Source organism: Muntiacus reevesi, chromosome 16, assembly GCF_963930625.1.
Source record: "Muntiacus reevesi chromosome 16, mMunRee1.1, whole genome shotgun sequence".
NCBI lineage: Eukaryota > Metazoa > Chordata > Mammalia > Artiodactyla > Cervidae > Muntiacus > Muntiacus reevesi.
Window position 1 is genome coordinate 4,590,017 of NC_089264.1, and position 72,089 is coordinate 4,662,105.

Genomic DNA, 72,089 nt, shown 5'->3' on the forward strand with positions numbered 1-72,089 from the left:
AATAAAAACCTGTGTTGATAATCTCCTTCCTTTTATTAAATTACTCTACAGTTTTACTGGAACTCGCCTTAAATTTATGGTTTAAAAATCGCTGTTTTCCTTCTTGGGGAAATGGAGAATTTACCCACGTCTAGTCCACACTATTTTTATGTTTTTTTTTTATTTTCTAAAGATACTAAGTGTCAGTTCATCAGCCCCATGGATTAAGTTAGCCTTCCTCATCAGTTCAGTTCAGTTCAGTTGCTCAGTCATGTGCAACTCTTTGCAACCCCACGAATCGCAGCACGTCAGGACTCCCTGTCCATCACCAGCTCCCAGAGTTTACTCAAACTCATGTCCATCGAGTTGGTGATGCCATCCAACCATCTCATCCTCTGTCATCCCCTTCTCCTCCTGCCCCCAATCCCTCCAAGCATCAGGGTCTTTTCCAATGAGTCAACTCTTCACATGAGATGGCTAAAATATTGGCATTTCAGTTTCGACACCAATCCTTCCAATGAACACTGAGGACTCATCTCCTTCAGGATGGACTGGTTAGATCTCCTTGCAGTCCGAGGGACTCTCAAGAGTCTTCTCCAACATCACAGTTTAAAAGTATTGATTCTTCAGTGCTCAGCTCTCTTCACAGTCCAACTCTCACATCCATACATGACCACTGGAAAAACCATAGCCTTGACTAGATGAACCTTTGTTGGCAAAGTAATGTCTCTGTTTTTAATATGCTGTCTAGGTTGGTCATAGCTTTTCTTTCAAGGAGCAAGTGTCTTTTAATTTCATGGCTGCAGTATTCACAGATTTATTCATAGTAGAGGTCTCAATTCCTATAAAAATCTTAGAAAGGCATTTTGTAAAGACACACAAATATATTATAAAATTTACACAAATAGGCACAGGCCATAGAATATCTAATATTATTTTGTAAAAGAAGAATAAAGTGGTAGAAATCACCCTACTTGATTTCAAGACTTACATAGCTGCAGTATTCAAGACTGTGAGGGATTGGAGGACAAGGAGACACTTAAGTCAGTGGAACAGAATAGAGAGCTCAAAATGTCAAATGTAAAACCACATAATTCTTAGAAAAGGACATAGGAGAAATGTCTAGGGACAGGGAATCTGGTGAAGAGTTCTTAGAATGGACATCAAAAGTATAACTAGTAAAATTTAAAAATGATAAATGGAACCTCATCAAAATTAAAACCGTTGAGAAGGAAGGTATATATGTACACACAGAGCCAATTCACTTCATTGTACAACAGAAACTAATACACCACTGTAAAGCAACTGTGTGTGTGTGTGTGAAGTCACTCAGTTGTGTCCAACTCTTTGCAGCCCCATGGACTGTAGCCCACCAGACTCCTCTGTCCATGGGATTCTCCAGGCAAGAAAAGTGGAGTGGGTTGCCATTTCCTTCTCCAGGGGATCTTCCCAACCCAGGGATTGAACCCGGGTCTCCCGAATTGCAGGCAGACGCTTTATCTTCTGAGCCACCAGGGAAGCCCAAAGCAACTGTACTCCAATAAAAACTTTAAAAATGAAAACTTTGATCCATAAGAGACTCTGTAAAGGGGATAAATACCTGTTTGTATCCCACCCTGTAAAGGGTACAAACAGAAGGAAAGATTTATAAGCCACTTATTTGACAAAGAATTAGCATCTAGCATACAAAGTGTACCTTCTAAACTCAACAGGAAATAGGCCAACAGTTCAATTAGAAAATGGGTAAATATATTTAAAAAAAAAAATTTCACTGAAGAAGATACTGGGATGGCAAATAAACACATGAGAAGATATTCAATATCATTTGCTCTTAGAGGAATGCAAATTAAGACTCCATAAGATATCACTGAACACTTATTAAAACAGCTAAAATAAAAGTAATGACAATACCAAAGATGCGGAGAAACTGAAATTCTAATATGTAGATGATGGGAAGTTTAAATATACAACCATTCTATAAAGTAGTTTGACAATTTCTTGTTGTTGCTCAGTCACTTAGTTGTGTCTGACTTGGCAACCAGCTTGTGAAGGCTTGGACTTTGCAGCACACCAGGCTTCCCTGTCCATCACCAACTTCCAGAGCTTGCTCAAACTCATGTCCATCAAGTCAGTGATGCAATCTAACCATCTCACCCTCTGTCATCCCCTTCTCCTCCTGCCTTCAATCTTTCCAAGCATCAAAGATTTTTCCAGTGAGTCAGTTCTTCACATCAGGTGGCCCAAGTATTGGAGCTTCAGCTTTAGCATCAGTCCTTCCAATGAATATTCAGGACTGATTCCCTTTAGGATTGACTGGTTTGATCTCCTTACTGTCCAAGGGAGTCTCAAGGGTCTTCTCTAGCACCACAGTTTGAAAGCATCAATTCCTTGGGACTCAGCCTTTTTTATTGTCCAACTTTCACATCCATACATGACTACTGGAAAAATCATGGCTTTGACTAGATGACTTTGTCAGCAAAGTAATGTCTCTGACTTTTAATATGCTGTCTAGGTTAGTCATAACTTTTCTTCCAAGGAACAAGCATCTTAATTTCATAGCTGCAGGCACCATCCACAGTGATTATGGAGCCCAAGAAAATAAAGTCAGCCACTATTTCCACCATTTCCCTGTCTATTTGCCATGAAGTGATGGGACCAGATGCCACGATCTTAGTTTTATGAATGTTAAGCTTTAAGCTAACTTTTTCACTCTCCTCTTTCACTTTCATCAAGAGGCTCTTTAGTTCTTCTTCATTTTCTGCCATATGGGTGGTATCATTTGCATATCTGAGGTTATTGATATTTCTCCCAGCAATCTTGATTCCAGCTTGTGATTCATCCAACCTAGAATTTCATATGATGTACTCTGCATATAAGTTAAATAAAAAGGGTGACAATATACAGCCTTGATGCACTCCTTGGCAATTTCTTAAAAACCTAAATATACAAATAGACTGGATAAGCAAAGTGAAGAGAAATATTAGTCGCTCAGTTGTGTGTGACTCTTTGCAACCCCATGGAGTGTAGCCTGCCAGGCTCCTCTGTCCACTGAATTCTCCAGGTCAGAATACTGGAGTGAGTTGCCATTCTCTTCTCCAGGCGATCTTCCTGACCCAGGAATCGAACCTGGGTCTCCTGCATTGCATGCAAATTCTTTACCATTTGAACCATCAGGAAAACCCAGACTAGACAAGCAAACTTTTTGTCATTTTTCAGAGAAATGAAAACATTCACACAAAAATCTGCACCTGGCTCATCATAGCAGCTTTATTTGTAATAGCCCCAAGCTGGAAACAACCAAAATATCTTATTATGGGTGACTGGTTAAACTGTGATATATCCTCAGCAGTAAAAATGCAACTACCCATACACCTAACAACTTGGATGAATCTTGAGAGCATTATGCTGAATGGGGAAAAAAATCAGTATCAAAAGATTATATACTGCATGATCCTGTTTATACAACCTGCCAAAGCACAGAGCCAGAGAATAATTAGTGATCAGCAGGGGTTAGAGGTAGGGGGAGTACTGGGTGTGGCAGTAACGGAATAGCTTTATGGGAATCTTTGTGGTGAGAGAAGAGTTTTCTATCTTGGTTTTGGTGGTGGTTACAGGCATCTACACTTGGTATAAAATGACACAGGCCTACACACACAATATATCACACACATATCAAATTCCTGGTTTTGCATTGTACTATAGTTAAACAGGATGTAATCAATTGGAGAAACCAGGTGCAGGATACAGGAGACCTCTCTGGACTATCTGTGTGATTTCTTAGGAGCTATAATTTTTTTTAACACAGGAGAATAGTTAAAAATAAATCTCATTTTGCCTTGGCTGGCTGTAACCCTATTATCTCCTAAGAGGAGAAACCGTGAGAGTGTGGAAAACCACGGTACTCAATTTTACACAGACGCAGGACCTGGGGCACCAAACAGGGTCTGTGCGCCAGCGACTGGGAAGCCCGTAGGAGTTTCCCACACCCGTCAGGACGGTGCGGAGGCGGGGTCCCGGAGCTGAAGCCGCGAGTGAGCGGCGCGCAGCCGAGCTCCCGCCCCGCCCTCCGCCGCTCCCGGGAGCCGGTGCCGCGTCCTCACCGCCGGGACTGTCGCCCCGGCATTCCGGACGGCCACAGCGCCTGGCCTCAGAGAAGAGCAAACGAACTTTGAACTAGGAACGTTTTTGGTCAATGGGCTAATCTCCCTTGCTTTGGTTATTGATTGTGAGTTAAAGCCCTGCACTGTTTTCCCTCCCCCGAACCTCCCGAGGTGCTGGCGGGAACCCCCCGCGCGCCTGAGCGCGGAGCGGAGGCTGCCGAGGCCTCCAGGGGCGGGAGGCGGCCGCCGGGCCGGTCCCAGGAGCCCGCGCCCCGCCGCGCGGGAGTCCGTGCCCCCGGAGGTGGAGGGCGCTCGGGGCGCAGGCAGCATGCAATCGCTCAACATCACTCCGGAGCAGTTCTCCCGGCTGCTGCGGGACCACAACCTGACGCGGCAGCAGTTCATCTCGCTCTACGGGCTGCGGCCGCTCGTCTACACCCCAGAGCTGCCCGCGCGCGCCAAGCTGGCCTTCGTGCTCACCGGCGTGCTCATCTTCGCCCTGGCACTCTTTGGCAACGCGCTGGTGGTCTACGTGGTGACCCGCAGCAAGGCCATGCGCACCGTCACCAACATCTTCATCTGCTCCTTGGCGCTCAGCGACCTGCTCATCGCCTTCTTCTGCATCCCGGTCACTATGCTCCAGAACATCTCCGACAACTGGCTGGGGGGTGAGTTCGCGCCCTTTCCTTCGCCCCTAATCTTCAGCCTTCCCCCCCACCGCAACATACACTCTACGCTTTTGACTTTCTTACTTTTTTTTTTTTTCCCTTTACCAAATGAATCCAGCGCCCTTTCTCAGAACTTCCTTACCAGCTCTCACTTGGAAATAAGTTTTTGCTGCTTTTGTTTCCGTTCCACCGTTTTCCTTCCTGTCGCTTAGAAACTCAAGTTAGGAAGCACTTAGGAGAGACTCAGGGCAGTAGGGTGGGAAGTCGTATCAGTTATTTCAGCTTCCTTTTCCATAGTTCCCTGGGTGGGGAAGAGCCCCTGGAGAAGGGAATGACAACCCACTTCAATATTCTTGCCTGGAGAATTCCATGGAAGAGGTGCCACGGGGTCTTAAAGAGTCGGACACGACTGAGCGCCAAACACACACTTTCCATAATTATCAGAACTTTTTCCTATTTTTTGAATAAAAGTAAGATAAAATTTCAAATAATAAAAGCCCCAACAACTCATTCCTCTTATCTCCAGCCTCACTCCCCAGGTTGCCTATACAGGTATTTCTAGTGCACATATATTTATGGAATTAAAACTTTTAAACAAACCTAATGTGTTAGCAGGAAAAAAAAAAAATCTAGTCCTTCTTAAAAACAAACAAACAAAAAACCTAAACCGACTCATACTTGGAGAAGGAATACAGAAAACATAGTGCCCCTGAAAGAGAAGAGATTAATTTCTCTTCCTTAGAAGGAGAGCAGAAATGGAAGAGAACCATTTGGAACCATTGTTGAGTGGGGAAGATAGACACCGAACTCCCCCCAAATGATCCAGTCTTTCCAAAGACACACGGCTAGAGCATGTGTTTTGTAATCCTAAATAGTAGTGGGTTGTATTCTTACCAATGCTTATGGAGTGCCCTGAGGAGGAAGCATTGGTTGTACCTGTATTTTCATGGGTGGCTGTACTCTTGTGACCACATAAAAATTCTTAGAAAGTAGTTGGAAATATAGGGAGAACAGGGAGAAGCTCTGCTATTTCCACCCATTCCTGAGCTAATCCCTTTTATTCTTATGGTGGGTGTTTATTTCATCCTACTAGTACCAACTTGAGATCCTCAATTTAAGTCTCTGGTATTGGTTTTTGTTTTGTTTTGTTTTGTTTTCATTAATTTGTACTGAATTTATTGTAGTGGATCAGGATGCTAAAATCTTTTATTCCCATCTCATCTATGATGTATGTATTTCCCCAAATGCATTGAACATTAGAGTACACAGCATTGGCTTAAAAGTGACACATAATGCAGTGTCATAAATTGATTTATGGATTACTGACTTTTTTATGCACTCTGATTTAAATCATTATACTTGTGTATTTTAAAGTTGCCCATTGTAACTAACTCCACAGAATTAATGGAAAAACTTTTGACCATCACATATAGCTTTTTTTTTTTTTTTTTTTTTGAGAAAAAGGCACAGGAGTTTTCATTTCTAAATGTTTGTGAAGACAGATTTGTGAAGCATGTTTGTATTGCTGGATGATGATAGCATTTATAAAGTTAAATGCAATTAAGCAAACTGTGTTCTTACACTGGGAATCAAAAGACTTGGATTACTATTTTGGCAATAACACAGGTTAATTCAACATGTCTGGACTTCAGTTTTTCAATTAAGTATTAGGGATTCTAGAAGCTTGGAAGTGGAATGGGGCAAATCTTTTGCCCCTATCATTGGAGAGTGATGCCTAGGGAAGACTACCTGGTGGACCTTCCTTCCTGAGGATTTAGGTGGGCATTGCAAAGATTTTTTTTGAACTTTCTGTTTTCCTAGTTCATGGTGAACATTTCACTTTAACTTCAAATGCTGAAAGAGCATACTACATTGCTTACATATATTTCAGAGTTAGTATGAGGGTAAAGTGTATTATAAAAAGTGCTTTGAAAAAATTTATCACTCCATGAATATGTAAGAAATTAATTCTATGAAGAAGTGTTTAGAGATGGTCTATGTTCATCTGGAACCAGATTTATAGAATAAATGTTCTTATAAATTGAATAAGCAACACCGAAATTGAAGTTCAAGGGAAAATAAAGCTTGTAGGCCAACTGGAGAAAGTGGTACAGGGAGAATTAACTTGTACTTCACAGGATAGGATAATAATGGCAAAACTCCCCTGATGAATTACAAAAAGAGAGTTAAAGGGAATATAACCTAAGAGTTGAAATCAGTTCCCAGTTTTTTAATTTATAAAGCTATTGAGGATCCCCTTTGTTGGCAAAGCATTTTACTATGAGAATACAAAAATGAATAAAGCCCACATGTGGCCCTATGGGCCTCAGAGAATAGGAAATAACCTAAGTTGGGCAAAAGGTAGGTATGGTAAGTGAGAATTTATTTAGCCCTGCAGCATGGAAGTCAGGAAGGTTTCATCAAGGCAGGGATCTTGAAGGGTAATTCAGACTGTTTCCAGAAGAAAAAGAAGGATGGAGTGCATTTTAGGAATAGGGCTTCAAAGTGTGGAGAAAAGAAAGAAAGTGATGTAGTCCAAGAATACTATTTAAGGAAGGCATTTCAGAGAATCCAGAAATACAGATTTTTATGCTGTTGGCATTAATTCAGATTTGAAAAATAAAATGCAGTTGGGTGAAAGCAAACCTCCCTGTGGGTTTGGCCACATATCACCTGATGTGAAGAGCTGACTCAGTGGAAAAGATCCTGATGCTGGGCAAGGTTGAGGGCAGGAGAAGGGGGTGACAGAGGATGAGATGGTTGGATGGCGTCATTGACTCAATGGGCACGAGTTTGAACAAACTCCAGACGATAGTGAAGAAAAGTGAAGCCTGGCATAATGAAGTCCACGGGATTGCAAAAAGTCTGACACGACTGAATGACTGAGCGACAACAACGTGGACCTCCAGTTTGTGACTTCTCTACAAAGCCTCTCAGACATTTCTGAGAACAGTAGCGTGGGAATGACTTGTGTTTCTTCTTTTAGTGTACTCTCTCCCTTGCTCAGGGCCAAGAGCACCTCCTGAGTTAAAGCCTATGCTTTGATAAGATCCTCAAGTGATTCATGCACGTGTGAAAGTTTGAGAGGTACCGCTTTAGGTAGTGGTTCTCAGACCTGGCCGCACAAAGAATCTCCTTAGGGAGTTTCAAAACTGAGCTGTGCCAGCCCCAGTGCCAACTGGTTGCATCTGATGCTCTGGAGTACTGACTCAGAGCCACTGTATGCATGTCTACCCAGCTCCCTGCAGGACATGATGTTGTTGCCTTGAAACTAGTCATGGCAGGAGTATTTGAACCATGGAAATTGTTAGCTATATATTTGTCCTTTAAAAAAACTCAGACACTTGTTTTCCAGCATACCCCTAAGCAGAGGTATTAAGTTTCCTTTTGTCCAGTAATGGCACATCCATGACAGTAAGACAAAGTGTATCCATAAACATTTAGTTTATTTATGAGATACAACTGATCCTCAGCATCTAGGTGTTGCCCAGCATTGTGGCAAGCTGATGTACAATCCTCTTTATATACTGTGTCTTACCATCCTGATATCAACTGTCTTTGACCTGTCAATTGACTTGTTCCCACACTACTCCCCAGAACTTCGTCCCATATGGAGTGAGGATTCTCTTCCCCCCAAAATAATAAAAATATTTGCTCCTATCTTTTCTTTGATCACTGATACAAGGATGGGGTTGTGTTATTACCATAGCAATTAACAGTAGGGCCTTGAAAGTTGTCTCCGATCTACTCTGGTTTATTTGGTCAGACTCCAGCAGTGAGCTTGCCCACTATGTTCTTGGAACCAGGGAATTTACCTCTCCTTATCTGTAGCCTACTCTTCTTCATTTTGTCTCGTTCCTCCTCCTCCTCTTTTTATCTTTCTTTACAATATCTACATGTTCTTCCACATTCATTGACTGAGCATATTCAAATTTTTTTTCCAGCTAAATTCAGTGTATTAAATTGAGTTTCTGAGTACTGTTCTCAGACACTTTGCTCTCTTCTCTAGCTTTCCTGCAAACTTCTCGTTTCCGTCTATCTTTGTTTCCTTTATGTCTCTGTCTCTTTCTTTATGCTTTCCCTTTGAATGATTCTCACATACCCTTATTTTTTTACGTGTGTATCCACAGAAGCCTAGCATGCGGTCTTTTTTTCTTTCCTCATTCATTTCTGCATTGAGGCTACAGCCAGGACTGTTCCTTACTTCCCTGATGACTCTGAAATCAGTATCTAATAATTATCTTAAGCCATAGTTCCTCACTCAATTTGAAGGCATTTACACATGAATATCTTATCAGCCTCTAACATTCTCTCACCCTCCTTTGTCCCTCTGCCCAGGGTCTAAGTTATTATTAATAGTACTATGAGTCATTCTTGTATTCTGCATTTCCTAGGTATCTGCTCTGTTTATTAGGATATTGTAGGTGGTGAGAAAGCTGTGCCCTGGTGGACTAGCCAGGTTTCAGTTAGAGCGAGAAGGGGAAGGAAGCATTCAAAGAAAAGATGGAGAATGCAGAGGATTTTGTTGATGTCAGGGTTCCAGAGTGCATAGTGGAGGAAGCACAGTGGAAGTGTTGGGCAGCAGAGGCTTGAGTCAAGTTGGGATGAGCCTGGATTGGGACCAGGAGCAAGGAATGGTCAAAGAGAACAGGCTTCACGGTGACTGAGGTACATGTGAACTTGAGGCCCGAGGGGTTATTTTATTTATTTATTTGGCTGCACCATGCCTTAGTCGAGGCAGGCAGGATCTTTGGTCTTTACTGGAGGCAGAAAATCAGTTCTAATTCTAGGCTTCTTTATGGCTCTCAGCATTAATAAGGTGAGGTGGGGAGTGTTTGGGGAGAGAGTGGAGTGGTCCCTTGCTGGCAGGGCTCTGTGCCCACTTTAATCCTGCTGTGGGTGTAGTCACAGCCAGGGGCAAGGATGGTCTCCCCGGGTGTACAGAGAGCTCTGTGACTCTCCCTGCAATGAAAAGAATTTTCTAATGGTTGTTGGCAAATTGAGTAAAAGCTCTTCTAAAAAAAGGAATTCCAAAAATATCCTAGGTGATGGCTGCATCAGTGAGGGAAGCATATATCCTTGTCTACACTTGAGGACTTCCAGCTTGGGTGATAAAATGTAAAACATCAGAATTTCTCTTAGACCAGTGTGTCTCAGTCTTGGAAAAACACAGGAATCACCTGGGAAGTTTTGAAAATGATGCCAGATTCTTTTCCCCTAGAGATTCTGATTTAATTGATACGAGTATCAGTGTGATCCCTGGGTATATGATTTTCAAATTTCCTGATAGAAAATATTGTAATTTATAACCAAGGTTGAGAACCAATGATATAGGATAAATACACGAACACTTGGGCTGTTATAAAGGTGAAAAGAAAGAATGTATGTAAAGTGCTTAAATAGCATGATACCAGTCACATGTACCAGTGTAATGTACTGTAGCTATTATATTTTTTTAAATAGCAGTTGGAGTCAGAATGCTCAGAAAATACAGAAGTAGGTTGCATAAAATTTAGTCCAACATGGAACTCGGAGGCAATTCTTTTATTGTACACAGCCAATTTCATCTATACTGATGCCCTTAACTTTTTTTGGAGTCTTTCCCAATGGATTTGAAAAGAAGTAAAAAATGATTAAAAAAAAAAAAAGTTGGGATCTAAGCCATGCCAAGAAAGGTTAGAAGTTTTCTTTCATCTGGAGAATAGAACTCTAATGCTAAACTAGCACACCAGGTTTTCAGTCTGTTTTACCCCGAGCCATAGTGGCAGGTGCGGGTGGTTGACTTGTGACAAATGAGGTAAAGCTCTCAAGCTTCATCAACAACTCCCTTCTTTCTTTTTAATAGATAGGGTTTTGCATAAGATTTCATATGAAAAAGAACAGTTATACTGAAAGGAGGACAGGAGGGAGGAAGGGAGGAAAAGAAAGAGCCCTCACTGAACACAGCATGACAAATTTAGGTGAATTTTTAGAGATTTTGAGCTGATGAATTGTGAAGTGGGTTATTAAAAGAAGTTGTGAAAATTTTATTTGATGATAAGATCTTAATTCTTTGGGCCAGTTCAGAACAGAGAGATTAGACTGAACTTCTTCAGATCTATATGATTGTTTTATTATTAACTGATTAGTGGTCAGAAAATATCACTTGTCCTTATTATAATAATTTGTTCTAGAACAGCTCAGGAACTTCAGAGTCCCAGGGGAAATTTAAATATGGTGAAATTGACGTAAAATCAATGGTATTATGGGCCTTTAAAAAATCTTTTCACTCAGAGTGTATATATTTGCAACTTAAGACTTGGTACTAGAAAAAAAAAAAATCTTTTCAGAGGGATGATCAAAGCTATTGATGAAGAATGGTCTCATTAAAGTATAAAAGAAATAAGTCAAAGGGAGGCCCAGCAGCAACAGCACTTTGGAAATAAAATAAAAAATTGAGCCATGGGGCTGGCCTCTGGGTGATGTTCCCTGGAATCAATTAGGTGCATGCTTTAAGAAGGAAAGATGCCAGGGGTCAGAAAATCACTAAATTTTCTCAGACGGTGAGATCGGCAGTAAGAGCAATAGGATTTGTATAAAATATTCTCTCTACTTAAGACAAAAACTTTACAGTTAAAATAAGGAAAAGATTTAAAAATGAGAAAGTTTGAAAAACTTTATTGTTCACATAGAATAAAAAGAATCTTAATTTGTATTTCTGGAACACAGCTCAGCATGTTCTTTGACAAGTGGTTGGTTTATTAGGATTCCTGTTTGCAAGTTCAGTTCAGTTCAGTCACTCAGTCGTGTCCGACTCTTTGCAACCCCATGAATAGCAGCACGCCAGGCCTCCCTGTCCATAACAAACTCCCGGAGTTTACTCAAACTCATGCCCATCGAGTCAGTGATGCCATCCAGCCGTCTCATCCTCTGTCGTGCCCTTCTCCTCCTGCCCCCGATCCCTCCCAGCATCAGGCTCTTTTCGAATGAGTCAACTCTTCGCATGAGGTGGCCAAAGTATTGGAGTTTCAGCTTCAGCATCAGTCCTTCCAATGAACACCCAGGATTTATCTCCTTCAAGATGGACTGGTTGGATCTCCTTGCAGTCCAAGGGACTCTCAAGAGTCTTCTCCAACACCACAGTTCAAAAGCATCAATTTCTCGGTGCTCAGCTTTCTTCACAGTCCAACTCTCACATCCATATATGACCACTGGAAAAACCATAGCCTTGACCAGACAGACCTTTGTTGGCAAAGTAATGTCTCTGCTTTTTAATATGCTATCTAGGTTGGTCATAACTTTCCTTCCAAGGAGTAAGCATCTTTTAATTTCATGGCTGCAGTCACCATCTGCAGTGATTTTGGAGTCCCAAAAAATAAAGTCTGACACTGTTTCCATTGTCTCCCCATCTCTTTCCCATGAAGTGATGGGACCAGATGCCATGATCTTAGTTTTCTGAATGTTAAGCTTTAAGCCAACTTTTTCACTCTCCTCTTTCACTTTCATCAAGAGGCTTTTTAGTTCCTCTTCACTTTCTGCCATAAAGGTGGTGTCATCTGCATATCTGTGGTTATTGATATTTCTCCCAGCAGTCTTGATTCCAGCTTGTGCTTCTTCCAGCCCAGCATTTCTCATGATGTACTCTGCATATAAGTTAAATAAGCAGGGTGACAATATACAGCCTTGACGTACTCCTTTTCCTATTTGGAACCAGTCTGCTCTTTCATGCCCAGTTCTAACTGTTGCTTCCTGACCTGCATACAGGTTTCTCAAGAGGCAGGTCAGGTGGTCTGTTATTCCCATCTCCTTCAGAATTTTCCACAGTTTATTGTGATCCACACAGTCGAAGGCTTTGGCATAGTCAATAAAGCAGAAATAGATGTTTTTCTGCAACTCTCTTGCCTTTTCGATGATCCAGTAGATATTGGCAATTTGATCTCTGGTTCCTCTGTTTTTTCTAAAACCAGCTTGAACATCTGGAAGTTCACGGTTCACATATTGCTGAAGCCTGGCTTGGAGAATTTTTGAGCATTACTTTACTAGCATGTGAGGTGAGTGCAATTGTGCGGTAGAGTTTGAGCATTCTTTGGGATTGCCTTTCTTAGGGATTGGAATGAAAACTGACCTTTTCCAGTCCTGTGGCCACTGCTGAGTTTTCCAAATTTGCTGGCATATTGAGTGCAGCACTTTTCACAGCATCATCTTTCAAGGTTTGAAATAGTAGAGAAACCCAATTTAAACTAAGAAAAGTGGGGAATATCTCCACAGAACTGAAAAACTCAGGATTAGGATTAGCTTCAGGCACAGTTGGACCTAGGTCCTCTGACAATGGTTCCAGGGCATTGGCAGTCTCCCTGTGTGCCCAGCTTCACTTTCTTCTATATTGTGGTCTCATTCTTGGGATGTTTTTTGTCAATTATGTGTAAGATGGTTCCTGGAGCTATAGGCTTTCATTTTTTTTTTTAATGCTCCCTATCTCAAAATAAATGAACAAAGTATAGTACATATATATAATGAGCCAAATTCTGATAATAAGCATTATGCTAAGTGAAATAGGCCATATACAAAAGATAAATCATATGGTTTCATTTATATTTGCCTGGGCTTTCCAGGTGGTATTAGTGGTAAAGAACCCAGCTGCCAATGCAGGAGACCTGGGTTGGAGCCCTGGGTCTGGAAGATCCCCTGGAGAAAGAAATGGCAACCCACTCCAGTATTCTTGCCTGGAAAATTCCATGGACAGAGGAGGCTGGTGGACTACAGACCAAAGGTTTGCAAAATGTCAGACACTATTGAGCAACTGAAGCACTATATTTGCCTATCTAGAATATGCAAGTTCATAGAGATAGAAAATAGATTAGACATTATTAGGAGCTGAAAGGAAAGGGAAAGAGAGTTATTGCTTAATAGGTACAGGTTTCTGTTTGACAGGATGAAAACGTTTTGGCAACAGTAGTGATGGTCACACAACATTGAGAAGTAATGTCACTGAACTGCATACTTTAAAATTGTTAAAACTGCAAATTTTATGTTACAGATATTTTACCACAATAAAAAATTTTCAAAAAAAGAAACTGAGAAAAAAAATCCTATCTATATCAGAAGATGAGAGAGAATCCTTCCTGGTAGCTGCAAAATACTCTGAGGACTTGAGGCAGCTTAGCATCATTCTCTTACCCATAGAATGAATTATCGTGGCCCATGCTTCAAAATCCTCTGCTCAAAGATCAGTCATATATATGTGCCAGTGGGGAGACGGAAGGGCAGGATCTGCCCTACCTGACTTGGATTGAGTAGAACCACTGTGGGGAGATGCAGGGACAGCTACACCCTGGCATCCTGGCAATCTTGCACATAGGTCTTCACAGAGGACACAAAGGCAAGGCTTAACCTCCATCTGAGGCTTCCCCGGTGGCTCAGTGGTAAACAATCTGCCTGCAGTGCAGGAGACGCAGAAGACATGGGTTCAATCCCTAGATCGGGAAGATCCTGTGGAGGAGGAAATAGCCACCCTTTCCAGTATTTTTGGCTTCCCTGGTAGCTCAGTTGGTAAAGAATCCACCACAATTCAGGAGACCCTGTTTCGATTTCTGGATTGGGAAAATCTCCGGGAGAAGGGATAGACTACCCACTCCAGTATTCTTGGGCTTCCTTTGTGGCTCAGCTGGTAAAGAATCCACCTGCAATGCGAGAGACCAGGGTTCAATCCCTGGGTTGGGAAGATCCCTTGGAGAAGGCAAAGGCCGCCCACTCCAGTATTCTGGCCTGGAGAATTCCATGGACTGTATAAGCCTATGGACAGAGGAGCCTGGTGGCTACAGTCTGTGGGGTCACAAAGAGTTGGACGTGACTGAGCATCTGAGCACAGCATAGCAACCAGTCTGACTGAGCCTTGGCAGAACGCTGGGTGACGGCTCTTGGAGCAGAGGGAGAAAAGCCTAGTGAGTAGCCACTGTGAGGTGGTTTCATTCCGTGTCATGGGAGACTTTCTCATCTATCCCTCTAGTTTGGTTTTAGTTAAACGCAGGACTTCCTTCATGTTCCCACTTAAGGTCCAGCTACGGGCTTTTGTGTAAGTCTGTAAAAACTGTTTGGGCTTACTTTAAGTTGTGTCAGGGGGAATCCTTCCCCGAAGAACGTCCGCTGTCTGTGCCGTTGGTCGCCGGCCCTTCAGGTCTGAGGTCTTCCTGTGGGACTAGAGACATAGGGGGCTGACGCCATGCTGATGTCACACTGTCGCTAGTTTCTGTGAATTGTCTGACAGACTCTTACTGACGGAATCTGTGAAAGTGTGACAAGCCAACCTAACAACTGTGGTGGGAATACAGGCGGATTCTTAGCCACCCCACTGCTGCTTGGGAACACCAGGACTCTTGACAGGATGTTGTCCTGAAGGAAGACGTGCGAGGCAGATAAACGCACCTGACAGGGTTGCCTACCTGTGTCTACTGGACTGAGTCCAGCTAATGGGAACTATGAGCTCCCAAACATAAGGCCTCTGTCTTCTGTTTCTTTGATGCCCTCCCACAGGCATAAGCTCTGGACTAGGTACTGTGGGAGCAAGCTCAGAGTTTTGAAGAGCCTCGCCTGCTCACCTCGCGCGTCTCTCTCCGCTTCCGCCCGCTCACCTCGCGCGTCTCTCTCCGCTCCCACCTGCTTCTGCCCGCTCACCTCGCGCGTCTCTCTCCGCTCCCACCTGCTTCTGCCCGCTCACCTCGCGCGTCTCTCTCCGCTCCCACCTGCTTCTGCCCGCTCACCTCGCGCGTCTCTCTCCGCTCCCACCTGCTTCTGCCCGCTCACCTCGCGCGTCTCTCTCCGCTCTCACCTGCTTCCGCCTGCTCACCTCGCGCGTCTCTCTCCCTGCTGCTATCACATTCACATGCTCCCTGATGGACCAGCCTCCATTCAGCTGCTCGCCCCACCCCCAGCCTGGCGCTGGAGAGATGCCTTCTCCTGCTAAGGAGTTTCTTACAAGACTGATTTGTTTAATTTCGGCTGCAATGGGTCTTCTTGGCGGCACGTGGGCTTGCTTTTGTTCTGGAACACGGGCTCTAGAACACACAGGCTCAGTAGTCGTGGCGCACAGGCTTAGTTGCTCCACAGCACGTGGGATCTTAGTTCCTTGACCAGGGAGCAAACCCACATCCCCTGCAGTGGAAGGCAGATTCCCAATCACTGGACCAGGGAAGTCCTGCTAAGGAATTATTGAAAGGTCAGTGAACAGGTCTTTGTCTTGGCCATTCCCCCTCAGACAGTGTCTCAAAAGGATTCAGCAGAAGCTAAACTTATTTCTTTTCCTGTCTTAAAGCTAAAAACTTGTAATGACTGATTCTGAAGTACTCGAGTAAGTGTTTATTATATTTATCTATCTATGCAAAACTAAATTTGTTCTTATGGCTGGGTTTCTGAGAAATATATTACTTTTCATTCCAGAAAGGTTGAACTTTATTAAGGACTAATAGAAGTCTCCTTAAAAGATAACATGTTCTCACATCCTGGGAGAAATAGATGAGGTAGTTTGGTGCAATGAAAATGAGCGTGTAATTTAGAATCACACTACCTTGTTTCTTATTCTGTTCCACTGATTATCCTGTATTAACTAGGTTATAAGTTGCATTTCTTTGCATTCTATCTGGTCCTATTAGTAGACCAAGCGAATAAGTTAAAAATGGATGATGCTACGCCACAGTGGTCAATGTGGCCTCCGAAACTACAACAAAGGTGAAGTTTTTACATCATGCTATATTTTAACAAAAATATTAATGTATATCCAGTTCTTGTGATTTCCCATTGGATTTCAGTATGAAGCAGCTAGTATTTACATGTTCCCACCTATAAAACTTCAAAGTGCCTTCGAATACATTTATGAAGTGTTTATTTTTAAAAAGAAACCCTTTTCTTTATGAAATTGAGCTATTTGCAAACATTATAGGTTGGCAAACACAGTGTTTAATGTTAGGAGATTTCTTTAATTTCTCTTTGCTGTAGTTTCCTCCTCTATAGGCTTGGGAAAACCTAGGCCCACCTTACAGGGCTGCTGCGAGAATGAATGACCTCACGTTAAAGAACCTGACACTTCCTGGCTACCTGATGAAAGGAAGCAGACTATTATTCACAGCTGCAAACAAAAAACAAACACATAGATATATAGGAGAGACTAGTGGTTACCAGAGCAGAAGGGAGGAGGGTGAAGTGGGTCAACTATATGGTGATGGGTAGCAACTAAGCTTTTGGTGGTGAGCACACTGTGGTGTGGGCTTCCCAGGTGGCTCAGTGGGAAGGAGTCCATCTGCCAGTACAGAAGATGCAAGAGACATGGTTTCCATCCCTGAGTCAGGAAGACCACCTGGAGAAGGAAATGGCAACCCACTCCAATATTCTTGCTTGGAAAATTCCATGAACAGAGGAGCCTGGCAGGCTACAGTCCATGGGGCGCAAAGGGTCAGACATAACTGAGCGACTGAGCGCAACACCAACAGACACTGTAGTGTACACAGAGGTCAAAATATAGTGTACACATGAAATTTGTATAATGATATAAGCCAGTGTCCTCAATAAATTCTTTAAAATGCTAGGTGCATTCTACATTGTGTGTAGGATGGTTTTATAACCAATAAGGATGATAGAATTAAAAGGCTGTATGTACCATGTTGCTAATATCTCAGATACATATGATAATGTTTTTATACAAAACAGGATACAAATAATCTGGCCCATTGATGTTTTTGTTATTAAAATCTTGAAGATATTCACTTCTACATGCAGACTATTATAAAAATTCAAACTAATCATTTGTATTCAGAAAATAAAAGAGTGCTTGATTTCTTTTGTCTCAGAAGCAATAATATTTAGTATATCCCTAGAGGAGAATTAAGTGGTAAAAAATTTGTTGGGGCTGATACAGATTTTTGTAATTCCATGCAAGACTCATGCGTCTTTCCAGGCCACTCCAGGCTGCAGGCACAGTGTTGTCGTGCCCATGTCAGTGCCAAGCTGTCCCACTGAATCGTGCCCCCTCTTATAATACAGAGTCTTAAGGTCCCTCAACTCCTCTGTGCCACCCTCCCCATCCCACCCCAACTGAACCTCCCTTGATTATGAATCTGTGCTACTGGTTACCTTGTGAACATCCCTGCCGCCCAGCTGATGACATGACAAGGCACATCAGGCACCTCAACTTGATAGGAACATGACCAGCGTCATGGCCATGGTGAAGCAATGCCATCAGTTTCATGACTGCTGTCCTTTACTCTCTCTTGCTGGCATGTGAGATTTGCTGGGATCTGGACAATTCTGGGGCTTCCCAGGTAACACTAGTGGTAAAGAACCCACCTGCCAATGCAGGAGGTGTAAGAGACGCAGGTTTAATCCCTGGGTCAGGAAAATCCCCTGGAGGAGGGCATGGCAGCCCACTCCAATATTCTTGCCTAGAGCATCCCATGGTCAGAGAAGCCTGGCGGCTACAGTCCCCAGGGTCGCAAAGTGTAAGACACGAGTGAAGCAACTTAGCACAGGGAATTCTGGATGCTAGAATCTCATCGGTTCTGTAGAGAAGAGATAATATTCCTGAAATGAATACCAAACTCTTAATATAGAGCTTTCTATGTGGCAGATCTATTATTATCCCCATTTAAATGGAAGAAAATGAAGGGACAAAACGATGGTGCTATGTATCAGTTATCTGTTCTGCATAACTACTCACACTGGTGGATTAACAAATACTCTGATTGTTTGCTCATGATTCAGTGGGTTGGTAGTTTTAGCCTGGCTCAGCTGGGCAATTTTTTGCTATTCTCACCTGGGCTTTCCAGGTATCACTAGTGGTAAATAATCCTCCTGCCAATGCAGGAAATATAGGAGACTTGGGTTTGATCCCTGGTTGGGGAAGATCCCCTGGAGTAGGAAATGGCAACCCACTCCAGTACTGTGGCCTGGGAAATCCCATGGACAGAGGAGCCTGGTGGGCTACAGTCCACGGGGTCATAGTGTCAGATGTGACTGAGTGACTGAGCACACAGCTCACACCTGGGGTCACTCATGAGACCCCAGTCCTCTAGGAGCCTAATGGAGGCTCACTGTTGAGATGGCCTCAGTGGAGACAGGTCATCTCTAGTCATGCAGTTTCCTTTTCCAGTAAGATAACCCAGAATTCCTTGTGTGGAAGCATCACGTTCTGGGAGAGTGAGAGCAGAAGCTTGAAGACTCCTTGAAACCAGGACTGGAAGTTGTGAAGATGTCACTTCTATGATAAAGCATGTCACACCACCAGCCCAAATTCAAAGAATGGAGAAATAGAGATCTCGTGACTTGATGAGAGAAGTGGCATAGTCACGTTGCTACGGGTGGGTGCAGGGAGTTGCAGAGAGTCATGGAAGAAATATGTAGCCTTTTCTTTTTTTTTTTACAATTTGTCATCATCACATTAAATAAATTGCCCAAACTCATACAGATAGGAACTGATGGTTCCAGGATCTGAAGGAGTCTGTTTCAGTGTTAGGGTTTTAGCATAGTGGCTCTGCTGGAAAGAGGCACCGTTTCTACAATGCATTATGCTTCATCATCTACTTCTGCTACATTTACCTATGGTACTGGCCACACAGTTTGACCCCTAGATGTCAGATACTGTTTTGGGACCTAGAGGACACATTTCCTGAAATGAAAACATTGCCATGATCTTTTCCTCAGAAACCTTGAAGAGAAGTTGTTGTTGTTCAGTTGCTCAGTCATGTCTGACTCTTTGCGACCCCATGGACTGCAGCATGCCAGGCTTCCCTGTCCCTCACCATCTCCTGGAGCTTGCTCAAACTCTGGTTCATGAAAACTCATGTTCAGACTCCTGCAAAGTGACTCTCAGTAGCTCTTCCCAGCAGCCCACTACCAGTTGGACTACTAATACACACACAGAGCCCATACTGATTGAGATATGGAAGGACCTGTCAGGTTAATCTACAGCTGAAACCCCATGCTTGACTTTTTAAAACTTTCGCTCTCCTGTAATATCCACAGTTAATAAAGGACTTCTTTTTAAGAGGAGGAATTTTATTGGATCAAACTGTAGTCTTGGTATCAATATGAAACTGGTCCAAGCAAAGATTGTCTTCAGTGGACTCTGTGAAAGGTAAATTCATTTTAAGAGAACAGTTTTACTTTGCAAGAACAGTGGTGGAGGCTTAGAAATTAGCCCTGATCTAGTGCTTAAAGCAAAGTAAGTGACACTTAATGAAATAAAATAACACTTTGAGTAAGATGTAGATTCTGTTGAAAACTTCACGTTACCTATAAATAGAATCGTTAGGTTTAAAATGTATATCTTCACACTGTATCTGCAGGATGCTAAAACAGCTCGTAGATTCAGCCAGCACATTATTCAAATTAGATTTTCAGTGTTGGAGAAGTAACATATCTAAACTTTATGACTTTGAAGACACAATTTATTTGCATATATTTATATACACATATATATGGGCTTCCCAGGTGGTACTAGTGGTAAAGAACCCACCTGCCAATGCAAGAGACATAAGAGACACAGGTTCGATACCTGCATCAGGAAGATCCCCTGGAGGAGGGCATGGCAACCCACTCGAGTATTTTTGCCTGGAGAATCCCATGGACAGAGGAGCCTGGTGGGCTACAGTCCATAGGGTCGTAAAGAGCCAGACATGACTGAAGCGACCTAGCAAGCAAGTATACGTGTGTGTTTGTGTGTGTGTATGTGTGTATCTGGTGTCTTTCACTAAAATGAGCTCCCCTGGTGGCTCAGTGAGGAATCCGCCTGTGATACAGGAGACCTGGGTTCGATCCCTGGATCCAGAATATCCCCTGGAGAAGGGCATGACAACCCACTCCAGTATTCTTTCCTAGAGAATTCTGTGCACAGTGGAACCTGGCAGGCTACAGTCCATGGGGTCTCAAAGAGTCAGACACTACTGAGCAACTAATGCTTTCACTAGAATGTAAGTTCCATAAGATCAAAGATTTCATCTGTCTTGTTTATCCAGCACTTAATTTGTTGCCCAGCAATAGAAAGTTCTTAATATCATGTAAGAGGTTATCAGTAAATATTTTTAATGAATTAGTGTATATCATCTATCTATCATTGCACTGATGTTTGAGGCTTTTAAGGAATAAGTTGTATTTATTTTTGTGATGTGCAGAAGAATGAGATTTCATTGACTTTTGCTTTTTTGGTTGCAATGAGCAAAGATTCAGTTTACCTCAAATAATTGGAGTTATGGTGAGGCTGTTTTGCAGCAATAAAGAAAAAGGGCTTCATGTTGAATTTAAGGATGGTGACAGATCTCATGGAAACTGAAGTGGGTCCCAAGGAAGCAGCTGTGTGGAACACACCATGAGAAGTCATGAATCTCCAGAGCTTAGTCACAAATGTGACTTTGCTTCCCTTTAGCAATTGAAAGACCTGCTGTTTAAATCTGATTGCTTTTTACTATCACAGTGTTTAATCTTTTGGTTTATTAAGTCTTTCTACTGTCTCGTATCTTCTGCCTTCTGCTTTACTCTTGGTATCCTGAATAAATCTCAGTGTTCTAGGTAGCCCAGGCTAGGTACAGCATCAAATTCTAAGAAACTTAGTCCAGTAACCCAACACTCCTGTAAAATAACTTAAAATTTTACTTGCATACTTCAAAAAAATTTTAAGGTTTTAACTAACTTTTCGTAAGGTTATTTCTTAAAACCCCTTTCTTCTCTTTCACTCAGGTGTTTTCTGTCACAATTTGTCATGTCCCACAAGACTCTTCTCAACTTGCAAGTCTCAGGTATCTTTTTCAGGCCATCTGTACTGCAGACACAACGTTGCCGTCTTGTATTAATGCAAAGTCCTCCCACTGACTCTTGGCCTCCCCCTTGGTAATCCTGGATGTCTAGACTCCTCAACTCCTTTGTGCTACACTTCCCATTGTTCCCCAAGAGACGCTCCCTTGATTATGTTCCAGTTATCTTGAGTGTGTTCCACTTATATCGTGGACATTCTTGCTCTTTAGGTCCTTTCCTTTCTCCAGACTGCCCAGTCTTTTCCCTTTTTGTCTTCCTTCACTGTTCTCCTGTTCCTGTTTGTTTTTTCTTTTCTTCTCTCTCTCCACCTGTTCCCTTTCCTCTGTCCCTTTCCTTCTCCCATTTCCTCTCTCTCTCCTTTAAATCTCAGCCTTATTCATGCAAATACCCCATCTTAATATCTACCCCCGCCCCACTTATCCCACACAATCTGGTTAATAAAATGGCCCCTAGAGGGAAATATCTAGCAAATATTTTCCTTAGTTAAGGAGTGAAGTGTTGAAGAGAGAACAAAGCTAGGAAAACTCATCCTATTCTATTTATTCATCTTTAGGTTTTCTATTTTCTCAAAATCCTGTGGTCTCCACTGTTGCTTATGTCTTTTCTGTGTATCCTCTGGCTTCATTTGATACTGTATCTTCATTTAATTTACTAGGTCTTAGCCCAAAAAGAAGCTTTGATTTTGGGCACAGTATGCTTTGACTTTGGCCTTGACTTTGACTTTGGGCCCAATATCCAGTCAGCAAAGGGCTGTGGGGAAAGGGGCAGGGTCGTGAGACCCACGCAGAGCCTCTCCTTCTGCAGACTTGGAGAGAAGGGCAGGGCTGTGCTGTGGCAAGATTGACACATGAAGCGGGATGTAGTGTGGGCTCCTTCCTTGGAAAATTCCTGGAGGCTGCAAAATACACCAGGCTTGTGTGGACTTCAGAGAGGTTAATTGACTAATTTGTTTCCTTTAAATTTATCTATGAAATTCACAAGTCTTTGGAAGAACTCTTCTCTGTGATAATTTACAGAGTTATTTCAATAATTATGATGGGAATTTCATGTCAGATAAGTATAAACCTTGGTGAGTTATCTAAATTGGATTTGCTTTTTATCCTTGACAGACTTCACTTTAAATAGTCTTTATTGTAGCAAACGTTCCAGAGAAAGACTTTCTCTTTAGTTAAAACATCTGTATATATATTCCCCATTTTTTTCTCTCCTTGGAAAAAGGTATATAGCAAAAACAAAACAAAAAAGCCTTAATCAAGGAAAGGAACTGGGGGAAAACTACACCCATTTTTTTCTATTATTGTCAAAAACTCTTAATTTATAGTGTTACTGACACATGAGAAGCTGACTCTATGAGACTGGGATTTGGTTATCTTCCATGAAAAACTTGAAGGAAACCTAACAGAAATAAATAAATAAATAAAAGTTAAGTTAGAGGAATATGAGCCAAAATAGTATAGTGAGCTGTTTGGGTTCCATGTGACTTTTATAATCTTTTTAAGATGTTTCAGTTCTAGGTGGTAGCAATATAGAGAATTGATGACAACTGAAGTTCCTGATGTAAATGAAAAATGACTACATCACTGGTAACTGGAAGATATCTTATTCTGGGAAGAATAGTACTGGTTTCTTTTAATTTGAAATTCTGTGGAGGGAGGAAGGGCTGATGTTTGGCTGAAACAGTTCCTCCAGCACAAGTCATTAAGTCAAGTGGTCATAGGACCCGCTTGTGGCCCAGTTACCTTGGTAACACAAATATTTGAAATGGGAAGTAATGCTGCCTAGGATCAAAAGAGAACGTCTTCAATAAACTGTGTACTTTTCATGAGTGCTTCATACATGATGATCCTGTAGTCTTACAAAAACTATTATATTAGAAATGCTAGTATTTCAGGTCAGTAATGCCAATGTGAGGCTTTTGTAGTTGTAATTTTGTTTCTCAAACTTTCCACTTTTAAAATGTAGACATTAAATGTAGATGTCTGCAAAAAATAATAAAATAAAAATTGTGTGCTTTTCTTGCTATTTGGGCTTAAATAATGCTTTTCTTGCTTGTTGGGCTTAAAGCTCAACCTTCAGAAAACTAAGATCATGGCATCTGGTCCCATAACTTCATAGATAGGGAAACAGTGGAAACAGTGACAGACTTTATTTTGGGGGGCTCCAAAATCACTGCAGATGGTGACTGCAGCCATGAAATTAAAAGGCTGTTACTCCTTGGAGGAAAAGTTATGACCAACCTTGACAGCATACTAAAAAGCAGAGACATTACTTTGCCAACAAAGATCCGTCTAGTCAAGGCTATGGTTTTTCCAGTGGTCATGTATGGATGTGAGAGTTGGACTGTGATGAAAGCTGAGCGCCGAAAAATTGATGCGTTTGAACTGTGGTGTTGGAGAAGACTCTTGGGAGTCTCTTGGACTTCAAGGAGATCCAGCCAGTCCATCCTAAAGGAAATCAGTCCTGAATATTCATTGGAAGGACTGATGGTGAAGCTGAAGCTCCAATACTTTGGCCACCTGATGTGAAGACCTGACTCATTTGAAAAGACCCTGGTGCTGGGAAAGATTGAGGGCAGGAGAAGGGGATGACAGAGGATGAGATGGTTGGATGGCATCACCGACTCAGTGGACATGAGTTTGGGGGTAAACTCCAGGAGTTGGTGATGGACAGGGAGGCCTGGTGTGCTGCAGTCCATGGGGTCACAAAGAGTCGGACATGACTGAGTGACTGAACTGATCTGAACTTGCTATTTAGAGTCTGGGCAATAGACCTGTAGCATCGTATCACCTGGAACCTTGTTAGAAATGCAGTCTCAGATTCTGTTCCAGACCTAGTGAATCAGAATGTGCATTTTAACAAAATTGTCCATGTGATCCAAATTCACAAGGAAGTTTGAGACCCATAGGTCTCAAATACATTATTGATCTCTAATACACCATTGATCTCTAATGCACCGTTCCTGTGTTCCACTTTGGGACAGATTATTTTCACTGATGGTAATAGGCATTTTAACTAAGCATTTTTTGTTAGCAAATAGACAGGCTAAATATTTCTCTTTGATTGTCTATTATACCACAGAAGCAGTTACTACAGTAACCAGGACATATGCTATTACAGCTCGTTTTTCCAAGTCATCATTATGCCAAGGAGGTGTGGAATTTAATACACAATCAACTTTATTTATCTGTCTGATTTGTTGATGGCCAAAATCCAGCTGAACCAAATTAAATGGGAGAACATTTCCTCAAAGTAAATAAGCTTTTATGAAACTGTTCACTCTAGTTTCCAGAAATTATAACTTTCCTTAGTAAATCTCTAGGTTATTGAGTGCTTTTTCACCTTTCTGTAGCCTAAACCTACATTTGCAGAGTGAAATCTGCGGAATGTTATTGTCAAAGTACATTCTTTGAATAGATTTTTATATAATTTTTCCTTGGTTCATTTATTCATTTACTTACTGATTCACCTAATATTTTTTGAATCCCTAGTTTATGCTAATCATTATACTGAACTCAAATACAAGGGTGAACAGTACACAATTTATGTTGTGTAAGATTTTAAGGAAAGAGCAGTTTTCCTGGAAAATGTGAGTAGCTCTGTATTCCTAAAGGTTAGCATCCAAAGAGAAAGTGGTGAGAGATGAAGCTAGAGAGGAAAAGAGAATCATGAAGAGCCTTTTAGTGCTATACGAAGGAGTTTGAACTTTATTCTGAAGCAGAGACATTACTATTCTGGAGCAGTGAATTTCAAACTAGAAGTTGCAACCTGTTAATTAGTCATTTGTGCATCAGGATTAGCAATTTTTGAAAAGAGTTGAAATAGAATAGAGAATTTCAAAGAGTATTTACATAGTTAAATTTTGGTTGTGTGTGTATGTATACGTATAATCATATGTATACACACACGTAGTAAGAAATTAAATTTCATGTGTGTGTGAGTAATGTAAAGATATTTCCTATTGTAGGTCATGATCAAAACCGCTACTGTAAAGGAGATCAAGTTAGAGCAACTACAGTTGCCCACAAGCAAACCAAACCCATCAGAACTCAGCAGCGTCATGGTTATGTTCCATTACTACACGTGGCAATACTCTGTGTCAGCCACCTCTCAGGACTGGATCATTAAACTGGAGGAATTGATGATTCAATTTCTATGAAACACAGTTAATTTTTAAAAAATTTATTTGGGTTGCTAATAAAGTAGAAGTTTGTATTCATCTTGGAACGTGCGAGTGTGGAATTGTTGTTGTTCAGTTGCTTGGTCGTACCCAACTCTCGGCGACCCCATGGACTGCAGCACACCAGGCTTCCCTGTCCTTCACTGTCTCCTGGAGCTTGCTCAAACTCATGTCCATCAAGTCGGTGATGTCACCCAACCATCTCATCCTCTGTTGTCCCCTTCTCCTCCCGCCTTCAATCTTTCCCAGCATCAGGGTCTTTTCCAATGAGTCAGTTCTTCGAATCACGTGGCCAAAGTATTGGAGCTTCAACTTCATCACCAGACATTCCAATGAATATTCAGGACTGATTTCCTTTAGGATTGACTGGTTTTATCTCCTTGCAGTCCAAGGAGATAAAGACTCTCAAGAATCTTCTCCAACAGTACAGTTCAGAAGTGTCAACTCTTCGGTGCTCAGTCTTCTTTATGGTCCAGCTCACGTCCATACGTGACTACTGGGAAAAACAGCTTAGACTATACGGACCTTTGTTGGCAAAGTGATGTCTCTGCCTTTTAGTACACTGTCTAGGTTTGTCATAGCTTTTCTTCTAAAGAGTAATCATCTTTTAATTTTGAGTGTGGAATAGACCGTGACAAAGGCAAAGAGATGAGATGAGATTGAGATGAGATTTGTTGAGGTGAGATTATGCCAAAAGACTCAAGTGGTGGCTGCATGGAAAAATGGCTATCTTACATGGTTTTTTGCCTCAGGCCACATAGCTCTCTGACTATTGTTATTACTGCAGTAAAATCAGAGCTGTTCCTAGAAAAAGAAAAATATGGTGTGTGCATATGTGTGTGTGTGTTTGTGGGTGCTCAGTTGCTTAGTTGTGTCCATCTCTTTGTGACCCCATGAACTGTAGCCTGCCAGGCTCCTCTGTCCATGAAAGTTACCAGGCAAGATTACTGGAGTGGGTTGCCATGCCCTTCTCCACGGGATCATCCTGACCCAGGGATCAAACATGTATCTCCTGCACTGGCAGGCATGTTCTTTACCACTCGCCTCACCTGGGAATCCCACAAGGCACAAACAGGGGTGAAGGAAAGAAGAGTAGAGGCGGGCAGAGATAGACTTCCATGATGTTGCAGAAGCGCAGCAGTCAGAGAGGGCCGTGCAGGGAAAGAGTTGAAAGACAAGCATGTTAGTCAGGGTTCTGCTGGGAAACAGAACCCACAGTATGTGTGTATGTGTGTATGATCTATCGTGAAGAATCGACATGCACATGATTATGGAGGCTGAGAAGTCCCACAGTCTGTTGTCTGTAAGTCAGAGACCAAGAAAGCATGTGGTGCTGGTGGTTCAATAGCCGGAGAGCCCCAGAACCAACGTTGCAGATTTCAGTCTGAATCTGGAGGCCTGAGAACCAGTGGTCTAGAGGACAGAAGAGCAGTTTCTCAGCTCAAACAGTCAGGCAGAGAAAAACTTCAACCTTCCTCCAGCCTTTTGTCTATTTAGGCCCTCAAGAGACAGATGATGCCCAACCACACTGGAAAGGGCCATCTGCTTTACTCAGTTCATCAATTCAAATACTAATCACCTCTGGAAACACCCTCAAGTAATGTTTAACACACCCAGACACACCCAGAAGTAACGTTTAACCAGACATCTCGGCACCCCATGGTCCATTCAAGCTGACACATAAAACAAAGTATCACAGAGTATTGAATAGAGTTCCCTGTGCTATACAGTAGGTCCTTGTGAGGTGATAGATGTTAACTATATTGATTGTGGAATTATTCTGTAATATATACTTGTTTCAAGTCATGTTTTACACCTTAAACTAATGCAAGGTTATATGTCAATTTTATCTCAATGAAACTGGGGGAAAAAAAGAAAAACTATAAATCCACTTCCCATTTTCTTTTCTTTCTATTTTGAAACATTGTTTAGTGTCTAAGCCCACACCAGTGCTATAGTGTTTATTGAAAAGACTTTTTAGGATATCTAAATATTGTATTTGGAAAGCCCCTCATTTCTTTGACCTTCTCTTTCAGAGTTGATTTAGCTGTGTAGGAACCTTTACTTCTCCATAAGCATTTAAAAATAAGTGTATGCTAAGTTGCTTCAGTTGTGTCCAACTCTTTGCAACCCTGTGGATCATAGCTCAGCAGGCTCCTCTGTCAGTAGGATTCTCCAGGCAAGAATACTGGAGTAGGTTGCTGTGCCCTCCTCCAAAGGATCTTCCTGACCCAGGGATTGAACCTGCATCTCTTATGTCTTCTGCGCAGATTCTTTACCACTAGTGCCACCTGGGAAGCCCCCCGAAAATGTTCATTCCCCTAGAATTTTGATTGGTATTGTATTTATGTGTCGTTTTGGAGATAATTGGCATTTTTATGATAAGTCACTGTGCAATATTAAGTTGTGTTAATTCTATGTGATAAAACAGAATAGTGGTCCTTCAAAGATGTCTATATCCTAACCCTTATGAACTGTGATTATGTTACTTTACTTGGCAAAAGGGATTTTGCTGATGTGACCAAGTTTAGGATCCGGAGCTGGGGAGATGATCCTGTATTATCTGACTGGACTTTCTTAATCACAAGTATATGTATAGACAGGAGTGTCAGAAGCAAGATAAGGAGATGTGGCAACTGTGTCACAGGTCAGAATGATGCAGGACTTTGAACTGAGGAATGTAGGCAATCTCTAGAAACTGGAAAAGGCGAGAAAACAAATTCTTTTCTAGAGCCTTCAGAAGGAATGCAGCCCTGCAGACCCATTTAAACTCCTGACTTCCAGAACTGTAAGGTATAAATGTGTGTTCTTTTAAACCACTAAGATTGTGGTAATTTGTTGTACCAGCAGTAGAGAAATAATAATATCACCCTTTGCATATAGAATAATTCTGTTTATTTAGGTATTACTGGGTGTTATTCCTTCCAAGCAGAAACCTGGTATATTAGGTATTGGATGGACATGTTCTTCAGGGATGTTTAGGATCCTTCTCAGCTCTAGGATTGGATTTCATTAATTTAGGTCAATATTTTAAATTTCATTCCCCTTGTCCATGATGAGTTATAAAATGGGCATACAACCGATTTTGGCCACGGGGGGGTGGGGGGTGGTCTAAGATTTTCCTCACTTTCATAAAGGGTTTGAGAAAAGTATATATTTTCCTTTCCTGTCTTGGCTTTTGAATATTGTCTGAGTTGCAGTGCTTAGAGATAGTGTAGTCTGCTTATTTGCACAAAGGTACCACGCTAAGAACAAAAGCAGAGCCATGCTGAGGAGGATGAAGTAATGCAAAGGAGAGAACGCCAGTCCATGGTGAAATCATTCAGCTGTAGAATTTACTGCCCATTATTGCTCTACCTCTGGACTCGCTTTCATGTGAAGTAGTACATCTCCCTTATTGTTCAGCCAGTTGAGATGAATTTTCTTTTATTTGCAGTCCAAAACATCCTGATTAACATACAGAACAAACAAATAGACATGCAGAAATATAAAGAAAATAAAATTTATGTATTTAAAATCCAGAGGTAATTATAATGAGAATTTTAGTGTGTTACACTTTAGTTTTCTCCTGAATATATTTTTAGCAAAATAAAAACTCCAGTGTTTGAGTGTATGTGTGTGTGTGTGTCTAAATGTATATATCACTTGTTTATTGCTTGATTTCAGTTAGTTTTCATTTAAATCATTCATTGAAAGATGGTTTAATAATTTACATTATATTGACACATAAATTATTTACTCATACAGCTATTTTTTGCATTACTTTAGACTAATTTGGCATTGTTTTATGTTTGGTGAGCAACTGAGTATATAAATTACATGAATGTTTAATATTTTTATTAAGCTTTTCTGGGAAGAACACTTTATAATGCACCTTTTTTGCATGATAGCCTTTACATACAAGAATTTTTTCCCTAATGCCTAACCTGGGTTTCTCTATTTCTTTCCTTGTATACAAAAAAAGATAAAAAGGAAAGGAAAGAAAGAAAAATCCCTGCTTCATTGTTTGATAGTAAGTTATTTTAACATTTTAGCATAATGAAGCCACATTGTTTCTGCTTTCTGTTTTATTACCCTGATGTTTAACCTGGGCTTATTTTATTCTATTGTTTGAAAATCTGACTATTGCCATTATTGGAAAGTAAAAAGTCAATTCAGTTACTTTTTAAAAATAGATTTGTACCTATTAGAGTAATGCAAATAAAAATACCAGAAGAAATATAATTTTACTTCAGTCTACTTGTTTTTTCTAGCACAGATATACATGCAGAAGGTTCTTCTTTTAGAATAATTGAAGGAAGCACTGTGAGCAGGACTACAGAACTAGTACCAACTTGGCTCCACAAGGGAAAAGCCTCAGAGTCTTGCAATTTGTATGACCCCTAGAGGAAGCCCATTCATCCTAAATCAAAGTCTTTCTGAGGACAACTCCAGCTCATGCACACAGAGAAGCCTGAAGTCTTTCATGTTGCTCTATTCTTAAATGTGTAAAGGCAACCAAGGATCGTTAGGCAGTTGAAGAATGTTTGCAGAATAAAAGGGAATAAGACAAACGGATAAATGTAACTAGAATAAATGGGTGATTTATAGATTAGAAAAATTCTAAGTAGTATGTTTATACCTACATATTCTGAAGAATGTCTCCTCATTTGATATTTTCCTAGTGGAATTCCTATTGGTTTTTAAGTCTCAAACTTCTACAATAAATACAACACCTTTTTTTTTTTAGCTGATTTTACACAAGAAAAAAATTTATGTCCCAAAACTTAATAAAAGATTTTAAACAAAATGATTTATCTATAAAATAAAAATTCTCAAGCTCTATTCCAAATGCACTTTGGTAGAACATCAAAATCATGGATATTTTGAACAGCATGCCTAGTGTCCACAAAGGGATGTGTGTACAGAATGTTACTGACACTAATAAAAGAAACCACTCCATTTCACACATTCTCATGACTTCCTAGGTAGCTCAGCTGGTAGAGAATCTGCCTGCAATACAAAAGACCCCAGTTCGACTCCTGGATCGGTAAGTTCCCCTGGAGAAGAGATAGGCTACCCATCCCATTACTCTTGGGCTTCGCTGGTGGCTCAGATGGTAAAGGATCTGCCTGCAATGCAGAAGACCTGGGTTCAATCCCTGAGTTGGGAAGATTCCCTGAAGGAGGGCATGGCAACCCACTCTATTATTCTTGTCTAGAGAATCCCCATGGACAGAGAAGCCTGGCAAGCTACAGTCCATGGGGTCGCAAAGAGTCAGACACGACTGAGCAACTAAGGACATCACACATTCTTTGCGACAGAGCCATTCTTTGTAATCATTAGTCTTGAAAAGGAGACTTGCTTTGCAAAGACATCACTGGAAAAGATATTGAATTCTTTAATTGCATGAAGAGAAATTAACAAGCACTGAAGTTGTTCAGAATATTAGTCTGAAAAATTTAATCACAGTTGTAACCAGAAGGTATTCAATTAAACCACTAGATACTGCTTGCTAAAAATTATTTGTGGATTCTGCAAATACAATGATAATCACTATCTTTGAACTTGGTGGAGATATTACTGCCAGATATTTCTTATAGCACCATGAAATAAGACTAGAGGAGAGTAAGTAAAGCTTTATTCTGAAATTTTTCATCCTAAAATATCAACTATCTCCCCTGAGGATTCATTCAGCAGTCTACCTGAGCACAGAGGTGATATTAAAAAAAAAAAAAAAACAGCTGACAGCTTCTGAATTTTATAGTTTGCTTGAAATTGCACCTTTGTACCCCAACTTACCCATTATATCACTCTCCACAACCAATGACAATGATTACACTGCAGCCCTCCTCGCTTCTCAAGTTTCTTCAAATTTCCACTCTGTTCCTTTCTTCATGGGTAACAGGTCATCCAAGGTGATTGTCCTGTTTTTGTTGCAAATGATACCTGAATTTTTCTCACATATTCATTAATTTCTGTGTGCTGGTTGCTATGACTTGTTGGAAAAAAATATTCATGATGTACCATGAAAATGCTGCATACAGAAATGTACATACATACATACATGTACAGAAACCATTTGATAAAGACATTCTAATTGCTTTTGTGGTTGGAAACAATATTTTAAGCACTTTGCATGCTAAATGATGACTTATGTTTTAGTTTTATGCTTCAAACAGTCTCTATGTTTTAGTTACACTTAAGGAATTCTGTTGGAAGTTTAATTTGGAATTCCAAATAATAGGGAGTAGGCTCTGAGAGCACATTTTCACATGGAATGTCTCATCTTCATGAGTGAGTTACTGATGATAAGTGGGAGGTGTCTTGATTTAAGAAGATATTGACTTCATAATTCAAGAGCAAGCATTTCTGAAAAGAAACAATTTGAGAATAAGAAAAGCTCTTAAAAGTGAAAATATGATTACTGAATTTACTTGGAAGATAAAGACAAGAAAATTTTTATAATGTGGAACCAAAAGGACAAAGAGAATTTATAAGGTAAAAAATATGTATAAACAAAAGACATTCAACAAGGGAGATACACCCAGGAATTCCAAAATCTGATTAATGAGTTTCATCCCCCCCAAAAAAATGAACAAAACAGAGATAAAACACAGAGATAATGGAGTCAGAAATCTCCAAGTTCAGAAAGCACACAGAGAGCAGAAGAATAAATGGGCCAAAAGCCTCAACATATGTCCCCATAGTGCTTCAGAGTCCAAACACAAAGAGATCAATAAAAGCTTCCAGATACTAACCAGGGCGCTCATAAGGGAGGAAACATCAGTCTGACGGTATCAATATGTTAACACCAAATGTAGATGCTAGAGATCAATAAAGCAAGATGTTCAAGATTCCAAAGGAAGATGATATTGAATTTAAGTCAAATTATAGCCACTTTCTGATAAGCAAGAACTTACTTTAAACTCATTATTTTGAAGAAGTTATGTGAAAAAGATTCATGCAAAATGAAGATGATATGCAAGAATTAAGTAGCCATGAAATAAAAGGAACAGTGGAGAGGGTATATATTCTAATGAATTTCAAAATTGTGGCTATGGAGCAATCTTAAATAAATAGCTGCAGTCATCAAAATTGGAAATCAGTATTGTTCTAGGGGAAAGTTTTAAAAGAAAAAATGTTAGAAAAATAGGTAACGAATAAGGACCTACTATATAGCTCAATATTCTAATATCCTATATGGAAAAGAATCTTAAAAAGAGTGAATATATGTATTTTATAACTGATACACTTTGCTATACACCTGAAACTAATATAACATTGTATATCAATTGTGTGCCAATAACATTTTTATAAAAAGAAAAAGAAAAAAAAATACTAGAATTTATTCCAGGTAGTGAATATATTATGTGAAAAGTTGAGGTGTAATAGTAAAAATGATGATGATGACAATCAATGTAGCTAACACTCATGAATGCTTTTCCACTGGCGCTAGAGATTATTTTAAACACACTGTGTATATGATTTCATTTAATCCTCTAAGAGTCCTCTGAAACGAGTAGTGTTTCATCATTTGCATTTTATAGATAAGAAAATCTAAGATACAATGAAGAAAGGTCATGTCTTTGGGGCTTCCCTGGTGGCTCAAATGGTAAAGAATCTGCCTGCAGTGCAGGAGCCTGGGTTCAATCCCTGGGTTGGAAAGATCCCATGAAGAAGGGAATGGCAACCCTCTACAGTATTCTTGCCTGGAGAATTCCATGAGCAGAGGAGCCTGATGGGCTACAGTCCATGGGGTCTCAAAGAGTTGGACACACAATTAAAGTGAAAGTGAATGAAAGTGAAGTCCTTCAGTCATGTCCGACTCTTTGCGACCCTATGGACTATAGCCCACCAGGCTCCTCTGTCCATGGGATTTTCCAGGCAAGAATACTGGAGTGGGTTGCCATTTCCTTCTTTAGGGGAATCTTCTCAACTCAGGGATTGAACCTGGGTCTTCCACATTGTAGGCAGATTCTTTACTGTCTGAGCCACCAGGGAAGTGACAGACACACAGTTAACTACTGATTAACTCAATATTCAAACTCAGGCAGTCTAATTCCAGAAGGTGAAGTGAAAGTGAAAGAGTGAAAAGTGAAAGAGTCATGTCCGACTCTTTGCGACCCCATGAACTATATAGTCCATGGAATTTTCCAGGCCAGAATACAGGAGGGGGTAGCCTTTCTCTTCTCCAGGGGATCTTCCCAACCCAGGGATTGAACCCAGAAGGAAATGGCAACCCACTGCAGTACTCTTGCCTGGAAAGTTCCATGGATGGAGGCGCCTGGTGGGCTACAGTCCATGGTGTTGCAGAGTTGAACATGACTGAGTGACTTTACTTCTTCTCCCACATTGCAGGCAGAGTCTTCACCAGCTGAGCCACAAGGGAAGCCCCTAATTCCAGAGCTCATACTCTAAACTGCTATACCGTGCTGAATAAGGTGCATGTTTCTTCTTCAAACTAGGGAAAAAAAGAAATGCAATCTAAAACTCTAGGAAAAATGAAATAAATGAAAATACAAAAGAGCATAGCCCTGATCAAAAACACATTAAATTATGGCATACTTTAGAGCAGTAAGTAAATTCACAAGGATCATGACTATAAAATCAGAGAAAGAGAAATGTATTTAGAGCATACATACTGGCTTTGTACTTAAAATATCTAAATAGTCATAGTCATACTAATTAAAATGCTGTTTATAGTTTTAATCTTTCATAATTAAAATGTAGGCCAAGTGCAGAAGACTTAACATGGCTATGAAACAGAATGAAAAGCTATTAGTCTTGATAAAGTACATGTAAAGGCATAGGGAAGAAGAGAGGAAGAAAAGGAGGAAGAAGGTGGTGCGAGGAGGTGAAGTATTATCATCTTACAAAGTGAGGGACAAGATAAACTGTTGGGAGCTGAGAGACCAAGGAATAGCATGTTAAGTATATTACTTTATGAGTCAAAGATAGGGGGAAACACATACTTGAATTTAGGAAGCACACTTCTCAAAATCTTTTGAAAGAAATTATTGAAGAAAGTGTTATAACTATAAGAAAACTAAAAGGAGAAGCAGATGTAGGAGGTGATTAAAGTGAACTAAAAGCCCATCTTTCCTAGAAGAAAGACAATACAGACCATGTAAAATCAGTAAATCAAGAACCAAAAGCAGTTTGATTAGAGATGTAAAGGTGCCTGACAGAAAAATGCAACACAATTGTTGGAAGTAAGACAGCAAGTGAGTGGGGGTGGGAGAGACCCATTCTTTTTACTGTAGCCCTTTTGATTTTGAAACATTTGCTCATAATTCTTTGACTAAAAAGATATTCTTAAAAGGAAGAGACACACTTAGTTTGCACCCACAAAGCTGCCCCTACCCCCGAAAAAATCTCCCAACCCAGATGGTTTCACTGGAGAATTCTGCCAAATATACAAAGAAGAATTACTACTTTTACACAACCTCTTCCTGAAAATAGAAAAGAGCACTTCCTAAACCATTTTCTGAGGCATTTTTTCCCCTGGTAAATAAACTAGACAAAGACAGTACAATGAAAAGAAAACTGCAAACCAACGTCTCTCACGAACTTAGACATAAAAATGCTCAGTATATCAGCAGACAGAATCCAACAGTGTATAATAGGGATTATACACATGATGAGTGGAATTTATCCCAGGTCTGAAAGTGTGACTCAGCATTGAAAAATCAGTGTAACCCACCAGATCAACAAGCTAAAGAAAAGTCATAGAAGCATAGCAAATGACACACCAAAAACATTTGACAAAATCTAACATCCATTTAGATAAAAGTTCTCAGCAAGTTAGTAATAGAGAGACTATCTGCTTTATAATTATAGCTATGAAAACTTACGGCTAACATCACATGTAATGATGAGAGACTTATTTTTTTCCTTAGACTTGGAACAGAGAAAGGATGTCCATACTCACCACTCTTATGTAATATAGTGCTTGAAGTTCAAGTCACTGCAGGGAGGCAAAAAAAAAGAAAAAATGAAAGACATTTTTTAAGATTGGAAAGGAAATATATATTTACAGATGACATTATTTTCGGCATAGAACATCTCAGGGAATCTACCAAAATCTCTGAGAATTAAGTGAATTCATCATTGTCAAAGTATACAAGATCAACACACAAAACTTGATAGTATTTCTATATTAACAAGTAACATGCAGGAAATGAAATGAAAAATACCATACTACTTCCAACTACTCCAAGAAAATGAAATACTTAGGTATACAGTAAACACAATACAGTTTTCCATTCCATGTGCTTCAAAATGACAAAATGCAGATGAAGAAAATCAAAGAGTACATAAATGGTGAGACATACTGTGTTAATGGTTTAGAATACTCAACATATTAATGATGTCAGTTTTCCCAAAAGTGATCAATAGTTTTAAAGTAATTCCTATCAAAATCTTAGCAAGGGTTTTTTAAAACATCAATGAGTTTGTTCAAAAATTTATAATAGGCACAGAGACTAGAAGAGCTAAAATAATCTTGACAAAGAAGAATGAAGTGGGAGGACTTCCTCTGCCTGTTGTCAAAATTTCTTATGTAGATAAAGTAATCAAAACAGTGTGGTATTGACAGAGGGATAAGCACACATGAGTGGAACAGAATGGAGAACTTAGAAATAGACCTTCACAAATATGCTCAGTGATTTTTAACAATGGTGTGACTCAATGGAGGAAGGATGCCTATTTCACAAACAGTGCTGGAGCAGTTGACATTTGTAGTCAAAAATAAACAAGTGAAACAAAAACACTCATCTTAAATCTGACCCTATACAAAAATTTACTCAGAATATATTATAGACCTAAAAGTAAATGTAAGGCTATGAAACTTTGGGGAGAACCATAGAAAATGAACACAGCTAAGCACAGAATTCTTAGGATTCTTAACTGACACCAAAAGCTCAGTGCATAAAAGGAAAAACTGATAATTTGAACCTCATCAAAACTAAATACTTGATCTTTTAAAGTCCATGTGGGAAGATGAAAGCACAAGCTACAGATGGAGAAAAAATATGTACAAAATGTATATCTTACAAAATACTTGTATCTAGAATATATAAAGAACTCTCAAAATTCAGCAGTGAAAAGACAGTGTAATCAGAAAATGGGCAAAACACAGGAAGAAAAACTTCATCAGAGAGGATATATAGATGGCAAATGAATACATGAAAAGATGTTCAGCATTATAGAAATCAGGGAATTGAAAATTGAAACCACAATATCAATACACATAAATCAGAATGGCTAAAATAAAAAATAGTGGCAACATTGAATGACAATGATATGGAGAAACTGAATCACTTATACATTGCCAGCAGGAATGTCAAATGACACAGCCATTCTGGAAAATAATTTTGCAATTTATTATAAAATTAAATATGCAATTACCATGTAGTCAGAGAATTAAACTCTTGAGTATTTATCCGAGAAAAATGAAAAATTTTGTTCATACCAAAACTTTTGCATGAATATTCATAACTGTTTTTTTGTAATAGTCAAAAACTGGAGAAAAAAAAAAAACTGGAATGCCCCAGATGGTCTTCAATGGATGAATTAAGCAAACTGTGGAACATACATTCTGTGGAGTATTAGCATACAAAGGAACAACTTATTGATAGATGCAACAACTTGGATGTGTGTTCAGGGGTTTGTGCTAAAAGAAAAAAGCCAATCCCAAAATGTTATTTACTATATTACTATATTTACATAATATTTTTGAAATGAAAAATTCTAGAAATGGAAAGCAGACTAATGGTTGCCAGTGGTTAGGGACAAGGAGGGGCAGAGGCAGGAGGGACGTGGGTGTGATTATAAAAGGGCAGCGGGAGTATCTTAACTGTGGTGGCGGATACATGAACCTATTAAAAAACCCATAGAACACAAATGAGTACAAGCAAAATCTGAATGAGATCAGTGGGTTATATTAATGTCGATGTCTTGGTTGTGATATTTGTGTAGTTTTACAAAATGTTACCAGCGGGGAAAACTGGGCACAGTATACAAGTGGTCCATCTGTATTACTTCTTAGAACTGCATGTGACTCTACATGACATTTTCAATTAATAGAAAGAAAAAATAATAGGTCAGGAGAGCAGAGCCCTCATGAATGGGATTTGTGCTCTTGTAAGAGAGATCCCATGAAGCTCTCTGGCCCTTTCTGCCAGGTGAGGACACTGTGAGAGGTCTGCAACCCTGAAGGGCCTCCCTGAGCCATGAGGTTCACTTTGACCTCAGGCTTCCAACCTCAACAGCTGTGAGAAGTAAATTTCTGCCTTTATAAGTCACCCCATCCATGAGCTGTTGTTATAGCATCCCAGAAGGACATGCTTCCTCTCAGAGCCAGCGGGGGACCTTCTGTCTCCTTCCCTAAGTATATCAAAAATTCTGAAAAAAAAAAAAGTGGCTTATCTCCCTTGCTGTCAGTCTCCTCCCACCATCTCTTAATAGAGACTCTCTCTTTTTGGCACCTGGGAACTGTAAGATTTTTCTCCTTGCCCTTCTGCTCTGCAGGATCAAGGTGCCTTCTGCCTCCTCTGAGCCTTCCCCTTTGCTGGGACCCAGGCTTTCCTTTCCCTGGGCTCAGTTCCTCCCTCTTTTCTGCTGCACAGATGCAGCATTATCGGAAAGTTCGTAAATCAGAGGATAATTACTAGATCGCTTTGTAAAGGTCTTACACTAATTAGGGATACAGTTGACCCTTGAACAACACAGATTTGAACTTCAAGGGTCCACTTAAATGCAAAAGTTTCAAATAATGAACACAGCAGTACTGCATAATCCAAGGTTGATTGAATCCTTGGATGTGGAAGGCTGGCTGTGAAGTTACCCTCTGATAATCAGCTGTGCCCTGAGCAGTGCCCTAACCCCCGTGTTGTTCAAGCGTCAGCTGTAATTATCAGGAGGGCTGAAATTCTAGGAGAGATTTGTCACATATCTGTTTTAAAATGTAGTCTGTTATGGTTTAAATTGGCAGAATCTCCCAGTCCACTTTGGAGTTCTCTAACTTCTTTTTTGAAACCGCCGGTGACTTACGTGCTGGAACCACGTTAAGTTTAACTGGACACAGTTGGAGCCGATCCAGCTGCAGCAGGAATGGAGCTCAGAAGCCCCTGCCTTCCTTGGCAGGCCCTAGAGCCTGCGTGTAGGAGCACAGAGCTCTGTGGAACACTGATGGAAACCCTCAGCCTGGATCCTTGCTGGGAGGGCCTTCCTGCCAAGGAATTCCACAGTTCTGCTCCATTGTGGTTCTCAGCCACAGGTTGTATAGCAATTCTGACTCTGACTGTATTTAGATTGTTCCCAACCATTGGATGTGGTTGAGGGAAATGCAGTTAGGATTCAGGATTTGGTAAATTTGTTTATTAGCAGCTAGCTGCTTAAGAAATGCTGTAGAAAAAAACTAGAAACTTAACAGCCATAATGAGACAGGATGCCTCAATCGTTTGAATATAGCTTAATTTTTGTGTACAGGAAATTAAATGCCAGATTGTTTTGTAGTTTGTTAGACTATTGTTTCAAATAGTGGTTGTATAAAGTAATCTTTTCTTTAAAGCTGCAAATGTCTATTCATTTTGTTTATTACCAACCTTGGAACAAATTATTCATAGACATCATCATAGTTATCATCATTTCATGCAGTCATAGCTCATTCTACCATTTTCTAAATTGATAAAGGAATGTTTTTAATCTTTTCTAAGTATGAAACCTCTGGTTGTTTTTCACTCTGTCCTTTCCACTTGGATCCTTTTTAAAGTCACTATTACCCAAGCATGAAAACAAATACTGGCCAAGTTGTTTTCAATTTCCAAGTATCATTTTTAGAAATAATGAGATCTTGTTTCAATTTGAATCATTGAGACCTACATTGCATATGGTAGGAGGTGAGGACAGGTGTGGATAAGTAGAAGAGTGGATATCATTCATATCTAGAGCAAAGAGTTCATTTTCTGGAAAATTAAGTTGTATAAGAAGGTGGTAAAAAGAAGGCTTTCTCTGCTTAGTTGCTCAGTCGTGTCCAACTCTTGCGGCCCTGTGGACTGTAGCCCAGCAGGCTCCTCTGTCCATGGGGATTCTCCAGACAAGAATACTGGAATAAGTTGCCCTGCCCTCCTCCAGAGGGTCTTCCCAACTCAGAGATTGAACCCAGGTCTCCCGCATTGCAGGTGGGATCCACCAGGAAAGAAAGCAATCAATAAAGAAGGAAATAAATATTTAATCAAAAATTTGTTCCTAATCCAATAGGCAAAGGAGAATTATTGTAAATTCTTGGGCAAGAATTTGATGTAGTAGAAATGGAACAACAATGGAAGCAAACTGTAATAGTAGGATTTGGACTGCTATCTAAGCCTTAACAATACACCCAGAAGGAATGCTGACCAGAGTATTCTACATTTTAGGAACTCTATCTTCCAGAGAAAAAGTGATGAAAGAGAAGTAGCCAAATAAGTTTACTTGTTCTACAGTTGATAGCAAAGTAGCTTAAGAGAAGGGGATATACCAGAAAGATGTTGGAGGCTCATGGGATCAGTGAATTTGTAGGAAGGACCTGCAGCAGGCAGGGTGCACAGAGGTGAGCAGCCATAATTAAACAGTATTCTGTTCATGCTCATGGTCTGGTGAGCACAGGGCCCACCACCTCAAATCTCCCTTCCATCTTCACTGCACTCTCTCAGCAAGTTAACAGAACTGAGATAAATGTGGCATGTTTGGAGCCGATAGATTCTTTGAGAGAATGCATCCTGCGTTTGCCTTGTCTTCTCTCGTAGGGCCCCTTCGATAGCCTTCCCACGTAGAAGAGAGTTCATGCACCGGAGGAAATTGTACTTCTATTACGAAATGAAGGTGGATGGTAAACAATCAAAATGCGAGAAATAGGGAATTTCTTGGCAGTCTAGAGGTTTGGACTCAGAACTTTCACTGCCAGGACCCAGGTTTGATCCCTGGTCAGGAAACTGACCCACAAGCCACAGGGCTCAGCTAAATAAATAAATATAAATAATCATGATTCACATTTTAAAAATAAGAGAAATAGCCATTCAGGCAGGCTCTAAGAAACACAGCTGTTATATTAAGATCAGATAATCTCTTAAGAACAAAAGGGAAGGACATCCCAAGAAAATAATGCCCTCTATAGGAAATTCTAGGGTTATTATCCCAGTTTAAAATTGCCATTGGTGGAAAGAAGTGTCATAAGGGACACATACTCACAAAATAACAGACCTATTCAGTTCACACTGGGAAGGCTGAGGTGTAGAACAGGCCAACTGTAGAGTCATCAGAAACATTCGTCGTTAGAACTAGGAGCTGAAAACAAAAGGGAAGACCACTGATAGAAATTCAGTGAAAGGCAGAGGGAGAGAGCAAAGCTCTCAATGCCTATTGTTGCTTCAGTCTTCTCGATCTTGGAAAGCGACCTCCAAATTAAAAAGGGCAAAACAAAAATGGCTAGAATGAAAATAAAGATCTGGTATAAGTAAGTAAATAGCAAAAGAGCATCTACCTATTTTTAAAACAACTCATATCTTCTGGGCAGATAAATTATATGCCACAACACTGAAGACAGTTGGAGGTGTGATCAAAAAAACTTCTCAGTAATTTCTTAGAAAGTTGATTGGAGAAATGTCAGAAGTAATGAGTTGGGCAAATGCTGTCTAGATTCATAAAAAGGTTACAGGGACAGATTACAGAACTCTTCTTGGTACAAAATTTTCAAATGGATCATTAAACAGATGAATTTTGAGCATGTAAACAAGAAAACAGCCACATAGCGTGGATGTGTTCAGATAAGTGAAGGTGACGTAGTGGAAAGAGCTGGAGTCAGACGACCTGGATTCATGTCTTTATTTTGTCACTAAACAGCTCTCTGGACATGAGCAAATCACAACTCCTATGAGCTGCAATATATTTATCTGCAAAATAGCCTATTGAAATATATGTTCTTTAACGGGACATTTAGCCACAAAGAATCTATCAGTTCCACATGTACTGAATTTACCACAATTCTTTTAATCGGGCTGCCATTTATTCTTGTACTGGATGTTTATGTCATTTTATGAAGTACAAACATTGGTCCTGTAACAGATGGGTATTATTAATTCTTTCTTACAAAAGTGATGAAATGGAAATTTAGAGTAACTAACTAATAGGTTAGATGAATCAAGATCAGAGTGTATCCTAGTATCAGGCAATCAGCTGTCCACTTTTCCATACCATTGTAATGGACATGTTGAGTAGATTTAGGATGGATAACATTACAATGAGATAACACTACAACAATCATTTTTGTTTGGGTAGTTATATCTAAAATGTGTTGATAATGGATCCATGTCCATTTCATGGGAAGTCTCTTCTGGTATTTCTTTAGCTTTAGCCTGTCCAACTTTTGTTCTGAAAGAATCAATTTGGCTGAAAGAATCAAGGACATTCTGATCAAATTCTCAAAAAAAAAAAAAGGAGAAATACCCAGATGAATAATTTTGTCATATATTCATTTATTCAAATGTCACATCCAAAACAGGATTTGAGGTAAGCTGTTTCATTCACAATATGGTCAGTGTTCAAGTAGTGAAATATATGGGTACTGAAAGTATTGATAAATTACTGCATTTAGCTCAAAACTGTCTTGCTGGAAAGGATGGTCCTTAACTTTGAACAGGGCTGGAATTTGAGGGGCTGGAACAGAGATTGGGAATGCGTGGGACAGGCTGTTAATTTGCCATGTGGAGCTTCCAAGAAGGATTAGAATGGAAGTATCTCTAGCAATATTAGGTCTTTTTTTTTTATTTTAACTAAATCACAGGATGGAAATTAAGGAAATCTTGAGTTAACAGAAATTTTCTGTTAAATGGATCCAATTCATTTCAAATTGACTTCAAGTTCAACAGACACCAACCATTTGAAAATTCTAGCATAAAGGTCTGATGTGTATTTCAGTTATACGCACAGAAGAGGATGTTCAGACCCAGGGGGGCAGTACAGCTCTATTTCTGCCTTGTCCAGGCCACATCCTGAGCATGGTGGATTCCCTTCTGGGCCACATAGTCACAAGCTGGAGAAAGTTCAATGGGAGGTGTCCAGGGAGTTGAAAGATCTGAAGAGCATGTCATGAGGAATAGCTGGGGCAACTGGAAAAGACTTAAGAGTGACATAAAAGTATATTTTAAATATATGAAGAGTTGCTGTTTGGGAAATATAGTTGGTTAATTCTAGGACTCTCAGAAAGAAAAATTAGAAGAAGTGGATGGAATTAGTGAAAGATCCTTTTCCCAGCGAGAGCCTCTCCAAAGTTGAATGATGTCAGTTTAACAAGGTTAAGAGCTTGCTAGTCACTCATTCTCTTCAGCTGAGTGAATGCCAGTTGAGAGCCTTCCATGTGCCATTCTCAGTGCTTGGAACACGTCAGTGCGAAAAGAGACAAAAACCCTTATTCTCAGAGTGTTTGCATCCTAGTAGGGGTGGGGAAGGGCTTCCCAGGTGCCGCTAGCATTAAAGAGCCCACTTGCCAACGCAGGAGACAGAAGAAGAAGACACAGGGTCAGGAAGATCCCCTGCAGGAGGGCATGGCAACCCACTCTGGGATGCTTGCCTGGAGAATCCCACGGACAGAGGAGCCTGGCGGGCTAGGGTCCACAGGGTCACAAAGAGTCGGACGTGAACTGAAGCGACCAAGCATGCATGCAGAGGGGTGGGGAAACTTTCAATAAGCAGTAAAACAAGTCAGTAAATTGCATAGCATGTTGGGATTGGAAGAATTATGGGAAAAGATAGAATAAGAGAGGAGGAATGAGAGGAGGTGGCAAGGGACATGTTGTCGTGGCAACAGGGTTGTTCTGGTAGGTAAGCCTCATTGAGAGGGTGATATCCGAGCCAAGACTTCGCTGAAGGGTGTGAGCACTATTCTGGGGAAGAACATTCCAAGCAGAAGGAAGAGCCATGTGAAGACCTGAAGTGAGGATGTGCCAGCAAGGAGCCCTTCCTTAGCTCTCTAAGCAGAGCCAGGCAGAGCATTTGAGAGAGGAGGAGAAGAGATCTCTGGTTAGAGCATGTGAACTGAAGTCTCTTCCAACTTTTTATACTCCCTGAGCTTATGCTTTTCAGATAATTCAAAGTAATTAATTTGGTACTGGTGAGCAGGGTGGATTCAAGAGAAGAGATATCAGACCATATCTCACAAATACCAATGGTGAGGGGGCTGGACACACAGTGTAAGAAATTTTTAAATGTGGGCAATGCATTCAGATGTTTTTATTTAAAATATTATGTATATCAAATGAAGTATGCTCACAGACTTTGAGACCTTTGCATCAGAGAATGTGAAATCAGTTAAGAGCATAATGGTATATTAAGTCTTGGACAGGAAGTCAAAGGACAATAAGAGACAAAAGAAGAAATTAGAGAGTCTTTGGTGAAAAAATCTAGAAAGAAGAACCACTTTGTGGTTTAGACCCCAGGAAGCTGGCCAATACCGACTTTGCTTTTTCTCAGATCAGTCACGCTGATTTTCTTCTGCTTATTGTCAATGGCCAGATACTTACTTGTCCTCTCATCATCCCGCTATACATAATTACACATCATTTAGGAACTTGAAGTCCACTTAAAAAAATATCAGCCAGTGCCAGCTTTCTCAATTAGTTTGTGTCTACTGTGTAATTATAGTCATAAAACTTTTAAACAGAGGCTCAGAACTAATTCACTGTGATGATGACAAACAGGCAGATAATACTTCGATTCCTGTCGCTGCTTAACTTGTCCTGGTTCCTTGCTGCAGGTGCCTTCATATGCAAGATGGTGCCATTTGTCCAGTCCACCGCTGTCGTGACAGAAATCCTCACGATGACCTGCATTGCTGTGGAGAGACACCAGGGGCTCGTGCATCCTTTTAAAATGAAGTGGCAGTACACCAACCGCAGGGCCTTCACGATGCTGGGTGAGAACATGCCCCTGGCAGTATTAAAGCTATGCTTCATTTCAGAACACAGAGAATCTCTGTAACATGAGCCATGTTTATGAACTAGAGGAGGAACCTCCCGTCTGTCTTGTAGGCATTGGGGTGTCATTTCAGGGTTTCAGTCATCTCTGAACTTACTGCTCCTCTCCCCTCTTTCCTTGAGACCTAGCCTAGCACTGAAAATCTCTCCTCTCTGATTTCCCTGAGTTGTTGTTCTTAACTTTTTAAGCTGGCACTAGTGGTAAAGAACCCGCCTACCAGTGCAGGTAGGCATAAGAGATGTTGGTTCAATCCCTGGGTCAGGAAGATGCCCTGGAGGAGGGCATGGCAACCCACGCCAGTATTCTTGCCTGGAGAATCCCATGGACAGAGGAGCCTGGTGGGCGACCATCCATAGCGTGCAAAGAGTCAGATATGACTGAAACGCCTTAATGCGCAGAGGCATACAGCTGATCTAAGATTGTCTATCAGTGGCATCTCCATATGAATATTCATTAGATTAGTCAGCTATCATCCTGAGGTAAGAAGCAAGTAGATTTCAACAGGTAGGTTTTGACAGAGGCCAGGAAGGTATGTTTAGAAGAGTGGGGAACGTGGGTGCTGCCTAGACGGGTCTCAGTGCGGAGTGCACAACAGCAGAAGGTGACAGGACCTGTGAGGACCCTGGGTCCCGAGTGCCGGAGGTGCCTGGCAAAGGTGGATTTCATTCACATCCTAATTGTGCTTCAGGCACTCCTGGACCCCCCAGCTTGCTGTAACCATTTCTGAATCACCGTGAGTCCTGTGATGTATGTAAACCGAAAGCAATGTCCTAAAGCCTAGTGCAGTGAAATGGAAAAATGTCTTTATTTGGTAATTATAATTGAGCCATTTAAAACTTCAATGTGGTTCTCAGTGATCTGAATGCATTACAGCTGAATAATCAGAGGTTTCGGAACAACTAATATGATAATCAAAGAGAGCAATTTTTACTAATACGTCACTTGAGAGGAATGAGTAAACATTTATTTCTGCTGTAAGAATTTAGCCAGTATGGGATAGTAGAGTTACAGAAAGAACTCCTGAAGGTTTTGCTACACTATACTCTTTGAAATAGTTTGAACTGAATAGATAAGCCCATAGAGGGAAAAATTGTTAGTTATTTTCAAATTTATGTCACATTCTCCCTGAAAAAGAATTCGAAGACCTCTTGGCTTTTAATAATTGACATGTTTCCACCATCAGAACATCTGAAAACAGCATGTGCGTGTGGAAAGAGGGTTAGGAAAGAAATACATGGGGGGCAGAAGTTATTAAAAAAAGACAGAGAAGGAAAGAGAGTTTTGACATTTGAAGGCAAAGTTGATAATAGGCAGCCAAGGCAGTTCCTACTCAAAAGCGTCATAGGAGACAGAAAGGCGTTTAAATCAAGAAGATTCATCTCCCCAGGAGGCTCTCCTGCAGCGCTGACTGACATCTCCCTCTGTCTTTGTCACTTCCGCCCTCTAGATGAACTCCTCCATGCCTCAGCCGGCAGAACCTGCTAGGTTTCCTTGCCCAGGTTATACCAGTTATAGCCCTTCTATCACTGAGCAGGCAGTGCAGTCAAGAGAACTGGCAATGACCTGAGCCAGGTAGGCTCAATTCCTCCAGAATTCCTACTAAAGACTGGAAAAATGATTGGATATGAGATAACATAATAAAATAATGATTAGACTAGGAAAGAATGGATGTGTGTAGCAATGCGGGGGGAGAGGGGACAGAAACAGAGACAATGATCTGTGAGCCTGAGGACAACCTTGAATCATTGATTCATGATAACTTTCTATGGGTGGTGCCAGTCCGTGTGTATCTTTATAATAAATTCCAATCACAGTTTAAGCGGGTCTCAGATCCTTGAGATCTGCAGTAATGCAGTGTTTTGGTTTTTTTTTTTTTTTTTTTTTTTTTAATGCTCCCACTCAATACAGAAAGAGCAAGCAGAGTTTGAACTGGGAAATTTTCTTCAAAAACAGGGCTCTTGGTTCTGGCCCTTCCCTGGTATGTTAAGATTCTCTTTTGTTCTTTGCTAAGGAATGCATCGTTAAAGTAATCCCCTCAACAAACTCACGGAAAATGGGAAATCTGGAAAAAGTACTCTGGTTTTGATGTTATACATGTTTGTTTTGTAAACAAGAAAATAATGCTCATATAATTATCCTTAAAATAAATATAATTTCAACTTTAGGGAACTATAGAGGATTCACTCTATCATATTTAGGTTATTCATCCATTCAACAAACAAACAGTAGGTGCCTGATCTGTTCCTGCCGAGGGAAATGAAAACTGAAACCAATTCTATAAGTTCCTCATGAGAGGACTCGGGCGTGAAGAATGTGAACAGAAGTGTCACAGGAGACAGAGAGGAAAACGATGTTGTAGAGAACCTCCGGGACCCTTTTAAGGAATTTGCGCTTTATCCAGCAGCAGCTTTTTATTCTTTAAATTAGTTACTTAATTACTTTTAACTGGAGGATAATTACATTGTGGTGGTTTTGCTGTACATCATCGTGGATCGGCCATAGGCATACAGGCGTCCCCTCCCTCCTGACCCCCCCCTCACCTCGCCCCCCACTCCTTCCCTCCAGGTTGGGTTCCCTGTGTCAGGTATATATCAAACTCCCACTGGCTACCTGTTTTACATATATAATGTATATGTTTCAGCGCTATTCTGGAAAATCATCCCTCCCTCTCCTTCTCCCATTGTGTCCAAAAGTCTGCTCTTTATGTTCCAGTGACAATTTTGAGGGTAGAGTGGAAAATGTGAGGAGACCATTGCACTGCACCGGGAACGAGTGATGCGGTCCCTTGAACATAAGGAGTCCTTATGGTTAGGGAATTAAGCGCAGGTGGATTTCGCTTTGCTGAGTTGCATTCTAATGATCTTACCGTTTTGCAGGGCTGGTCTGGCTGGTGGCCGTCATCGTAGGAGCTCCCATGTGGCATGTGCAACGACTTGAGGTAGACGGGGACTGGGCTTGGTAATCACTCTGTTGAAATGTTTTCCCACCCCTCTCACTTGTAATCATTTTCCTCCCTGCAAGCCCATTACAGTAAATTTGTGTGATCTCAGTTTTTTCACTGGAGGTTTTTCAAGTGGAAATAATTTGCTTTAAGATAGTTTTCTCTGCTTTATTCAGCTCTTCCTTGAACTTATACTGTTAAGACCTTAATGCTTAAAATGTTCCAGGGTCACTTTCTGCATTTGCCTGCCAGCAGAAACATGCCTTTCCTAGTGTTATTCAGTGTCTTGTTACATCCTAAGAGTTTGATGCTCAGTCTAGATTTTTCTTTTGTTTTTTTTTTTCTTTTGTTTTTAAGTCACAAAAAAATGTTAACCACTTATCCACTTATTGGTTGATTCTCCTTCATAAGCACTTCCCCTGCCACTTCAGTTCAGTTCAGTCACTCAATCATGTCCAACTCTTTGTGACCCCATGAATCGCAGCGCGCCAGGTCTCCCTGTCCATCACCAGCTCCCAGAGTTACTAAACTCATGTCCATCGAGTCGGTGATGCCATCCAGCCATCTCATCCTCTGTCGTGCCCTTCTCCTCCTGCCCCCGATCCCTCCCAGCATCAGGGTCTTTTCCAATGAGTCAACTCTTCGCATGAGGTGGCCAAAGTATTGGAGTTTCAGCTTCAGCATCAGTCTTTCCAATGAACACCCAGGACTGATCTCCTTTAGGATGGACTGATTGGATCTCCTTGCATTCCAAGGGACTCTCATGAGTCTTCTCCAACACCACAGTTCCTGCCTCTTCAGTTCAATTCAGTTGCTCAGTCGTGTCCAACTTTGTGACCCCATGAATCACAGCACGCCAGGCCTCCCTGTCCATCACCAACTCCTGGAGTTTACTCAAACTCATGCCCATCAAGTCGGTGATGCCATCCAGCCATCTCATCCTCTGTCGTCCCCTTCTCCTCCTGCCCCCAGTCCCTCCCAGCATCAGGCTCTTTTCCAGTGAGTCAACTCTTCGCATGAGGTGCCAAAGTATTGGAGTTTCAGCTTCAGCATCAGTCCGTCCAGTGAACACCCATTCCTGCCTCTTAGTTACTGACAAATATCTGAACTGGAACATGTAAGCTGTTGATTTGTGAACCTGAGAATGATCTTAAATCATTGATTCATAATAACTTTCTATAGGTGGTGTCAGCCTGTGTGTATCTTTATAATAAAGATAAACCTCTCTGTTCCCCCCACACCTGTCAGCTGGGCCCAGCCTGCACTGGTGATTCACAGTGAAGAAGACACTGTGCCATTTTTGGTGACCTGGTCTCTTTACTGGGGCCGACTTGAATGTGTCCTGCCTGGGAGATCTAGTGTAGACAGTAGTCTTCAAGGACAGTAGGGGTTGCTCAGATGCCCTCTAAGATAATTTTTTAAATTACTTATCTTTTGTACATTTTTAAATTAATGTAGGCAAACATGAAACTGCTGGACACTCAGTGTTCCACTGGCAAGGATATCAAATGAGCCTTCAGGCAAGAGTGCATTTTAAAAAGTGACTTAGGGCTTCCCTGGTGGCTCAGATGGTAAAGAATCTGCCTGCAGTGCAGGAGACCGGGGTTTGATCCCTGTATTGGGAAGATCCCGTGGAGAAGGGAATGGCTCCCCACTCCAGTACTCTTGCCTGGAGAATTCCATGGACAGAGGAGCCTGACAGGCTGCGGTCCATGGGGTTGCATAGAGTCAAACATGACTGAGCGACCAGCACTTTTCACTTTTCACTTTGATGTTCGATGCAACTGTATATAAATGAGCTTGACTGCACAGGTAACAACAGAAGGCAGTTTTATTCTGCTGCTTACCACCTCTAAAAATGCAGTCAGAGGATTTCCCGGTCCTCTAATGAGATGTGATGGATGAAGCCTTGAGTGGGTCCTGTAACTCTTGTGGTCATTCAGAGAATAAAATTCCTCTGATCACTTTCAGTCACAAGAACAGTAACTGGTCACTGAATGTTGTTAGTTCCCTTATCAAAATATCCAGTCCAGTGTCACAATCCTTCAAGTCCATACTTTCAATTTAAGATGTCTCCCTTCCCCCAAGTTGAGTCATTTTAGGCCTAGAATCCTAGGATATGGAGAGAGCTTTGATGCCCTTATTCTGCATATTACTGTTTCTCATGACTGATTATTTCATGGGTTCCTCACAAATACCATCCCTGGGGCTTCCAATGGCTGCTCCCTTCTCTAAGCTTCCACACACAGCTGGACGTGGCCAACTCCTTTCTCTGAGGCTGCCCTTATCTCTGGCAGAAAACCCATACCTTTAAAAAATTAAAAAATTTAAAAACTCCAGTTCCCACATGGAGTCTAATTCTGGCTCATAGAACACAAGGAGATGTGTCCATTTTTTAAAATAAAATTATTTTATCATATGCTCTAAATATATTTTAAAATATAGCTCATTTAGTTTGTAGAAAATTAATTAAATCTAATTGGCAAAACCAGTTATCTCTGTCAGACGGATCAGCCAAATCAGATTTGCTTTCTGTCAAGAAAAAGTATGAATTCATCTTTCAAGTCAAATAAATGTATTAATATGCTCTCCCACAGCCACCTTCTCACTCCTAAATTCTATTAGCAAGAGTGTAAGCATGCAAGACGCTTTAATTCTTCCGCTGGCTGAAAGGAAGCGCCAGTGATGTTGCCATTTGCACTGATGTTCTCTTTGCCTTGCTTCTACTGCTCTCTCTCCCAGGAGTGATGTGTCTGACAGCTTTCAGGGGCTGGAAGCAACAAGGTGGTTAAGTTAAAGTTGTCATCACTCTGCCCTTTACTATGCGAAATGGGAATTCACAACATCTATGTGAATGGGAATTCGCAACATCTCATCACCTGTCAAAACACCATTTTTTTTTTTTTTTGGTCAAGTTTCCCCTGAATAGAAATACATTTAATATCAGGAAAGGCGCAAAGCCCTGTTCTGGATTTATGGTGCCTTGATCAAGGGGGCTTCCCTGACATCCATACTTCGGACCACCTCTTATTTTGGTGGTCCGTAGTGAGATTGCAGTTGGGTGAGAGATAGGACTTGTGAAGACTGAAAGAAGGGTAATTATGAAGGAGGAACTGGGAATGTAGACCCAGCAGGACACTGCAACCCCGCCCCACACATTCTCTTAGGGAGTGAGGTTTTTGGAGAACTGTGAGTTTGGACATAGAAGGTCCGAAACTGGTTCCCATGAATCCGTCTGCGCACACCCTCAGAAGGTCTCTGCTTGTCCCCAGGGGAGCCTACACCAGTTCAGAGGCTGTCAGCCTCTCCTTGTGCTTTAGAACGCATCAGTGTGTGACCCCCATGGTTTTGGGCCCTGTGGGCTCTGCTTACATGAGGCAGAATGAGTTTCGCCTTCATATCCTCTTCCCAGGGAGTACAGACCTTGCTTAATACTTTCATTCCTAGTTGCATTTGAAAAATAATACCTAGATTAGAACTTGAATTGTCATACTTTTGATAACAATACCAGAAAGCTTCCCGCCCTGCCTCCCATTCAATTGAGTTTGAAGATTGGTGATAATACTCTGGAAATGGAGGCAGAAATATGTCTTAAGACTTAAGTATTCCTCATCTGTAAAGCTCCAGAGTGACTCAGATGACAAGAATTTTGATCAGTTCTCTAACTTTAATTCTTATTATCCAGATGTATGACTTTTGAATGTACTTTAAACGTTTAGTTTGTCTCATACTAGCATTTTCTATGGTTTTCCTGGTGGCTTGATTGTAAACAATCCACTTGCCAATGCAGAAAACACGGGTTTGATCTCTGGATCAGGAAAATCCCTTGGAGAAGGAAATGGCAACCCATTCCAGTATTCTTGCCTGGGAAATCCCATGGACAAAGGAGCCTGGCACGCTACAGTCCATGGGGTCGCAAAACACTTGGACATGACTGAGCGACTAAACAATAGCAACAAATTCTAATTGTTATTATTAATTTTTGAACTCAAAAGTCAGTCTCGTAGAAATAGTATTTACAAATAGAAGTTACCTTTCTGTATAATATATACCTCAAAGGCTTATAATTGGGTCTGAATATTAGTACACTGGCAATAGTTCGAATCTTAATTTATCATTCATCTCAAAATCAAAAAGCTACAAGTTTCCTCTCTAAAATCTTTGCAAACAGCATGATCACTGCAATCTGAAACAGCAGTAGCAAAATACAGATTTTTCAGTTCAGAAACAAAATGCAGGCTTTCAGTACTTAATTCAACTGGAAGAAGTCTGATGCCTTGTCAAAACTGATCTCCTCAACAATTGAGGAAGCAAAATCATGGAACAGCAAACCAGCTGGTTGCCTTCCCATGCGGCACAGTGGTAAAGAATCTGCCTGGCACTGCAGGAGATGCAAGAGACAGGGTTTGATGCCTGGGTTGGAAAGATTCCCTAGAGAAGGAAACGGCAACCCACTCAAAGATTCTTGTCTGGGAAATCCCCTGACCACAGGAGCCTGGTGGGCTACAGTCCAAGGGATCGCAAAGAGTCAGCTGTGACTAAGTGATGGAACATGCATGCAAACTAGCTGACATGCTAGGATAAAATGTTTTTTTCATACATACTTTGGTCACTCTAGTGTTCTTTCTTTCATTCAACTGAAAATTTAGTGACTATCATGTAAAAAGGCGGAAAAGATATTTTTATTTTTTTTCCTGAGGAAATAGCTCTTGTCTCCGAAACCCCCAGTTCTACAATCATGCCTCACATTCTGTGGGGACACAGCAAACCACCTTCTCCATTTCTCTGTAATACATTTTGACACTGATATTTCACCACTTAAGTATCTTTTCCAGAAAAGATGTTTTTAAAAAGTGAACAGGCTATGAACCTCGATTCCATTTAAAATAGAAAAGAACACATGAAACTCTCAAGAATCTAAACAGTGAGGTGAGAAGGCAGACTTCACAACAAAAGAACAGGCAAAAGCGTGTCTCATTCAAAATCTGCCCCCACGGTAAGCACGGGAGGCTCTGAGAAGCGCTGCCTGACAATAGTCTCAGTGGCTTTGGGTGCTTTGATGCTGCCTCTGGCTCGTCTAACTGAATTATACTTATCTTAAAGATTAAGTATGACTTCTTATATGAGAAGGAACATGTCTGCTGCTTGGAAGAGTGGAGCAGCCCTGTGCACCAGAAAATCTACACCACCTTCATCCTTGTCATCCTCTTCCTCCTGCCGCTCATGGTGATGCTTATCCTGTACAGTAAGATTGGCTATGAACTTTGGATAAAGAAAAGAGTTGGGGATGGCTCGGTGCTTCGATCTATTCATGGAAAAGAAATGTCAAAAATAGCCAGGTGTGTTGCATGGAACATTCACCTGTTTAAAATGTTTTAGAGACAGTAGCCAGAGATCTCAGATGCCTGGGTAATGTCGTCAAAGTGTCATTGGTGATTTATGTTGAGCACATGGGCTGACTTTGAACTTTTGGTTTTACATATGGCAGAAAGAAAGAGCAAAATCACCAGCTCCCAAGTCAGAGGGGGAGGTCACTGTTACAGATAGTTGCCTAAAATTTTTTTAATTGTTATATTTTCATCTGCATGTTGATACAAATTGCTGCGACTCTCTCCTCTTTCTGCTACTCCTCAGCCACTTGATGTAGATAAATCTCCTTACTCCCAAGCCTCCGACTTTCCTCATATGTACTAGAAAGCATCATAATATCTATCCGTACTTCCACCTACACAAGGAATGATGCTCAAAGATGTGAGATGATAGATATAAAAATACTCTTTAAATTGTTATTTTATATTTTATTTTTGGGCTTCCCTGATGACTGGCTCAGTTGGTTAAGAATCTGCCTGCAATGAGGGAGACTTGGGTTCAATCCCTGGGTTGTGAAGATCCCTAGAGAAGGGAATGGCAACCCACTCCAGTATTCTTGCCTGGAGACTCTCATGGACAGAAGAGCCTGGCGGGCTACAGTCCATGGGGTCGCAAAGAGTCAACACGACTGAGCGACTAACACACACATACACACACAAAGAATGATGCTAAACAAGCGTGAGATGATACGTATGAAAGTGCTTTGGAAATGAGAGTATGTTATTTATTTTAAATTATTATATTTTATTTTTACCTAAGGGTTTTACTTTCTGATCATATGGACTAACAGAAATTTAAAAACACAATTATTGCTATAGTACTTGTGGGCCATTTGGTTTATTTTATAACCTACACTGCATGGCTAACAAAACCAAAACACCAGTTGAGAAGTCTAGTGGTTTGACAAAGTTTATCATTTCTTGAAGTGTGCAGTGACCTCTAGTGCCCAATTTGTATAAAGACGTACTCAGGCTCCATGTACAGGGTGCTAGAAGGTTCAGCATCTTGGGACTTACTGCTGATTTTGCTCTCTTTTCCTCCCAAAAAAAGGCTAACACGTTGAGATAATAATGAATGCGACGTGGTAAATTTTGAAAATGTGCAGATCCCTTGCAGACGTTAATCTTCTTTACATGGCTAATAGAGAAAACTCTGAATCCCTGGTTAATCATATTACTTAATTATATAATGGAAGATTACATTTTAATTCTGCCCTGAGGACTTCCCATATTTTTCTATCACAGGCATAAGTGTTCTTCGATATAAAATGAATAAGAACTTTGGCACAGAAGTTAGACTGCCTACATTTAAATCCAAACTAAACTTTATAGCTTAAATTCTCAACTTTCTGATCTGCAAAGCCATCTGACTTTACAAGTTACTTAGCCTTCTCTGTGCCTCAGTAGCTGCATCTGTCCAATGGCTTGTCAGGAAGATTAACCTGTGCCAAGCATCTAGCATGCTGCTAGACTCGTAATGAGCGCATATCTTAAGGATACTCATAATATGAGAAATATAGGGATGAGGGTAATAACAATGGGGAAAGATGATAAACAGTTCACAGTGAGCCTGTCATGAGCTTCATTAGAGGCTTCCCTTGTGGCTCAGTGGTAGAGAATTCACCTGCAATGCAGGAGATGCAAGAGACAGAGGTTCGATCCCTGGGTCGGGAAGATCCCCTGAAGAAGGGAATGACAACCCACTCCAGTATTCTTGCCTGGAGAATCCCATGGACAGAGGAGCCTGGCAGGCTACAGTCCTTAGGGTCACAAGGAGTCAGACATGAGTGAAGAGACTGAGCATGGGCAAGCTTCATTTACATTTGAAAATTATCACTGAGAGATCTAGACTTGACACATCCGCCAAGGAAAAGTTAACTGATACAGTGTATCCTTGTGGATCCAGGAAGAAGAAGCGAGCTGTGGTTATGATGGTGACAGTGGTGGCTCTCTTTGCTATGTGCTGGGCGCCTTTCCACACTGTTCACATGATGATCGAATACAGTGAGTGACTGTCTTTCTCGTTTGATGGAAGTTCTGGTTCATTTCCTGCTAGAATGCACAGTGAATCACTGAAATGTTTAGCCATTCACTTGGGCAGTCAAATCTCAGACACTTACTAGGTTTCTTTCAAGTTTTTAAGATAACCCGATCATTGTGTGATGGGTAATTGTATATGAGTATGATCAAAGCTTTAATAATTAAAGAAGATAAAGAAAAATGTTTGAGATGCATCTCCCATGCTATGCCTTCTGGTCTCTCTAAGCCAGAGAGAGAGAACCCTGGAAGAGGTTCTCTCTAAACCCTGGAAGAGGTGTCACATCCTGCGAGTGTTCCCTGTTTGGAACCCTCACTTGAACCACATGAATTTAATAACACCTAGGATTTCAACTAGACCCTTCATATATATATTCTCTCTGATAATCTGAGCCTTAACATGGGTCTCAGATGATTGTGTTTCTGTAACACAAGTGGACATTTGAAGGGTGACTGCATCTTCCAGTTTACGTGAAACTTGAAATCATGTTGAAATGCAATAAGCCCTCTAACATGTTCAGGGCTTGTAAGCCTAGATTCTCTAAGAAGGAGGACTCATCACAAAGGTGGGTTTTCTTCAGACATCAGATGGCTCTCCCCAAAATCTTGAGAATTTTTCACAGAGAATTTTACACAGTCGTACAAGTGTAACTTTCATAAAGATAGAAGAAAATCAAAAATGTTGTTTTGTGTTCATTCAAACAAATATCCATTCTAAAGCATTACTTTTCATTTCAGGCAACTTTGAGAAGGAATATGACGATGTTACAATCAAGATGATTTTTGCTATAGTGCAAATAATTGGATTCTCCAATTCCATCTGTAATCCAATTGTTTATGCATTTATGAATGAAAACTTCAAAAAGAATTTTTTATCTGCGGTTTGTTATTGCGTTGTAAAAGAAACCGTATCCCCAGCACGAAGGCATGGAAATTCAGGGATTACAATGATGCAGAAGAAAGCAGTGTTTTTCCGGAAAGAGAATCCAGTTGAGGAGACCAAAGGAGAAGCCTTCAGTGATGGCAACATTGAAGTCAAGTTGTGTGAACAACCTGAAGAGAAGAAACATCTCAAACGACACCTTACCCTCTTTAATTCTGAACTTTCTGAGAATTCTGGTTTAGGCAGTGGGCATTAATTATAACTGTCTTCATAATTCGTGCTATTCATAGCTGAATCTGAAAATTATTTTGAGCAAAAATTAAAGACTTACTTTTTATCTAGAAGTCTTCTCCATGTGCACTCAGTGTAATGTGGCTTTCTATTTATTGCTAAGTTGAATGAGATAGCTTAACACTTGTATTTTTTTTTCTTGACTAAGTTTAATAGTTGAACACTATAATTTTTAGCACACCATTGAAGGTTGGTGATAGTCTCTTGCAAATGAAGTCTGTCCAATAATCATAAAGCCAAAGATAGTGAAGAAGTAGCAAAGTGGCAGCTTAGATTTAGAGGCAGATGCCTGGGTTTCAGCTTCTTACCCGTCACCATGGTTGTAATGACTGACCAGTCACTCAACCTCTTGAAGTCTCCTTTCCTTCTTCCATAAACTGGGGTGGTTCCTCCTACTCCAGGAAGTTACTACCAGAACAAAATGACATAGCAGTGGGAATGCACTTTGCATTCTGAAGCACCTAAGTTCTGAAGCATTATTATAGTTCTTCATGTCTCGGTGCAGCCCCATCCCATATCTGTTCTCTTTTCCTTTCTGAGACTTGACCTCAACCCTATTCAACTTTTCACATGTGCCTGTTTTGTAGCTAGTTTCTTTCATCAAAAGAGGAATACTCCTGGGATCCTCATTCATAAGTTGACTATAATATATTTTGGAGAAGGAAAAGGCAACCCACTCCAGTATTCTTGCCAGGAAAATCCCATGGGCAGAGAAGCCTGGTGGACTCCAGTTCATGGGGTCATAAAGAATTGGACACAATGAGTGACTAAGCACATAATATATTTAGGCCAATCTAGCTATATCAAGTATTTATATTTTTAAAACTTTTATTTTCACTAGTGGGATGAAAGACTTTTTGTCATGTTAAAGGCTTTTAGGCATAGTTAGTGAGAATCAGCTGCAAGTCCATGACATTTTATCATGCCCCAAACTGACCCCCAAGAGAGCTGGGTCAGGAAGAACAACAGAGTTCCTCACCTGTATTCCTGACCCAATTCTCCCCTGAACTCAACCCATCTCCTTTTTACCTTTTCCTCTTACTCCTAAACGTCATGGTTCCGGTGGTCACCCTCACCACGCTCTGTTGCTCCCCCTGCATTGTCTGCACTTCCCAAAGTCCATTCGTCACAGCCGCGTGTCCAAAGAGTTTCTTCTGCCCCAGCGCTGCTTCTTCCAGCCAGGTGTTAGAAAGGAAGGGAAGCGCGAAAATTCTTAAGGTGTTTCACTTGTAGAGCTTTCAGGTTTGGGAACCAATGAATTCAGGCCACTGATATCTTTCAAGATATAGATATTTAATTTTATATGTATGTTAATGTGAGCATGGTTTAAAAAAAAACAGATGAAACAGTGTGTGATACTGAGGGAAATGTTAATATGACAGAAGAAAATTAATAGTCAAGAGGGAAAACTGATTATTTGGTTGTGTTAAAATAGTCTCACTGTGGGTTATTTATGTATGCTGTTCTCCTGTTTTCCCTAGTTACCCTGTAGCAAAACAGTGATTATCATTATGCCATTAAAAATAAATCATATTCACTGACTTTTGTTTATAGTTATTTGTCCAATATCCATATGACTTTTCCTAAATTTGATGTTACACATGTTCCTAATATGTCAATGAAGAACAAATAATACTATTCCTGACCATTTAATTATTAAGACTGTTGTTTTTTAATTGCTAAGTCATGTCAATTCCTTTGGACCCCAAGGACTGAGGCCTGCCAGGTTCCTCTGTCCATGCGATTTCCTAGACAAGAATACTGGAGTGGGTTGCCATTCCCATCTCCATGGGAATCTTCTTGATCCAGAGATTGAACCCATGTCTTCTGTATTGGCAGGCAGATTCTTTACTATCTGGGCTAGCAGGGAAGCCCAATTCCCAAAGGTTGGTAATTAATCACCATGATGAAGAGACAGAGCTGGTAAGTAAGAGAGAAACGGCAGTCACACATTCTGGTTGCCCAGTGATTCTTTGCCACTGAGCCACTTGGGAAGCCCATGGTTAAGGAGGGGTAAAGAAAACTGTTCTTCCGTTTACCAGCCTTTTGGTAAAATGTCTATGAAATCAGTGGAAAGATCTGTACCCCTGTTCAGATGTTTAAGTCTTTTGTTTCACTCTAGAACACTGTGCCAGAAAGAGCTCTGTGTATTGACCAATGTGGCAACATAATTTAAAAAGGAGAGGAAAATCTTTCAAACAAATGTTTTCAGACCAACTGAATACCCAAGTACCAAAAATAGGACCTTGATCTTTACATTATACATAAAAATTAAATCATAGTGCACCATAGACTTAAATATAGAAGCTAAGTCTATAATACTAGAATAAAATATAATCTTTACAAGCTAGATTAGGGAAGGTCAAAATTTCATAAGTAGAGACTAAAAGGAGAAAGGCTAAAAGAAAGAACTGATAAAATGAACTCCATCAGAAACAAAATTCTGCGAGCTGGTCCTAAGATGGCAGAGGAATAGGATGGAAAGACCTCTTCTTCCCCACAAATTCATCAAAAGATCATCTGAATGCTGAGCAACTTCCACAAAACAGCTTCTGAATGCTTGTGGAGGACACCAGGCACCCAGAAAGGCAGCCCATTCTCTTCAAAAGGAGGGTAGGACAAAATATAAAAGACAAAAAGAGAGACAAAAGGTTTAGGGATGGTGACCCATCCTGGGGAGGGAGTCGTGAAGGAGGAGAACTTTCCACGCACCAGGAAACCCTCTCACCGGCAGGTCTGTGGGGAGTTTTGGAATCTCAGGAGGCAACATAACCAGGAAAAAAAAAAAAAACCAAAACCCACAGAATATGCGCCTAACCACAACTCCCAGTGGAGAAGTAGCCCAGACACTCTTGTCTGCCACCAGCAAGCAGGGACTGGACAGGGAGGCGCAGGCTACATTGCTTAGGGTAAGGACCGGGCCTGAGTGCCCTGAGCACAATCTGAGGGAGCTAACATGAGCTACCAACCCAAGCTGTGGGATAGCCAGAGAGAGAGAAAAGAAAAAAGAGGACTTTCTTGCAAAAGGCTCTAACCTAAGGCGCAGACTGGCCCACTCACAGAACAAAGGATTGACCAAACACCAAAGTACAGCTAGGCGGCTGTGGACCGGCCCATCCCCCGACCAGAGGCAGAGAGGCAGGCGGGCGGCAGCCAGAGCCAGAAGGCAAGGGGCAATTTTGACCCCAGAGACTGGCATCCTCCACCCAACTGTGAGCAGGCTTCCAGTTGCTAACCATGTCTTCCTGGAATCCTAGACGGCTGACATCTGCTAGGAGGGTTGCCACCTGAGATCAGCTCCCCAGAGGAGACACATGGCACACCTGAGACAGTGCTCTCACGGCGCACCCAGGAAACCAAACGGCCAGATGGAGTGGTGATTAAGACTCACAGCCCACTTGGGCTGACTGTGCACGCCAAGCACCTGGTCGCCTGAGTTGCTCGGACCTGGGACGGGCACAAAACGCAGGCCCAACCGAGTCTGCACCTTTGTGGAGTACCCAAGAACCTGAACCTGAGAAGCTTAGACCTGGGAAGTGCATGAAACGCAGGGCCCTATTTGGACAGCACCCCTGCAGAGCAACCTGGAGCCTGAGCAGTGTAGACCGGGAAAGCACACCCGCCATGAGCGGGGGCAAACCCAGTGTGGCCCAGACACTACAAGCGCTCCCCACACCCACCAGTGATATTTGTCTGCAGTGTCCCTCCCTCCCCACAGCACGACTGAACAAGTGAGCCTAAATAAGTGACCCCGTTGTGTCAGGGTGGAAATGAGACACTGAAGAGACCTGCAGACAGTGGAAGCCAAAATAAACAAAAAAGAGGGAACTGCTCTGGAAGTGACAGGTGCAACAGATTAAAACCCTATAGTTAGCATTGACTAAGCATTGGAAGGGGCCTATAGACCTTGAGAAGAAGTATAAGCTGGAATAAGGAACTATCTGAAACTGAACTGACCCCACACTGCCCTCAACAGTCCAGAGAATTTCCTAGATATAATTTTACTATTATCATTTTTATTTTTTTTTATTTTTAAGTTCTTTATTACTCCTTTAATTTTCATTTTTATAAACTTCTATTCAAAAGTTTATTTTTTAAAGGTTATATTTTAAAAGATTATTTTTCAAAAGGTCTATTTTATCTTGCAAAAAAAAGAGGCCTTATTCTTAAACCAAATTTCATACTTTTTTATGATTTTTGTGATTGATTTCATTTTGTAGTCTTAATATTGTATTTTTGAGAGTCTAACCTCTACTCTAGATTGTTAATTTTTACCTTTTAGTATTTGTTATCAATTTTGTACCTTTAAGAACCTAATCTTCAGTACCCATTTTCTCTTAGGGGTGTGATTACTGGCTTGATTGCTCTCTTCCCTTTTGACTCTCCCTTTTCTCCCCTAGGTCACCTCAATCTCTTCTCTCCCCCTGCTCTTCTCTACATAACTCTGTGAATCTCTCTGGTTGTTCTGGCCTGTGGAGAACACTTAGGGAACTGATTACTGGCTAGACTGGTCTCTCCCCTTTTGATTCCCCCTCTTCTCCTCCTGGTCACCTCTACCTCCCTCCTCCCTCCTCTCTGTGTAACACTGTGAACCTCTCTGGGTGTCCCTCACTGTAGAGAATCTTTTCACCATTAACCTAGATGTTTTATCATCTGTGCTGTATGGATGGAGAAGTCTTGAAGCTACTGTAAGAAGAAGACTGAAAGCCAGAAGCAGGAGGCTTAAATCCAAAACCTGAGAACATCAGAGAACTCCTGACTCCAGGGAACACTTATCAACAAGAGCTCATCCAAAAGCCTCCCTACCTACACTGAAACCAAGCACCACCCAAGAGCCAACAAGCTCTAGAGCAAGACATACCACACTAATTCTCCAGCAATGCAGGAAAACAGCCCTGAGCATTAAAATACAGGCTACCCAAAGTTGCGCCAAACCCATAGACATCCCAAAACCTACTACTGAGCACTTCATTGCACTCCAGAGAAAAGAGATCCAGCGCCACCCACCAGAACACAGATACAAGCTTCCCTAACCAGAAAACCTTGACAAGTCATTAATCCAACCCCACCCACAGGGAGCAATCTCCACAAAAAAGAGGAACTAGAAACTTTCAGCCTACAGAAATCTACCCCAAACATAGCAATCTAAACAAAATGAAAAGGCGTAGAAATAGTCAGCAGGAAAAGGAACATGATAAATGCCCACCAAACCAAACAAAAGAAGAGGAGGTAGGGAGTCTACCTGAAAAAGAATTCAGAATAATGATAGTCAAGATGATCCAAAATCTTGAAAACAAAATGGAGTTACAGGTAGGTAAACTAGAGACAAGGATTGAGAAGATGTAAGAAATGTTTAACAAGGACATAGAAGAAATAAAAAAGAGTCAATCAATAATGAATAATGTAATATCTGAGATCAAAGCACTCTGGAGGAAACAACAGTAAAATAACTGAGGCAGAAGATAAGATAAGTGATGTGGAAGATAGAATGGTGGAAATAAATGAAGCAGAGAGGAAAAAAGAATTAAAAGAAAGGAAACAACCTCAGAGACCTCTGGGACAATGTTAAATGCCCCAACATTCGAATCATAGGAGTCCCAGAAGAAGAAGACAAAAAGAAAGGCCATGAGAAAATACTTGAGGAGATAATAGTTGAAAACTTGCCTAAAATGGAGAAGAAAATAGTCACTCAAGTCCAAGAAAACCAGAGAGTCCCAAACAGGATAAATCAAGGGGAAACACCCCAAGACACATATTAATCAAATTAACAACGATCATACACAAAGGGCAAATATTGAAAGCAGCAAGGGAAAAGCAACATATAACACGCAAGAGGACCCCTATAAAGATAACAGCTGATCTTTCAACAGAAACTCTTCAGGCCAGAAGGGAATAGCAGGACATACTTAAAGTGATGAAAGAGATAAACCTACAACCCAGATTACTATACCCAGCAAGGATCTCATTCAAATATGAAAGAGAAATCAAAAGCTTTACAGACAGGCAAAAGCTGAGAGAATTCAGCACCAGCAAATCAGCTCTTCAACAAATGCTAAAGGGTCTTCTCTAGACAGGAAACACAGAAAGGGTGTATAAATGTGAACCTAAAACAACAAAGTAAATGGCAACAGGATCATGCTTATCAATAATTACCTTAAATGTAAATGGGTTGAATGCCCCAACCAAAAGACAAAGACTGGCTGAATGGATACAAAAATAAGACCGCTATATATGGTGTCTACAAGAGACTCACCTCAAAACAAGGCACTGAAAGTGAAAGGCTGGAAAAAGATATTTCATGCAAATAGAGACCAAAAGAAAGCAGGAGTAGCAATACTCATATCAGATAAAATAGACTTTGAAATAAAGGCCGTGAAAAGAGACAATGAAGGACACTACATAGTGATCAAAGGATAAACCCAAGAAGAAGATATAACCATTGTAATTATATATGCACCCAACATAGGAGCACCACAATATGTAAGGCAAATGCTAATAAGTGTGAAAGGGGAAATTAACAGTAGCATAATAATTATGGGAGATTTTAACACCCCACTCATACCTATGGATAGATCAACCAAACAGAAAATTAGCAAGGAAACACAAACTTCAAATGATACAATGGACCAGTTAGACCTAATTGATATCTATAGGACATTTCATCCCAAAACAATGAATGTCAACTTTTTCTTAAGTGCACATGGAACATTCTCCAGGATAGATCACATCCTGGGCAATAAATCTAGCCTTGGTAAATTTAAAAAAAATATGGAATAATTTCAAGCATCTTTTCTGATCATAATGTGGTAAGATTAGATGTCAACTACAGGGGAAAAAACTATTAAAAAGACAAACTTATGGAGGCTAAACAACACGCTTCTAAATAACCAACAAATCACAGAAGAAATTAAAAAAAAAGAAATCAAAATATGCATAGAAACAAATGAAAATGAAAACACAACAACCCAAAACCTATGGGATTCAGTAAAAACAATGCTAAGGAGAAGGCTCATAGAAATACAAGCTTACCTCAAGAAACAAGATAAAAATCAAATAAATAACCTAACTTTACACCTAAAGCAACTAGAAAAAGAAGAAATGAAGAACCTCAGGGTTAGTAGAAGGAAAGAAATCATAAAAAAATATAGGGCAGAAATAAAAGAAAAAGAAATAAAGGAGACTATAGCAAAAATCAACAAAAGTAAAAGCTGGTTGTTTGAGAAGATAAATTTGTTTTAGACAAACCATTAGCCAGACTCATCAAGGAAAAAAGAGAAAAGAATCAAATCAAGAAAATTAGAAATGAAAATGGAGAAATCACAACAGGCGACACAGAAATTCAAAGGATCATAAGAGACTACTATAAGCAACTGCCACTGCTGTTGCTGCTAAGTCACTTCAGACATGTCCAACTCTGTGCAACCCCATAGACGGCAGCCCACCAGGCTCCACATCCCTGGGATTCTCCAGGCAAGAACACTGAAGTGGGTTGCCATTTCCTTCTCCAATGCATGAAAGTGAAAAGTGAAAGTAAAGTCGCTCAGTCATTTCCGACTCTTCGTGACCCCTACCAGGTTCCTCCATCCTTGGAATTTTCCAGGCAAGAGTACTGGAGTGGGTCACCATTGCCTTCTCCCTATAAGCAACTATATGGCAATAAAATGGACAACTTGGAAGAAATTGATGAATTATTAGAAAAGTATAACCTTCCAAAACTGAACCAGGAAGAAACAGAAAATCTTAACAGACCCATCACAAGCATGGAAATCAAAACTGTAATCAAAAATCTTCCAACAAACAAAAGCCCAGGACCAGATGGCTTCACAGGTGAATTCTACCAAAAATTTAGAGAAGAGCTCTCCTACTATCCTACCTATCCTACTCAAAGCCTTCCAGAATATTGCAGAGGAAGGTAAAACTGCCAAACTCATTCTCTGAGGCCACCATCACCCTAACACCAAAATCAGACAAAGATGCCACAAAAAAGAAAATTACAGGCCAATATCACTAATGAGCATAGATGCAAAAATCCTCAACAAAATTCTAGCAAACAGAATCCAACAACATGTTAAAAAGATCATACATTGTAACCAAGTGGACTTTATCCCAGGGATGCAAGGATTCTTCAATATTTGCAAATCAATCAATATGGTACACCACATTAACAAATGGAAAGATAAAACCCATATGATTATCTCAATAGATGCAGAGAAAGCCTTTGACAAAATGCAACATCCATTTATGATTAAAGAAAAAAAAAACCTCCAGAAAGCAGGCATAGAAGGAACATACCTCAACATAATAAAAGACATACATGATAAGCCCACAGCAATCATTTTCCTCAAGGGTGAAAAATTTAAAGCATTTCCCCTAAAGTCAGGAACAAGACAAGTGTGCCCACTCTTACCACTACTATTCAACATAGGTTTGGAAGTTTTAGCCACAGGAATCAGAGAAGAAAAAGAAATAAAAGGAATCCAGGTTGGAAAAGAAGAGGTAAAACTCTCACTGTTTGCAGATGACATGATCCTCTCTCTACATAGAAAACCCTAAAGACACCACCAGAAAATTACTAGAGATAATTAATGAATATAGTAAAGTTGCAGGATATAAAATTAACACACAGAAATCCCTTGCATTCCTATGCACTAGCAATGAGAAAACAGAAATAGAAATTAAGGAAACAATACCATTCACCATTGTAACGAAAAGAATAAAATACTTAGGAATAAATCTACCTAAAGAAACAAAAGACCTATATACATATAGAAAGCTATAAAACACTGATGAAAGAAATCAAAGAGGACACAAATAGATGGAGAAATATACCATGTTCGTGGATTGGGAGAATCAATACAGTGAAAATGAGTATACTACCCAAAGCAATCTATAGATTCAATGCAATCCCTATCAAACTACCAACCGTATTTTTCACAGAGCTAGAACAAAAATTTCACAATTTGTATGGAAATACAAAAAACGTCAAATGACCAAAGAAATTTTGAGAAAGAAGAAGGGAACTGGAGGAATCAAACTGCCTGACTTCAGACTATACTACAAAGCTAGTCATCAAGACAGTATGGTACTGGCACAAGACAGAAATATAGATCAATGGAACAGAATAGAAAGCCCAGAGATAAATCCATGAACCTATGGACACCTTATCTTTGACAAAGGAGGCAAGAATATGCAATGGAGAAAAGATAATCTCTTTAACAAGTGGTTCTAGGTAAACTGGTCAACCACCTGTAAAAGAATGAAACTAGAACACTTTCTAACACCATACAAAAAAATAAACTCAAAATGAATTAAAGATCTAAATGTAAGACAAGAAACTATAAAACTCCTAGAGGAAAACATAGGCAAAACACTCTCTGACTTAAATCACAGCAGGATCCTCTATGACCCACTTCCCAGAGTAATGGAACTAAAAGCAAAAATAAACAAATGGGACCTAATTAAACTTAAAAGCTTTTGTACGACAAAGAAAACTATAAGCAAGGTGGAAAGACAGACTTCAGAATGGGAGAAAAATAATAACAAACAAAGCAACTGACAAAGAATTGATCTCAAAAATATACAAGCAACTCCTACTGCTCAATTCCAGAAAAATAAATGACCCAATCAAAAAGTGGGCCAATGAATTAAACAGACATTTCTCCAAAGACATACAGATGGCTAACAAACACATGAAAAGATGCTCAACAGCACTCATTATCAGAGAAATGCAAATCAAAACCACAATGAGGTACCATTACACGCCGGTCAGAGTGACTGCTATCCAAAAGTCTACAAGCAATTAAATGCTGGAGAGGGTGTGGAGAAAAGGGAACCCTCTTACACTGTTGGTGGGAATGCAAACTAGTACAGCCAGTATGGAGAACAGTGTGGAGATTATTTTTTAAAGACTGGAAATAGAACTGCCATTCAACCCAGCAATCCCACTGCTGGGCATACACACCGAGGAAACCAGAACTGAAAGAGACATGTGTACCCCAATGTTCATCACAGCACTGTTTACAATATCTAGGACATAGAAGCAACCTAGATGTCCATTGGGAGACAAATGGATAAGAAACCTGTAGTACATATACACAATGGAATATTACTCAGCTATTAAAAAGAATGCATTCGAATCATTTCTAATGAGGTGGATGAAACTGGAGTCTATTCTACAAAGTCAAGTCAGTCAGAAAGAAAAACACGAATACAGTATATTAACACATATATATAGGATTTAGAAAGATGGTAACGATGACCGTATATGCAAGACAGCAAAAGAGACACAGATATAAAGAACAGACTTTTGGACTCTGTAGGAGAAGGCAAGGGTGAGATGATTTGAGAGAATAGCACTGGAACATGTATATTGCCATATGTGAAATAGATCGCCAGTCCAAGTATAATGCATGAAACAGAGCACTCAAAGACAGTGCACTCAGACAACCCTGAGGGATGGGATGTGGAGGGATGGGGAAGGGACGCTCAGAATGGGGGACACATGCACATCCATGGCTGATTCATGTCAATGTATGCCAAAACCACTACAATATTGTAAAGTAATTAGCCTTCAATTAAAACAAATAAATTAAAATTTTTATAAGTCTGTGCAGGAGTGTTCATAGGAACTTAATTCAAAATAATCCAAAACTGGGAGTAACCTGAATACTTGTCAACTAGTGAATGAATAAACAAATTTTGGTAACATTATCCAATGAATCTAGCTCAGCAAGAAAAAGAGTTAACTATTAATAAATGTAACAACAAGAATCAATTTCAAAAGTATTATGCTAACTGAAAAAGGTGATGCAGGAAAGAATATATACTCTATGATTCCATTTATGTGAGATTCCAGAAAAGGCAAGTATGTAGGGATAGAAAACAAGCAAGTGGTCGCTAGGGGCTAGTTGCATGCGTGCTAAGTTGTTTCAGTCATGTCTGACTCTTTCCGACCCTGTGGACTGTATGTAGCCCGCCAGGCTCCTCTGTCTATGGAGATTCTTCAGGCAAGAATACTGGAGTGGGTTGCCATGCCCTTCTCCAGGGGATCTTCCCAGCCCAGGGATGGACTCTACATCTCTTATGTCTCCTGCATTGGCAGGCAGGTTCCTTACTATTAGTGCCACCTGGGAAGCCCCAGGGACTATCTAAATCTAGACAATTGAATGAGAAGGCCATGAGGAACGTTTTGGATGATAAAAATGTTTCACATCTTGATTCTAGTCATGGTTACTTGACCTTATACATTTGTCAAAACTTTTTGAATTGTATACTTTAAAAGAATGAATTTATTGTATGAAAATTATACCTCAATTTTTAAAAATACATAAGGGAATTTCATTTTGCAATGCAAAAATGCCAAATCCTTATATTGGTTCCTTGACTACTAGTGCAAGATTTCCCATAGTAGGAAAGTTTTTGAAACTGCCCCTCCCCACTTACAGCAACCAAGAGAGTAAATCAAAAACAATATTGCTTCCCAGGATGAACAAAGATTAGTGCGACCTTCAAAGGTTTAAATGATGCACATAGGTACCCATCATATCCCCATTTAACTCACCAATCAGACCCCTGAAAAAGCTGGTCTTTTAAACTAATTAGTTTAATTTTTAAAAACTAATTTATCTATTCATTTTTGGCTGCACTGGGTCTTCCTTGATGCCCATGAGCGTTTTCTAGGTGTGGAGAGCAGGGGCTAATCTGTTACTGCAGTGCTCATGTTTTCGTTGCATGGCCTCTCATTGGGGAGCACAGGCTCTGGGGTGCACAAGCTCAGTAGTTGTGGCACAGGGCCCCAGTTGCTCTGCGACACGTGTAATCTTCCCGAACGAGGGACTGAACCCGTGTCCCCTGCACTGACAGGCAGATTCTTAGCCACTGGACTACCAGAAAAATCCCCCAAAGCTGGTCAGACCTTAATGAATTACAGTGGGTTAACACAAATTTAGGTCATGATTCCAAAGTGCTGCTGCTGCACTGGGGGAAGCACCTTTCGTAGAGCAGATTATCACAGGCTCTGGTCCATTTCATGCAGCTGTGGATCAGCAAATGCACTGTTTTCAGTGCCCACTTGTAAGGAGAATCAGCAGTTTACATTCACATGAGATACACAATAATGTGCATTCCCCTGCTTTAACCAAGATTATGTTACTTTTCCTGCTTCTTCACAATATGATTCAATGGGAAATGAACAGTCTGGATATTCCTCAGAAGGCCATTATATTTATCACGTTACTTAGGTCTGATAAGCAGGAAAAAATTGGCAAGGACTCTGCTTTCATAATCACATGTGCTCCAGAGGGAAGGAAATAATAATGATAAAACTTTAAAAGATTTAGAGGCTGCCACCTTGGTGAAGTTTTTAGGGTGTCTTATGTTCTGGGAAGTTTTAGGACATAACTTTCAAAGTAATTTATGGGTTTTTGTACCTTGAACATCCTACCACTAACAAAGTACAGTACTTAATAGACCTCTCCTAAGTTTCACAGGCATTATATTCTCCTCTAGTTTTGACCCATTTATTGGTAAAATGGTAGATTGCTAATTTTGAGTGGGTCCCAGAGCCAGACGGTGCTCTGTAACTGATCTAGGTTACATCCAAGCAGACTTGTCACCTGGACCAGATGACCTAGAAGATCCAATAGTCTAGGTTGCAGTATGAGAAATGTGGTCAGCTGGATCATATGCCCCATAAAATCCCATAGGAAAGTATCTATGCGAGATATAGATGTCATGTGGAGCCTCTAGCAAATTGCAAATAAAGAGCTGCTGCATACCCTCGGATTCTGGAGCAAGGTTCTGTCATCTATTCACTGTCAAAAATGTCACTCCAGACCAAGTGTCACATCATCCAGTCACCACATGACCAAAACTGCCTATCATGAGGTTGGCAGTCTCATCTACTAAGTCATAGATTGTGTGAAGTCGCTCAGTCATGTCCGACTCTTTGCGACCACATGGACTGTAGCCTACCAGGCTCCTCTGTCCATGGGATTTTCCAGGCAAGAATACTGGAGTGAGTTTCCATTTCCTTCTGCACGTGATCTTCCCCACCCAGGAATCGAACCTGGGTCTTCTGCACTGTAGGCAGACACTTTACTGTCTGAGCCACCAGGGAAGTCTAAGTCATAGGTTGGGCAGTCCCATAAGCAATTCATAATAAAAGGGAAGTAGTAAATCCAAGATCATTTAGGGCAGGTCCAGGGGGCCCAAACAGGTGACACCCTCCACATCCCTCACCAGCCCTGCACCAAGGTCTCTTCCTTAGCCCACATGGATGTTCTCCTGTTTGTTACAGAATCAGTTACTGAGAGAGATGTCTCAAATTCCGTGATTCTGGTGTTACATATCTATTTCCTCTTTTACATCAGCCAGCTTTCGCTAATCTGTTCAGGTTACGCTGGCAAGTACATGGACATTTAGGATTCATATGTCATTATGATTGGCTGTTTAATCATTATGAAATTTTCCTTTCTATCTCCAGTAGCAACAAGGAAGTTTTCAAAGAGAAAAAAATAAAAATAAAAACATTATCGAAATATCTTCACTTTAAAAGAGATTTTATAGCTGCTTTACACTGTTGTACTAGTCCCTGCTGAACAGCAAGGTGAACTAGCCACAGGTAGACATGCATCTCCTCTTATTTTGGTTTCCTTCTCGTTTAGGCCACCACGGAGCATTGAGCAGAGTTCCCTGTGCTGTGCAGTAAGTTCTCATTGCTTATCTGCTTTATACACAGTAGTGTATAGATGTCAACCCCAATCTCCCAGTTCATCCCACCCCACTTTCCCCTCTTGGTGTCCATAGGTTTGTTCTCTCTCTAGTTCTGCTTTGCAAATAGGTTCATTTGTACCGTTTCTCTAGATTCCACATATATACGTTAAAATGTATTTGTTTTTCTCTTTCTGACTAACTTCACTCTGTATGACAGTCTGTAGGTCCATCTTTAAATGTATTTAATAAAATGACAGGTACTGGTGTTTATCAACAGAAACAATTCAGACATAGGAAAAAGCCTTAGTGCCTACCAATATGGGAATGGCCAAATAAATTGTTACATCCACTAAACCCATATTTTCAAACAATGTTTATTCTCATGTGTGGCAGGTGAAGGAATGTTAATAAAAAGTGAAAACTGCACATTCAGGAATTTCCTCCTAATACTCAATCTAACCCTTTCTACTCCCCATGCAGTCTGTAAGACTAAAATTCCTTTCTTTATCATTCCATAAAGAGTTCTTTTTACATTCTCAGCTCACTGAATAGCCTTAATGTGTTTTCTGCTTTACTGCTCTAAAATTCAAACTAGAGTCATTTAATTTAATTATCTGTATCAATAACTTCAGATATGCATATGACACCACCCTTATGGCAGAAAGAGAAGAGGAACTAAAAAGCCTCTTGATGAAAGTGAAAGAGGAGAGTGAAAAAATTGGCTTAAAGCTTAACATTCAGAAAACTAAGGTCATGGCATCTGGTCCCATTACCTCATGGGAAATAGACGGGGAGACAGTGGAAACAGTGTCAGATTTTATTTTGGGGGGCTCCAAAATCACTGCAGATGGTGACTGCAGCCATTAAATTAAAAGACACTTACTCCTTGGAAGGAAAGTTATGACCAACTTAGACAGCATATTAAGAAGCAGAAACATTACTTTGCCAACAAAGGTCCATCTAGTCAAGGCTATGGGTTTTCCACTGGTCATGTATGGATGTGAGAGTTGGACTGTGAAGAAAGCTGAGTGCCAAAAAATTGATGCTTTTGAACTATGGTGTTGTAGAAGACTCTTGAGAGTCCCTTGGACTGGAAGGAGATCCAACCAGTCCATCCTAAAGGAGATCAGTCCTGGGTGTTCATTGGAAGGACTGATGCTGGAGCTGAAACTCCAATACTTTGGCCACCTCATGCGAAGAGTTGACTCGTTGGAAAAGACCCTGATACTGGGAGGGATTGGGGGCAGGAGGGGAAGGGGACGACAGAGGATGAGATGGCTGGATGGCATCACCAACTTAATGGACATGAGTTTGAGTAAGCTCCGGGAGTTTGTGATGGACAGGGAGGCCTGGCGTGCTGCTATTCATGGGGTCGCAAAGAGTCACACACGACTGAACGACTGAACCGAACTGAACTGAACTGAAGGCTCGTTGGCGCTTTAAATACATTATTGAGAGGTTATTACTATGAGTAGAGGTAAACAAGAAGTTTAGCTACCTTGAAATGTAGTATTTATAGGTTTTATGGGGAATATAGGAGTCCTTGTGAGAGAGTCAATTCCTAGGCAGGTTGAGAACGCCGGGTCCCCAAGGAGGAGAGAGGGGTCTGGGGCTCTCAGAGCAGAGATAAGGGTCTGGACTTCTCAAGGAGGAGAAAAGGACAAATGTCTTTTTTCCTCTACATTCCTTAGTCTTAGTCACATAAAAAAAATTTTTTTAAGCCCAGAACTGATGATTACACAACAAACAACTCAGTTTGAACTCTGTACTAAGGATTATATAACAGCAATGTATCCTGCTTGAGGACAGCTTCTCCTTCCTGAAAACCTTCTGGCTAATCCTGTTATCTTAAAATGTAAATTATGGGAGTGGGTCTAGTAAGGTCTTCACAACCTTGAAACCTTCTTTTGACTCATTGCAATAACTATGTTCAAGCTGGTTTTAGAAAAGGCAGAGGAACCAGAGATCAAATTGCCAACATCTGCTGGATCATCAGAAAAGCAAGAGAGTTCCAAAAAAACATCTGTTTCTGCTTTACTGACTATGCCAAAGCCTTTGACTGTGTGGATCACAATAAACTGTGGAAAATTCTGAAAGAGATGGGAATACCAGACCACCTGACCACTTCTTGAGAAACCTGTATGCAGGTCAGGAAGCAACAGGTAGAACTG

General features: G+C 40.6%; 1 protein-coding gene and 1 non-coding gene across 2 annotated transcripts; one reads left to right on the forward strand and one right to left on the reverse strand.

Annotated features, from left to right (window-relative positions):
- The first annotated feature begins 4,404 nt into the window (after positions 1–4,404).
- QRFPR (pyroglutamylated RFamide peptide receptor) lies at positions 4,405–56,237 on the forward strand. The gene is made up of 6 exons (XM_065907546.1): positions 4,405–4,747; positions 44,464–44,622; positions 47,561–47,622; positions 52,729–52,964; positions 54,901–54,998; positions 55,770–56,237. Exons 1-6 carry the CDS (start codon positions 4,408–4,410, stop codon positions 56,168–56,170), a joined length of 1,296 nt encoding a protein of 431 aa, XP_065763618.1. The 5' UTR covers positions 4,405–4,407; the 3' UTR covers positions 56,171–56,237.
- Positions 56,238–69,250: 13,013 nt separating this feature from the next.
- Positions 69,251–69,322, reverse strand: TRNAC-ACA (transfer RNA cysteine (anticodon ACA)). Its single transcript has one exon. It is a non-coding gene; the product is annotated as a tRNA-Cys (tRNA).
- Positions 69,323–72,089: the final 2,767 nt, after the last annotated feature.

Coding starts and splice junctions, on each gene's coding strand:
- QRFPR (XM_065907546.1), top strand. CDS start 4,408: ATGCAATCGCTCAACATCACTCCGGAGCAGTTCTCCCGGCTGCTGCGG. Junction 44,623..47,560: donor CAGGGCCTTCACGATGCTGG/GTGAGAACATGC, acceptor ACCGTTTTGCAG/GGCTGGTCTGGCTGGTGGCC. Junction 47,623..52,728: donor GGCATGTGCAACGACTTGAG/GTAGACGGGGAC, acceptor CTTATCTTAAAG/ATTAAGTATGACTTCTTATA.